At 40.3% G+C, this 72,089-nt stretch overlaps 1 long non-coding RNA gene across 1 annotated transcript; it reads right to left on the bottom strand.

Annotated features, from left to right (window-relative positions):
* Positions 1-22,040: 22,040 nt before the first annotated feature.
* Positions 22,041-42,560, bottom strand: LOC116871547. The gene is made up of 3 exons (XR_004383424.1): positions 42,519-42,560; positions 34,233-34,383; positions 22,041-22,107 (listed from the first exon to the last, which is right to left on the bottom strand). It is a non-coding gene; the product is annotated as an uncharacterized LOC116871547 (long non-coding RNA).
* Positions 42,561-72,089: the final 29,529 nt, after the last annotated feature.

Raw genomic sequence — 72,089 nt, 5'->3', positions numbered from 1 at the left:
CCCTCAGCGTAATTATTTTGAGATTTGTCCGTGTTGTTCTGTGTGTCCATAGTTTATTCTTTTTATTGACGAGTAGTATATTATACTAATGAATCACTATTTGTTATCCATCCCCACCTGTTGATGAGCATTTAAGGTGTTTCCATTTGGGTGCTCCAAAATTAAAGCTGCTATAAGCATTTATGTATAACTCTTTGTATGAATATACAGGGTAGCAAGTATGTCCGTTGGTTGTAAAATGTGGGAAAAAGGAGTCAAGAAAGGCTTCAAGATTTTGGTCTGAGCAACAGAAAGAATGTACTTGTAATGGATTGAGAAGCAGAAAGCTGCAGGAAGGACAGGTTTTACTGTGGGTCGGTGGGATTTTTGTTGTTGTGGAATCCAGAAGTTTGATTTTTGACATAATGGGTTCAGGATGTCAAGTAGAAATCTAGATAGAGATAAGAAATAAGTTCTTGGATCACTAACCCTGGTTAGTGTTAGTGTGGTATATTTTTCTTTAGTTTTAATCTCTATGTGTCTTTATATTTAAAGGGGGTTTTCTTGTAGACAACATATAGTTGTATCTTGTTTTTTTATGATCCACTTCGACAATCTTTCTTGTAAATGGTGCATTTAGAACATTGATGTTCAAAGTATTAAGATAGTTGGGTTAATAAGTACCATATTCACCACTGTTTTCTATTTGTTGCCCTTTTTCTTTTTTCCTGTCTTTTTCTTGCATTCTTTTTCTGCTTCTTGTGTTTTATTTTTTTAAAGATTTTATTTATTTATTTATATTTGACAGAGATTGAGCACAAGCAGGGGGAGTGGGAGAAGGAGAAGTAGACTCACCACCCCCCAACTCCCCAGGTCAGCACAGAGACTGGTGTGGTGCTATATCCCAGGATCCTGGGATCATGATCTGAACTAAAGGCAGATGCCCATAAGCCTGAACCATTCACGTGCCCTGCTTTTTGTGGTTTTAATTGTGCATTTTATGATTCCATTTTGTCTCCTTCCTTCACATATCAATTATACTTCTTTTTTAAAGTGGTTGTCCTTAGAGTTTACAATACATATTAAAGCTAATCTAAGTTCACTTTTCAATAACTTTAAGTAGTGTGAATACTTTATAGTTACAAAATAATCCTAATTCCTCTCTCTTATTCCTTGCACCATTGTTATTTCACTCATACAGGAGCACACATAAGTATGTACTCATAAGAGATATATACATAAGCATATATTTTATATATGTTGTAGCAAACTTATCTGTTAGATCAATTAATAATAATATGTTTTTATTTTATCTTATTTATTCCTTCTTTGATGCTTTTCATTACTCTGTGTAGATCTGAGTTTCTGACCTAGATTATTTTCTTTTTCTCTAAAGAACTTTAACTTTTCTTGCAGGGTAGGTCTACTAGTAACCAATTACTTCAACTTTTCTTCTGAAAAAGTCTATTTCTCCTTCATATCTGAAGAAAAATTTCACAGAGTACAGAATTTTAGGTTGGTAGCTTTTTTTCCCCCTCTCAATATTTTAACATTTTCATCCCACTCTCTTGCTTACACAGTTTATGAGGAGAAACTGGGTATAATTCTTTGTTCCTCTACACATGTTTTTTTAAACTCTGGCTTCTTCCAGGATTTCTTCTTTTTTAACTTTGATTTTCTGTAGTTTGAAAATGAGCTGGGTAGGTGTAGAGCTTTTTTTTTTTTTTAATTTTATTTTTTATAAACATATATTTTTATCCCCAGGGGTACAGGTCTGTGAATCGCCAGGTTTACACACTTCACAACACTCACCATAGCACAAACCCTCCCCAATGTCCATAACCCCACCCCTCCTCTCCCAAACCCCCTCCCCCCATCAACCCTCAGTTTGTTTTGTGAGATTAAGAGTCACTTATGGTTTGTCTCCCTCCCAATCCCATCTTGTTTCATTTACTCTTCTCCTACCCCCTTAGCCCCCCATGTTGCATCTCCTCTCCCTCATATCAGGGAGATCATATGATAGTTGTCTTTCTCTGATTGACTTATTTTGCTAAGCATGATACCCTCTAGTTCGATCCACGGTAGAGCTTTTTTTGATTGTTTCTTGTTTGTTTGGGGCTTTTTGCAAATATCGTTTGGTATTCTTGGAGATTCTTGCGTTTATGATTTGCTGTCTGACATTAACTTGAGAGGATTCTGTCATTATTGTTTTAAATATTGCTTCTCGTCCTTTCTTGCTTCGCCTTCTGATATTCCCTTTACATAGCAGCTTTTGTAGTTGTCCCTTAGGGTTTGCATATTTTTTTTTAGTCTTTACAATCCTTTTAGTTTTTGAGAATTCTGTTGATATATCCTCAAGCTCAGATTCCTTTCTCAGTGTGTTCCGTCTACTATTAAGCCCACCAAAGGCACTCTTCATTTCTTTCACAGTGTTTATCTCTAACATTTCTTTTGGGTTCTTTCTTAGGATTTCCTCCTCTCCGCTTACATTGCCCATCTGTCCTTTTGTGCTGTTTACTTTATCCATTAGAGCCTGTAGTATTTTCATCACAGTTGTTTTAAATTCCAGGTCTGATAATTCCAACATCCCTGCCATGTCGGAAGATTCTGACGCTTTGCTTTGTCTCTTCAGATTGCATTTTTGGGTTTTTTTTGTTGTTGTTGTTTTGTTTTGTTTTTGTCTTTTGGTATGCTTTGTAATTTCTACTTGATAGCTGGACACGATGTAGCAGGTAAAAGCAGCTGCTATAAATGGGCTTTAGAAGTGTAGTGGTGAGGTATGCGGGCAGGGAAGAATTTCTAGAATCCCGTGATTAATTCCCAGTGTTTTGAAAGCCTGTGTCTCAGCACCGTGAGCTTCACAAGTGCTTCTCACTTTTTTATCTTCTCTCTTGCGCAGTAAAGAATGGCTGCAGTGGGTTAAAGTTTGGTATTTCCCTTTCCTCAGCTGACTTAGATTCTGATAATACCCCAGCTGACTAGGCTCTGATTAAACAGTCTCCCCTGAGGGAAGGCCTTGGTAGGAAGAACAAGTACTGTAGCCCAGTTCAAAATGGTTTCTCCCCCCTCCCCCTACTGGAAGCCTGAGGGGATTTTTCTCTGATAGATATTTAGATATTTACCTATTTACCGTAACTAGCATCCGGTTTGAGCTCCTGCTGGAAAATCTCACAGTGCTGTAGACTGCCCCCCATAAACTCCCCTACGTCACCCATCCTCGGTCCTTGTGATTGCGAGGTCTTCCAGTTTTGTTTTGTTTTGTTTTTAAAGATTTTATTTATTTATTTGACAGAGATCACAAGTAGTCAGAGAGGCAGACAGGGAGAGAGGAGGAAGCAGGCCCCCACTGAGCAGAGAGCCCGATGCAGGGCTCGATCCCAGGACTCTGAGACCATGACCTGAGCCAAAGGCAGAGGCTTTAACCCACTGAGCCACCCAGGTGCCCCCGTCTTCCAGTTTTTTAACAGCGAGTGCTGTCCACACTGAGGCTCTAGGAGTTCATCAATTACAGTTCAGGTGTCCGTATCCTGATCCCGGTCCTGCAGAGGAACACTGCTCTAGTAAGAAATAACTTCCTGTATTCACCTGTTTCTCCAATCTTGGGAGTGCTCAACCTTGTATCCTCTCCTTTCTTAATAGATTCAAGAGAGTTGATTTCCAAGTCTGTCTGGCAACTTTTTATTGGTTAGGATGCGGTGCTGACTTCCAAGCTCCTTACACGCAGAACTAGAAAATGGAGGTCAGAGGACTGAGTCTGAAGCTCAGGGGTGAGGTCTCAGCTTGAAACAGGAAGTGGAGAGTTGTCAGAATGTTATTTAAAGTGGTGGCAGGTGGAATAAGGATGCCCGCAAGATGTCCACATCCTAACCCTGAAACATGAATAGTTAGCTTGCATGGACAAAGGGGCTTTGCAGGTGTTATTAAGTCAGGAATGTGGAGATGGGCAGATTGCCCTGAATTGTCCTTGTGAGGCCAATGTAACCACAGGGGTCCTTTAAAAAGGGCCAGAGTCAGACAGGGAGAGCGAGAAAAGAATAGACGAAGAGAGAGACTGGGAGATGCCTATGCTGCTAACTTTGGGAATGGAAGAAGAGACCATGAGGCAAGGAATGCAGGCAGCCTCTGGAAGATAGGAAAGGCAAGGAAACAGATTTTTGCCTGGAGCCTCCAGAAGGCACACAGCTCTGCCGACACCTTGATTTTAGCCCAGTGAGCCTTCTGATCTCCACAAGGATTAAGATGACATGTATTGATTTACCCTAGTAAGTTCGTGGTACTTTGTTACCTCAGCTCCAGGAAACAGACTAGATGGCATCACCTAGAGAGTGAGTGACAGCTGATAAGTAGTGTTAGAATACTCCTCTTCTTACCCTTCGCCTAGACTGCTAGGTTTCTCTTGGTCTCACTGGTTAAAGAACCTACATAGGCCCAATTCCATTCTCACTTCAAATCACTTTCTGCCAGGTTGGGATGGAGTAGATGCAAGGTTTGCTCCCTGTGACCCTCTGGTCTTGGGTCTGAAGGTTTTTCTTTACTGGATCTCCAGGATTTTGAAGCATGTGTCTTGATCACTAAGTCTGCCACTTGATTTCCAGCTGTCTGGGTACTTCAAAGGCTTCTAGAAACTTCGACCTTGTTCTTTGTCACTGGGCTTCCTCAACTTCTTGATGGTTAGTTTTCGAGCTGTTTGGAGCCTGGATACTCTCCTCTTTGCTTCATTCCCCTGGTTTTGAGACTCTTGCCTCTACTCAACAATATATGACTTTCAGGGATCCACTCTTTCCTTTAGTCAGCACAGCATGCCCACAGATAGTTTAAAATGCTGGAAATAAAATTTAGAGAGTTGAGACAACCTGCTTAGGGTCCCGGTGGCAGACCTAGGTTTGAAGGCAGATTGGCCTCCAGTAAGGGTCCACGCTCCATGCAGCCCCCTCAGTCCCCAGGAGCGTAGCTGCAGAGACCGAATGTAAAACTTCTATCATGAAAAGTAGTGGCAGAATTGTTATTTCTACTCAAACTTTACATCACTGGAGAATTCTCAGTCTCCAAATCCGGGCTGTCTCTGAGTATGGCACCTCCAAGGAGAGCTTTCCCAGGTCCGCAGTGCTGGTGGGGTGGCATAGTGGCCCTCGAGGTTGACTCCGGTTTCCCCAGCGGGCCCCTGCTGACCTCATGGGGAGTCCCCGGGGGAGAAGTCCGGCCCTGCGTAAGGCAGAGCTGGTGGGGACAGGCTGGCACGACTGCGGTCCATACGGCAGGTTGAAAGTGAGCTCCGAGCCCTTCCCCGTGTCAGCAGTTCCGTCGGCGCAGCTGGGGCGGTGCTGCAGACGGCGCAGACCCCAGGAGCACAGCCGCCGTGTTTTAGGGGGCGTGTGCCGCTCCTCAGACTCCCTCTGCTGTGAGGACACACAAAGATGAATGGCCAGACCGGATGACAGGGCCACGTCTCTCCGCAGGCTGCATACAGAGCGCTTTGTGCTCCTGACCATCGCCGATACTTCCCCTCTGGGCGCGGCGAGCCGGCTTCCCCCGCGCGGCGGAAAGGGACGCTTGTTTCTGAATTGGTCAGAGTTCAAGCTCAATTACGTCTGGGAACGACGCGCGTTCCTTCCCCCCTTCCCTGTGACTGCAGTGTAGATTTTCAAGTGAACTGGTGCACGTTGCTTTGGGGTGGAAATCGCCACACAGCACTGACCTCTATGGGGCATTTCCTTTGGCGCCCTCCTGGCCGCGGGGCCGTGGAGGAGTCACCCCGGTGCGGGTGCGGGTGTCCGTGCGGGCGTCGGGGGCTCGGAGGCTCACTCTTCCTGGTCTTTGCGTGTACCGCCCCCCCCCCCCCCCCCCCCGCTTCGTCCCCCGGGAGTGAGGCTGCCAGGCGTCATTCGAACAGGATCCCATTCAAATCTGCCTCTTCTCCTCCCACAGCAACCCTAACTTCAACTCTTCCTTAAGTGGTATAAAGCCGGAGGCCCAGACCCAGTCCAAGAAGGAGAAGGAAGAGGATAGAATCTAATTTGTTTGCCATTTAAAAGTAACGTTTATTATGCACAGCTGGCTCCGTAGATTTCCGTAAGGTAGCATGCCCACCAAGAGTGAAGCGAAAGTGCTCTCTCTTGTGCAACGTCAAGTTCAACCTTTATTGCTTTTTCGAAGCTTTGGTATTTCAGCAGACCCTGTTTCTGAATTCTCTTATGTGGCTGCATTGCTGTATGTGGACCTTGAGGAAGAAATGAGTGTTGTGCTTTCCCCGCGACTCCCCCACCCCCTCCCCCAGTGGCACACAGCACAATGGCTTCCATCCTGAGGTGCACCTGTTTCTAGTATCTGCACAGAAGCAGCCAGGGCGTGCCGCCGCTGAGGCTGCCCGTGCAGCTGTTGTTTTGTCATTAAAAAAATAACAACGGTATCCATGTAGGTTTCAGCCTCCTGAACTCTGTAACTTGGGCTTGTTAAAGGGAGCCCATCAGACTCTGTCTGGACTGCTGATAATAGTTGAGATAAAGATCCCACACGGACCCTCGCACAGCAGTGTTTATAATAATGGAAGGAAGTCTCTCTGACAATATACGGTCCAGCAGACAGCAGATGCGGACCGTGAAAAATTAATGATTAACTGCTCGTCAGTGTGTGTGTCAGGGAACAGTACTGCTCTTTAAGGGGTTTATATAGTCTAAAGAAATGAGCTCATGAGAGGGACTCGTAGGATAAAAGAAAAAAACTTAAGGAGAGGCTTGACATATCCTGCTTTTCTCACAGGGCAAAAAATTAAACATAATGGTCTCCTTTTTACAGGGTGAAGCTCTGACTCTGAAGTCAGGGCAGATCATTCACTTGTTAAAACAAGACATGAACATTCCTGTTACTCCTTCAAGGGGGAGAGGGTTAGTGTGCACTCCAATTGAACTCTTAGTGTACCAGAAAGAAGGGGGAAATTGTCCAACAATTATCTCAGACACAGAAGACCGTGAAACCAAAAATATTAGGGAAGTGACAGCAGAGTAGTAAATAAGGCTTGATGATCATAATTCATTATCCCTTTGGATTTAAAGGGGCTTTAAAATGCCCAGAAATTCTCATCAAAATTACAGGTAAAAGGAAAGGTAAATATTAGGTAAGTATTAGCAGCCTTGTAATTCATCGAAGGCATGTTGCTTGCAAGGGATATAATCTCCCAAAATACCTAGTTAAAATGAATTTCATCGTGTTACTTTCTTCCCGGGACTTAACTTTTCATATTGAGTCCCCGTGATAGTTCAGCAGGATAAAAAGATACTAGGAATCCAAGAAGTTCTGTGATCAATGTAAATCTTGGAATGTTCATTTGGCTAAAGAGCCCTTGGGGTCCCTGGGCCTCAGCCAGCCCTGCGGCCTCTCCAGAACGTCTCTGCTCGGCTCAAGCAGCACATCTTTGCAAAGGCAAAATTTAAGTTTTGAATGACTGCTCATAGGACTTCGTGTCTGGTACATGGTGCTTCTTTTTGAGGAAGGGGTAGGGTCAGTGGAATTCTGTACAGAGAAATTGAGAGTGGGAGTAGGAGAACATGTTAAAAGGAGCTAGTAAAGGAGGAGGAGGAAACTCTTCAGTTTTTTGTCTTACATGTAAGTCCTCCTGTAGACTGATTTGGAGCACCTTACTAAACTTAGTTTCCTCCTGCCTGCACCCCCATCCTGCCTCTTCTATCCAGAAAGGCTGGTTTATTTGCTATTACATTTGCTGTTTCTTCACATGTTCTCTCCTCTACTTTGTGAAGTTCCTGAAATGAATCATTCCAACACACACACCTCTTTTTCTTTTCTTTATTGAGTTTGATTCATGTTCTGTCTTTATTGCATCATTTAATTAGCTCATTCCTATATAGTATTTTTTGGTTTTAAAACATTTTAAGTTCCTTGAGGAAGGGAAGATATTTATAAATTATATATATGCGTGCTTAATATATATGCTCAAATTGTTTCCTAATATGCCAATTGTATTTCAACAAATTGGTGTTATGTATGTTTGTAAGACAGATCTGCTGCAAATTTTTTATACACATACACATACACTGTGACATATCAGGCATAGAGTTAGACATGATGAAAGAGGTGATTCCTTAAACTTGAAAAACACATGTTTTATTACTTTTAATCCAGTTTTTTACTTCCTTTTTGCATTTTAGATAGTGTAGTCCTCTTCATATAAGGATGAAATATCCACATTGAGGCTTCTGAGACCACTTTCCTTCCTACCAAGTCTCATTTGCTCTGGCTAACCCACGTTGGCCCTCAGATTTTTTCCTCCCAGGTTTGGTACATTCCCTTGGTGCCTATGCCAGTGCAGAAGGACATGGGACTAGACACTGTTTTTATATGTTATGTACATCGAATCTCCTTTCTTTGTATCTACAACTGACAGTTGTCTTCCTATTATTTGAATGTGGAAAGTGGCAGATTAACTTAAAAATACATAAATTTTTTTAAAAAGATTTTATTTATTTATTTGACACACACACAAAGAGAGAGAACACAAATAGGCAGAGTGACAGGCAGAGGGTGAAGGAGAACCAGGCTGCCCCATGAGCAGGGAGCCTGATGCAGGACTTGATCCCAAGACTCTGGAATCATGACCTGAGCTGAAGGCAGATGCTTAACCAACTGAGCCAGCTGGGAGTCCCAAATGGATAAATCCTTAAAATTTATTTGTTTTAGAGAGGAAGAGAGTGCGAGTAGGGGGAGGGGCAGGGGGAAAGGGAGATAATCCCCCAAGCAGACTCCCTGCTGAGCTGGGAGCCCATTGACTCTTGGGGCTCTATCCCAGAACCCTGAGATCATGACTTGAGCCGAAATCAAGAGTCAGACGCTTACCCGACTGCCCCAATATGTAAAAGGCTCATTCTGAGGATTTCAGTAGAGTACCTAAGGGAGTCCGGGTTGTCTCTTTAGGGGCAGTTACGGGGTCTTGGATCTTGATAGTATATTTGCCAAAGTTTCACCATCAGGAAGATCGTAGCAGGCCCACTGAGGGGTTGGCAAGCCAGAACTGTGTATCTGGAGAAGTGATTCCTAGATGTTAGAACTTTATATAATCCAGTAAACTTTTTAGAAGTTGGGGTACAAACTTTAAAACTGTAAATAAGCCTGTTAAAAAATAAAAAGTAATGACTGTTTCATATAATAATGACCCAAATAAAGGATAATCCTTAAAATTCAATATATCTCTCTTCATGAAAAAATAATCAGATAATTTTTCTTATTTTCCTAAATCCTATAGAACTTCACAATTGGCCATCATTAGCTCATGGTTTGGCATTAGGAATCTCTAGCCTAGACCAAGCAGAAGAGGTTTAAAACCAAGTTTCCTCTTATCACCTCTGTGGTTGGGAGAGGGGGCTTAGTTTTCTTTTGACAGTTTCTTTCATGATCTACTAACCAATTGAGAAGAAAAGCCCTAAGGGTAGATTTGGGAAGAGAAAGGTCTCCCACACATGCAAGGAGAAGTAGGAGAGTCTTTAAGAGTGCTCATGGTACATCTTGAATGTACTCAGTTTTGCTACAAAATCATATATGCTTTCTTGGGAGTCTCCGTGCTATGCAAACTCATGCATTTTCATGGAAAGTTATAACATCAGATTTGCATGGGTATGGCTCACAATACACACAATGAACAGAAATACTTGGTAGATATGTAAAGTGTGTATTTGTGCATTTCTCTACAGCTCTGTTCAGATTCCGGCATTTGCTATAATGTTTTTATTGGAAAAAACTATATATGTGCAACATGAGATTTGCGTCACACTCAGATTGTTCCTAGTATATCAATAATGTAGCAAAAATTTTGTGTTTCTACAACATAGTATAGAACAGTGTGTGTGTGTATATATATATATATATATATATATATTTCAGAACAATGACAAGTTCAACAAACATTGGCTATAACTTAAATCTAAGTGAACTCTGTGCAAACCAGGTATCAAATGGACTGTCTCCAACTCTTGACTTCAACACATAATAGTCTTAAACACTTAATTGCATAACTTGGGGGAAGTCTAAGCATCCTTGAGATTTCCATGTCCTTCTTGTCTTGTAGGCCTCTTAGTTTCTGGGGTTTTGAATTTTCAATTTGCGTGTTGTACTCCTTCACTCAGGAACAAGGCTCAGAAAGCCCCCAGCAGTCTGCTCGTAGAAAGCATTGGCTTCATACTGGGCACCAGCAGAAAGAGGGATGGGTGTGTGGTCAGTGTACTAAACCTGTTAGCTCCCTCTCTATAGTCACTGTAGCTGCTATGTCCTTGGAAGAAGTCCTAGTTCCTGTAGGACAGTCCTCTTCGCACTGTGTGCCAATAAGCACGACCTCCTTGGCACTTGGAGCCAGAGACAGCAATGGCCGTGCTAGAACCAGCTCTGAGTACTTCCTTGGTTTCCTACACCTTCCTTGTTCAGTTATGAAGGGCTCCAGATGCTGATTTGCATATGTGCCATCTATTTCTTGCTGCGAGCATAACTTATATCCCTGGATACAAATTCTGCTTGTTTAACTTGAAGCAATTTCCTTCATCTGCCTGGCTTCAGTTACTAGTCACTATTGCTGTGAGAATGGGATTGGAATAGAACAAGACAGTGAAAAGAATGGATTAGTTAGTGATTGAAAATTATTATTGTGGTTGTTATTTCTTTATTTTTACCCTTTCTCATTCCTTCCTCTTGAATCTGAGTAACAACTAACCTGGGTTGGGCAACAATCTGAAAGTTGAATTTAAGATAACAGAAACTTTTTCTTTTCTATGGCGTTAAATAGCTTCACAAAATTTACTCCATGCCACCATTTCATTCACCAAAGTTAAGCACTGATGGTGAAGAATTAAGTAGAATACGCTCCTACCAACAGACTCGTCATTGGCCCACCTCTCATGCGTGTGGCGGGTTAGGTCATCTCCCTCAATAAAAGAGGCCTTTGTTACTCGAGAGGGCAAATGTTACCATAATTTTATAGGAGAGAAGTTGGAATTAATATTGACATTGAGCACCTCCCATAGAACAACTTCTAAACTTGAATGAGAACCTTCTGTTCTGTGAAGCTTTTTTTTAGGCCACTTCTTTGAATTTGTTTGTTAGTTTTTTTCACTCTGGATTTTTCCTCTCACAGAATCTAGCTTCCGTATTGCTTCTTTTTTTCTACTCAGGTTCGCTTCGTTTCCCTGACTTCCTAATTTTAGCTCTTTTCCTCTTCGTATTTCTGGATCTTACTCCTAAATTTACAAACAGAAACACAGTCAATACACAAGGCAGATGACCCATCTCCGTTGAGCAGCAGGCAGTCTCAGGAGGCAAACTGTTCCTCTGACAGGAATTCCTTTCCCTACCTCCTGTAGACTTTAATCACTTTTCACAGCAGCCCATTCGCCTGTGAGGGATCATTGCACAGGGCAGGTAGTGGAGTTAGTATCGCTCTGGGCATGCTCTCTCGCTGGTTAGCATTTGAGATAATCTCAGGCAGCTACAGTGGCTGGTGAAGATCAAAGGTATTCTGTCCCCTTGAGGTCAAGATCACTCTTGCTTTGCAAGTCTGTGTGTTCTAAAGTTATGTCTGCAGATCCTGCTTTCTCTCCCAAAAGGTTTTAGCAAAAGACACGGAGTGGAAATAAAATCTTAAAGGCAGCTTCTAGGGGCACTTGGGTGGCTTAGTGGGTTGAGGCCTCTGCCTTCGGCTCAGGTCATGATCCCAGGGTCTCGGGATCAAGCTCTCTGTTCGGCAGGGAGCCTGCCTCCCCCTCTCTCTGTGCCTGCCTCTCTGCCTACTTGTGATTTCTGTCAAATAAATAAATAAATAAAATCTTAAAAAAAAAAAAATAAAGGCAGCTTCTGAGTCACAAATTCAATTCCCTGTACTCTTCTGAGATAGTTTGTATGTCATGAGCTTGAGGCTTATGGTACATCTCGACCAGTCCTTCCTTTTTCACCCATGAGCCACATTGTACCTTTCTGGATAGAGGAAATGAACAAGTCACCCTGTAATTAATTCTATACCCGACTCCTCACTTTAACCCACCCAACCTTTACCCACGGGTTGCATGAATTAGCCCAGACTCTATTTGACAGTTTAAAATGAAAAATTAACATCTCTTGCTCAGTAATTTCTTGGACTTTTCACCAGAAGTGGATGTAAAAAATCCTAGTACTGTCGACAAAAGCTAAGGGAGAAAGAGTACTAACTGTCCATGTAGTTCTGTGCTACTGTGTGCTGGAAAAGGAGATGGGAAGAGCCTAAATGATTGATTCAGGTTGTCTTACACATCTTTGAATTGCAAGTAAAACATTCTAAACAAACTCGTTTAAATGAGAAAGGAGAATATATATTTGCCTATGCAAAAGAGACTTAAGATTCTTGTTTATGCAAAAATTGGATTTATGCTTTCAGTAACATCAGGGAGACAGGTCAGTAGGATCAAAAAAAACCTTGGGAATAACTCAGAAATCCATTTCTGGAGGCATTGGCCTCATTTTAGTTTTCTCTTTTACAGGCAGTTTAGTTTGAGAGGGTAATAGATCACTTGACTAGCACTCTAGGAACACAGGAATATTATTCTCTTGTCTCTTATTTTTTTCTGCTGTCAAAATTTATCTCCAATTCCTAACCAGTGGAACAGATAGAAGAGGCCACATAGCTTTGCAGCACTTGACCCTGTGATGGAGCCTTCTGCCCCGGTGTTAAGCAACCTTTCTCATGTGGGTAGAAGAAGCGTGTCAAGTACAGTCTAAGGTCAAATCTCTCACATTTCTTGGGTGGCACCCTTGATTTAGTCTAAGTGCTTTGGCCTTGTCTATCTGATCACCCCATCCATCCTGACCTTTGAGACCTATTGGCTCGTTACTGACATCTGACTTACTCTAGCCTTAGGCTTTGCTTTATCGCTTCCCAACCTTGCATGCTCCTTGATCCCAGTTTTTAAATCCATTTCCCAATCTCTAGCTTGCCCTGATCCTTATCAGGCATGGTTCCTGATTACTCAGATTTTCTGTCTTCACTATCTCCCCTGAGGGTACCGGTCTGATGAGTTCCACTGTCTGGATGACAGATGTGTTCTTTAGCAAATGTTTTCAGTTGAACATGTTTCCTATGTTTTTGTTAAAAAGTACATGGTTGTGGTGTATTGGTATCTCAACTAACGAAACCCTATGTTCTAATGACCTTTCTTAAATATTGCCAGAAACTTTTTACACTGGAGCACAATAATCATAAAGCAATAGGATTTGCATTCTTATTGTCAGAAAAATCATCCAATGCAAGGCTCAGAGGATGGCTGCATCATCTTTTAATACCTATTTTAGACCCATCTTCTAATTATTTTTACTTCATAGGCCAATGTACTGTCTGACTTTCAAATTATTATTGCTTGGTGCCGGACATGTGGAGTTACACACTTACATGCAGTTTTCCTTCTATAGAGATGCAACTGATTTTGGTCTGGTAGAAAGATCTATAATGGTTTCTTGCCTTACAGGACGTTAATCAGGTTTGTGTCAAACTAGCTTACTCTGATAATCATTTTTGTATCCCTTATCGCCTGGAAATAGTTTCTTAAAATGTTTTTGGAAACAACTTTACCACCTACTGGTATTCTCATTAATTAATGAGTTGAATAAATTGTGCACATGTTCATGGCATATTTGAGTCGGTTCTTAAGTTATGAAAATTTTGCCAATGTACATGAGATTAAAAAGTGTCATAGGACTAAAATAGTATTAGAAGCAAAATCAAATGTGAATCTTGTGGGGGAAGGAGGAGGAGCTGCACCGAAAATAGTGAGGTTGAAAGGAGAGAGGAAACAGATAGGCTTTGAGTCAGGGAAGAACGTGCCAGAAAGAAAACTTTAGACAGAACAGGGAGCTCCAATAAGTACACAAGAGTTATCCTGGACTATTCTGCCCCTCACCCTGACACCAAAAAGTCATGGAGGAGAGACTCATGATTTGAAAAAAAAAAAAAAAAAAAAAATCTGTTTACGTATGTCTGCAGTTTTCTTCACGGGAAGCGAAACCTTCAATACATTAAAAAACACAACTCCCCCCCCCCCAACCCCCGCCACCCCCACCAATGTGGCTTAGGGTGATACCCTGAAACCTGTAAGACTAGGTTTTCTTCAAGCTGATATTACATGATTCATTTTAATAGAGAAGAAAGCAATAGCTTTAGAGGGCAGTAGAGTGGGACGGGGTGGGATTGGCATCAAGGAAGAGAAGAGAGATAAGTGTGCGGAACAGAAGGCTGTCTATGTAATGCTTTATCTTCAAAATATTTATTATTTTCTCAAGTATTTTTATTTCTTTTTAAAATAGAGACTTCAGGGCGCCTGGGTGGCTCAGTGGGTTAAGCCGCTGCCTTTGGCTCGGGTCATGATCTCAGGGTCCTGGGATCGAGTCCCGCGTCGGGCTCTCTGCTCAGCAGGGAGCCTGCTTCCTCCTCTCTCTCCGCCTGCCTCTCTGTCTACTTGTGATCTCTCTGTCAAATAAATAAATAAAATCTTAAAAAAAAATAAAATAGAGACTTCATTATTGAAAGTTTATTCCCAAATAATTCATTAAATGAGGCACTGTTACGACGTCTTCCTTTCCTCAGGGGTAATAACGTTAGTGCCAGGGGATCCAACTTCTAGTCACATCAACCGTTTGCAAACTGTGTGGTTAGTCAGAGTCAACGTCAGTATATTATTTCTTCATCCAGCTATTTTTAAAAATGAGTAGAACTATCTATTTTAACTTCTGAGTCAGGTTCTATTTAAACATAACTCTTTTAATTCTGGTTTTTATCTAACTCGTGAAGGAGAATGCCACGTTAATAAAACAAGATAAAATAAGTGATCTGATTTTGAAAAAGAGTTTTCACTTTTTAAGTTCCTAACGTGAATTCTCTAAGTAGGGAATTTTCCCAGTATATTTAAAATACGAGTTTATTAAAGGAGGAGAAGAGATTTCCAGAAACACACCTGCCAGTAATGGGAAGTACTACTGAAACCTATCTACCTCTGTCAAGATAATTAGATGAGGAGTCCCTATGTGACATTAGCTGGTACCTTCAGTGTCTGGAATGACACCAAGAAACAGCTGTAATGAAAGCAGTAGACTTCTAGCTTTTTTCCTCCCCTTCCTTTCTCTCTCTTTCTTTCTTCTCTTCCCAGTCATGTTGTTGCAGAGGCAGGTCCAGTGCTTTCTCTTGGGGCTAAAATGATTGATTCCTGTCTGGGAGAGGACTCTTCTGGGGATTGAGTACTCTCAACCCAGCCAAGATAGAAATTAGTAGAGTAATATCTATCTTGCATAAGTCCAGGTGCTGAGAGTATGGCCAGCAGTCTGTCACTTAAATTATTATTCAGATTTATGTTCCCAAGGTGGCTCTGGGCAGATACGCTAGAAGGTCAGTCTGTGACCTTTGGATGGCAGCTACTTTGAGAGGGCTCTGAAGGACCCTGGAGCACGCATGGGAAGACCACTCTGCTTGGGTCGGCCCCTCAGAACTGTGAGAGCCAGGAGCCCCAGACGCCGGGAGAGGCTGCTTAGAAACACCATTAGAAACTCTGTTCATGGGGAGTATGGAGGTTGTTGACCGTTGTTCTGTCCCTCAATGAGGAGAAGCAATAAATTTCTCATCCAGAAATCTACTTGCATGGGGTCTCCAAATTACAACGAAGATTTTTCTTCCTCCCCGTGTAACCGGAAACTCAGCCCTCCGATTCTTGGCAGGAAAGAAGTCAGAGTTAAATGTGACGACAGACTGAGAAGCTTCAAGCTCCGTTGGTAAAGCAAGTAGGGGGAAAGGCAAGAAAAGCACTTCCTTAACCTCCACCCAGATTGCAAATTTATTTTTGTGTCTTTGAAGTAGGTTGTGTTCAAGCTTTCTCGAAAATGACAAAAGGAGAATTTTCAAGTCAACCTTTACATGTCATAGATACAAATGATACCAGACTTACCCCGGAAAACAGAATGAAACAAAAAACAAAACAAAAAAACCCAAAACACAGTTAATTCTAGCCTGTTCTGTTTTTTTTTTTTTTTTTTTTTCCCCTCCACTAATAGGTTCTTTCCAAGACAGGAAATCACCAAGAGAGAAAATTTATAGCTAGTCTAAGTTAAAGAATGCTGTTCTGAGCACTGGATTTTCTTCTCTGCTTTTAAATATCCCCATTTGTCTTCACATTTTCTTTTCCAAACCCCTCCCCATCCCATTCCATGTGGTAGATGCTTAATATGCTAACACTTAGGAGAACAGAAGGCTTTCTCCAGAGAGAGTCACAGAGCTGTTCTGTGTGGCTGCCAGATCGCCGACCCGAACCCTCCTTGCCCTGCCAGGATGCAATCTGTCTCTAGTCCCTTGGCAGCCGAGAGGCCCGGGGGCACCTTGGATGAGCTTTTTCCTTCCAGAATTGGAAGATGGCTTTAAAGATGGAGGGAACTCTCCAGAGAGATTTTTTAAATAAGGTTATCTATGGAGGTGACCAATGGAAAAAAACTCTAGCTAGGGATGTGCATTTTTGTCAGCAATTTCTCTCTCACTTCATACCCACGTTCTGTTAAAGGAGTGTTTTTCAGAAGAGTTAGGTTTCTTCTAATATGCCTTTTAGTTGTATGCATGGAGATGATTAAGACAGGGTGCTGATCTTATAATTATAGGAGTCATGATGCATCATTATGTGAGGCAAACGTTTAAAAAGAGAAGGAAAGGGGTGCCTGGGTGGCTCAGTGGGTTAAAGCCTCTGCCTTTGGCTCAGGTCATGATCCCAGGGTCCTGGGATCGAACCCTGCATTGGGCTCTCTGCTCAGCGGGGAGCCTGCTTCCTTCTCTCTCTCTCTCTGCCTGCTCCTCTGCTTACTTGTAATCTCTGTCTGTCAAATAAATAAATAAAATCTTTAAAAAAAATAAAAAGAGATGGAAAGATATAATACGTTTGTCTATTAGTATCCTGGAATTGTGAGAGGTCACAGAGACAGAGGTGATGTTATCATAGACCCCATTTTTAAAAATTCATTCTTTTTAATTTAAAAATAAAAGAATTGAGACTTTACCACCAATAACATTGGCAAAGATTATTTTTATATGATCATATCTGCTAGTATGAGCAGGAGATGAGGAAATTGGCATTTTAAACATTGCTCATAGTATAAATTTTTGGAAGACAATTAAAATACACAATTTACAGATTAAATGACAGGACATCTGGGGTTTGCTTTAAAACTGTCTAGTGGGATGGGGTTGGAGGGAAGTTGAGGAGGAAGAAGAAAACAAGGTTAAATGTATATTAATAATTATTGAAGCTCACTAATGAATAAATGTGGAGGCATTACACTATTTCCTCTAATTTGTATGTGTTTGAATTTTCATAATCATTTAAAAAGAAAAAACACACATGTCTTTTCATTCATATGTTTATTCATTAAATGCATTTCTCGATGAAACTACTCCAGGAATAGTTCTATGTGCTGGGGATATGGTAAAGAATAAATTAATCTCTGCTCTCAATAAGCTTAATTCTAGGGCCAAGAAAAGGGCTATAAAGACATAAAAAATGAACATAAAATATAGCAAGTGGTGATCGCTGCTATAAAAACAGGAGCACGTTAAGGAAGTGTTGAGGTGAGACTAGTGTGCTTTTCAAGACAAGGTCCTTATGGGAAGCCTTAGGCAGAGAAATAAAGAAATCCAGGAAGCAATCTCTGTGAATATTTGTCAGAAGAATATTTCAGCAATGCTCCAGGAAGAGGAGACAATAAATGCAAAGACTGTGAGGGGAAAGCATGTTTGGTGTGCTTAAGAACTACTAAAGATGATCCGTGATAGCAATAGGGTGTGAGATTAGAGAGATACCCAGAGACAAGATGATTTGGGGCCTTGTAAATCATTGGAAAGACACTGGCATTATTCTGAATGAGATGGGAAACCATTAGAGTTTTGAACGGTTGGACGGCAGAATCTAGCTCTTCTAGGAGTCTGTTGGAGTGGGGCAAGCAAGAGTGGAAATAGACCAGAGGCAATCTCTCATCAAGGTGAGAAGTTACACTGAAGAGATCCATTCAGAAGACATTGGGTTTCTGGACCTTTGGATGGCAGAGTCGATAGGATTTCCTGATAGACTGGATATGTAGTATGGGAGAGAAAAGATGACTCCAAGTTTTTTTGGCCTGAGAAACCAGATGGATGGAGGTGTCATCTACACAGGTGCAGGTAAAAAAAAAAAAAAACAAAAAGAATTATTGGGTTTTATATATGTGAAAGTAGAGGTAACTTTTGATTGAGATGTTCAGTCATTGGTTATATAGTCCGGAGCTTAGAGGAGAGGTGGAGATGGGACTTATAGTTGTTCTCTGTAGAATGTGAGGGTTAGAGATACTGACCCCCCTACACCCCCACCCCACCACTCCTGCTAGGAAGTCAAAAATCTGCAGATATAGCTTTTGACTCCCCTGAAACTTAAATAACCTATTGTTGAATGGAAGCCTTACCGATGACAGTTGGTTAACACATATTTTGTAAATGTATTAAATTTTAATATTATAATAAAGTGAGCTAGAGAAAATGTTGAGAAAATACCTTTACAGTACTGTACTCTTATTTATTGAAAGAAATCTGCATGTAAGTGGACCACAATTCAAACCCATGGTGTTCAAGAGTGAACTGATTGAGTGTGGAAGTATTTGGTATAGAGATAATAGCTAAGGCCACAGAACTGAAGGAAATCACCAAGAGCAAGTGTCACTAGAAAAGAGAAAAGTTCCAAAGACTAGGATATTTGCATTTTTGGTGTTAGATGTTAAGGAAGGTGAAGAAGAACCAGCAAAGGAGGGTGGAGAACCACAAATAATGCCCAAATAAAGTACATTACATCTAAAGTAAAGTGACCAGAGTGTTTCAAGAAGTAAGAACAGATTCACTGGGTCCAGTGCTGCTGCTGGGCCAAGAATGATGAGGACTGAAGCCTGCTTTGGCTTTGGCTACTGGGGGGCATGTCACTGTTCAGGATAGTGGTGGAACAGAAGTGTGATTGGAGTTTTTCAAGATAGAAAAGGGAGACAGCATCAACCATAAGTAATGACAACTCATGTAAGGGATTTGGCTGTAAAGGGGATGACTCCGCAGTATGGCAGGGAACTAGTAGCAAGCTCAGTTTAGAGAATTTGAGCTTTTAATAAGTGGACGGCTTCCACCTTATACTAAGTGGACAGGGAATAGGGAAACCACAAAGGACAGTGCCTTGCGGTGGGGCTATTACTTCCCCACCACATCCGATGAGGTGAGAGGAGGGAGCCATTCCTGGACGCTGAAGAGAGAAGGGAGAAGAGCTCTGTGGGGTGGGCTGTCCAACAGGAGCTGTGATGCTCCACTGAGGGCTGCAAGTAATCCCAGCCCAGCTTTCAAGGGAAAGGAGTCGAGGGAGTAAGTACGCCGGCTTCCCTGCCCTCTCTTCATCCCTCCATTTGTTCTCTTGCTCCATGCCTCAGTGTTTGAACCCAACCCAAAGCAAAAGAGCTGGGGAATTTGTCAAGGCAGTCCATGCAGACCTATTTCCTGAGGCAAGAGAGGTGGAAAGTGGGTCTGAAGAGTTAAAAGGAAGATACTCAGCACGGAGAAGATCAGCAATGGGCCAGCAATCTGAATGCACTGCCCTCCTCAAGAAACACTTAGTTTGTATCCCAGGTTGACCTACTCATGCTTCTTGTACCTATGAATTTCCAGATGTCTTATAGTATTTGAAGTTAAGCTCCAAGGCATCTTTGTGGGGCCCTAATAACATGTTCTGCTTAGGCTCTGTTTCCTATAGTAAAAATCACATACTCAGATGTCTGGTTGCCACATATCCTTCTGGGCCAGGACTGTGAATTTCCAATTCTGTGCCTAGGAACTAGAAACATGATTGCCACATTGTTGCTGATGCTGGGATAGTAGCTAGATATTAATGATAGGTCAAAGGTCAAGCTTGAGAGAGCCTGGCACTGGACAGAATACTGCCATAGTTGAAGCCCCATTGGTGGACACTGTGTAGGTGGTGGATGTAAGGTGGATGGTAATTGTGATGAAATTGCATCAATGATTAGTAATTGTCAATTCACTAGAAAACATTTGTTGAGCACCTACTCTGAGCAGAAAGCTAGGTTGGCAATTGTGTGGGAAAGAATACAGAGAGTGGTCTTTGTGCTCAGAGAACTTACTTAGCTGGAAGTACAATGAATCCACAAACCACTAAGAATAATAAGATGTAATTAAATGTAAAGTTGTTCCCTACAGTCCATAAATTCTACACATTTCAGAGGAAATGAGGAGGGCGATATTGATTAGGAGTGTGATACAATGATCTTGATCTGAACTTGGAGGGAGGCGTGGGGCTTGATAAAGTTGGGAAGGATTCTGCGGGGGAACTTAACAGCCACGGGCTTTTGAAGCTGAATTGAAGGGCTCAAGGAGCAAGCAAGGGCAGGGATGATGGCAGAGAAAAACTTTTTTTTTTTTCTTTTTAAATAAACTCAAACTTTCCCAAGTTAAGGAAGAAGAAGGAGAAAGAAAAAAAAAAAAAAAACCTTAACATTCTTGAGCCAATTGACTGTAACATGACAGGAGGATTAACTTCTTTAAAAATCTTTGGAGAAAGGCAACCACTTGGTAGGGAGGTGATTTAGTTTAACAGGTCATTAAACAGGTTAGGAAACATGAATTTTCATCTCCATAATGACTCTCTTTTGATATCAAGTCCTTTAGCTACTCTGACCTTATGTCAGGGAAGGCGTGCTTATCGACCGCTTCCTCTCTGCCTCTTCTCTACCTTATGTCATTTTGTTCTCATAACCACCCTACGAGTCGTTTTTTGTTTTTTTGTTGTGTTGTTGTTTTTTAAATCTACATTGTACAAATGAGGAAACTGAGACTCAGAGCTCTAAGTCAAGAAACGTACCAAAGTGCTTAACTAGGAGCGGTAGGGCTGTGATTCCAAACTTAAGCCATCTGACTCAGCGACACTCTGTCCTGGTTTCAGAACGTGAAGGCATTGTTCCCTAGTCATACAATGGAAACACACCTGGGGAGGTTGACGTCAATTCTGCTCTTCTAACCCTTGTCCATTTCTGGTTTTCCATCTTGTGACATGGCCTGACTTAAGTCATAATAGAGCTGCATGTATCACAAGAGAACGCCTTGAAAACTGAAGTATCTGTTTTCAAATAGCACGGAAATTCTAGAGGCCAATGTGTTTTCTAAGAGTGAAAAGTTCTTGGCCCAGTACCCGGCACAAGAGTCTCCTGCTATGTGCCTCCATGGAAACGGGCCAGGGATGTCCACAGCGACGCAGTGGAGGAATGTAGCCCTTGGAGAGATAGTCAGGGAGGGCGCTCAGCAGCAGGAGGAAATGGCTCCATTTCAGGAACCTGCAGGACTTGGAATTCACAGGAAATGATTTCTTCCCTTGTGGGAGCTGAGGCATCCAGTAAATCTGAGGGCCTGTCAGAGGGGCAGCCACCACTCGGCTTGCTGATTACATTTGCAGTTAAAACCAAAAAACCCCCCACTTGTGATAGTTGTGACTTTGAAAATTATTATCTTACAGGGATCTTTGCTAATGCCTCCTCTACAAAACAGATTTACTCTTCACTGAAAATCTCTGTAGCCTGCAGAGATAAGCCGCCTGTGAAGACGAGAAGCAGAGCCTTTTCCCCCCAAATGTGGGTAGAATGGGACTTTGGTGTGTTAATCAATTTCTACATAGTCCAATCTGCCTGGAAACATGGGTAATTCCTAACAATGCCACCCTTTACCTCCGATTCACAGAAAACTATTCATGTCACTTTTGAGGTTTTAAGCCTGGTGTCTGATTGGTTTCCCCAGTGGGGCCAGGGTTTGGTTAAGAGCGTTGTGTTCTTAAGTCAACTGAAAGGCTGACTATTTAGCAACTCAGAAGATCTCGGTGTAGATTCTTGAAAGTTCTTCATGAACCAGCGCTGGTTCCTTGGGAGGTGCATTTAGCTGGGAAGTCAGTGTGGCCATTTCTTTTTCCTTTGCCAGACCTGGAATTTTAGAAGTCTCTGATGTGTGGAGCGGGAGAGGGGGGTGGTGAAGCACTTGGTGAAAGTCTTTAAAAAACACGTCTGTGTACACCTCAGCCTCCGAAGAGGCCCCTGTGAAAAAGTCAGATGGGGTAGAAATGATGATTGAATGCGGCTCCTTTAGTCTGCCGACCCATTCTCTTCTATTCCACGACGGGAATCTCCATCAAAGAAGAACAGTCATAGAATGGAATATTTGGCCAAATTTTAGCTTCTGAGTGAAACCCTCTTTAGGTTCTTCTCATGTTTCTGGTTAACATTTACTGGGAAAGGTAAGCAAGTAAGCAGGCTGCACATTTGGACCTAGACCGAGCTTTCTCCACAGCTTCAGAGACAGGATAGCTTTGCTCTTTTTGTCTCCCCCTCACCCAACCCCGTATGGAGCACCTTTCTCTCCGTCATCCTGTCCATCTTCCCTTTGTCTGCTCTCACCTTCTGCTTTCTTCCTCCTTCCCTTCCTCCTTTCTTCCTTTAGATCTCTTTGTACTTCTTCTTTCATCCCTCCCTCCTCCCTTCTCTCAAAACCAAATGCCAAACACAGATAAACTCAAAACCCTTGAATATTCATTGTACTGAGGAAAACGATGGCTTCCAAACAGTCTGATATCACGTTCAGTTCAGCCTTTTTCAGTGCTTGCTTTTAGACCAGTCTTCTAAAATTATTTCAATAGCAATGAAATTAGAAACAATTTGAACTTGTATCATGAATCTTTATCTCCATACTTGTTTTTTTTAAACTATAGTTGACGCATAATATTACATTAGTTTCAGGTGTACAGCTAGTGATTGGACCAATCTATACATTATGCAATGTTCACAATTGTAGCTACCATTGGTCAGTACGCAACAACGCTCTTAAGTACTTTTGATTATATTCCCTATGCTGCACCTTTTATCCTCGTGATTTATTCATTCTACTACTGGAAGCCTGTATCTCTTACCCCCTTCACCCATTTTGGTTATCCCTCTACCCCTCTCGCAGCCTTCTGTTTGTTCTCTGTATTTATGGGTCTATTTCTGCTTTTTGTTTTGTTTTACATTTCACATGTAAGTGAAATCATATGGTATTTGACTTTCTCAATCTGGCTTCTTTCACTTAGCATAAAACCCTCTAGGTCCACCCGTGTTGTTGCAAATGGCAAAAATCTCATCCTTTCAGTAATATTCTATTGTATGGTGTGTGTGTGTGTGTGCGTGCAATATATATGTGTGTGTATAAACACATACCACATCAACGTTGTCCATTCATCTATTGAGGGACACTTGGATTGCTTCCATATCCTGGCTATTGTAAATAATGCTACAATAAACATAGGGAGTGTGTATCTTTTCAAATTAGTGTTTTTGTTTTCTTTGATTATTACCTGGTAGAATTACTAGACATATGATATTTCTATTTGTAAGTTTATGAGGAACCTACATCTGTTTTCCACAGGGGCTTCTCCAATTTACTTTCCTACCATTCCTACGGTGCATGAGGGTTCCTTTTTCTCCACACCGTAAGCAGTACTTGTCATTTCTTTTTGATTCTAGCCATTTTGACAGGTGTAAGGTGATAGATCGTTGTGATTTTGGTTTGCATTTCCCTTGCATTTGCATCACATGATTAGTGATTTTGAGCATCTTTTCATGTGTCTATTGGCTATCTGTATATTCTTTGAAAAGTCTATTGAGGTCTTTTACTCATCTTTAAATCAAATTCGGGTTTTGGGGGGTTGTTTTTTGTTTGTTTTGTTTTGTTTTTGTTTTTCTGTTTTTTGGTATTGAGTTCTACAAAGTCTTTTTATATTTTGGATATTAACCCCTTATTGGAGATATCATTTGTGAATATCTTCGTTCAGTGAGTTACTTTATTGTTTTGTTGATGGTTTCTTTCACTGCACAAAATCTTTTTATTTTAGTACAGTCCCAATAGCTTATTTTTACTTTTGTTTCCCCTCCCTGAGGAGAGCTATCTAGAAAAATGTTTCTAGACTTAACTAGTAAAAGGCCAGTATCAAATAAATTGTTGCCTGTGTTGTTCTCTAGGACTTTTATGATTTAAAATGTTACATTTAGGTCTTTAACCCACTTTAGTTTATTTTTGTGTATGATGTAAGGACGTGGTCCCATTTCACTCTTTTGTGTGTACTGTCTGGTTTTCCTAACACCATTTATTGAAGACACTGTCTTTTCCTCATTGCATATTATTGTCTCCTTTGATGTAGATTAATTGACCATATAAGCATGGGTTTGTTTCTGTGTTTTATCAATTTTGTTGTCTTTTTTGTGCCAGTACCATACTGTTTTGATTACTATAACTATGTAGTATATCTTAAAATCTGGGCTTGTGATACCTCTATCTATCTTCTTTCTCCAGATTGCTTTGGGGTCTTTTGTGATTCCATACAAATTTTAGTATCATTTTGTTCTAGTTTTGTGGAAAACGCTGTTGGTATTTTGATAGGAATTGCCTTGAATCTCTGGATTGCTTTGGATAGTATGGACCTCTTAATATTACTTCTTCCTGCTCATAAGCATGGAATATATTTCCATTTGTGTCATCTTCCATTTCTTTCATCAGTGTTTTATAGTTTTCAGAGTACAGGTCTTTAATCTCCTTGGTTAAATTTATTCCTAGGCATTTTATTCTTTTTGCTAGCATTGTAAATGGGATTTACTCTTAATTTCTTTCTGTTACTTCATTATCATTGTATAAAAACACAACCGATTTCTGGGTATTAATTTTATACCCTGTAATTTTACTGAATTCTGAATTCTTCTAATAACTTTTTGGTAGACTTCATATGGTTTTAAAGGTTGAATTGGCAGAACTCACAGCTATATATATAGAAAAACTCAAGACAGGGTAGTTAATGACTGAAAATCAGACATAAAGTGGTAATTATCAAGAAATCAACAAAATACTATTGAATTCCTATTTTTAGGCCATTAGGATAAGCAAGATGGGCATATAAACATCATGCATTCTTGGTCTCAAGTAGCTTATGATCATGTTTGGGATGACAGGAAACTTACATATGAAAAAATAGCTAGAGGTAGCTCTAACTAAAATTTATTGAGCACTTAATGTCAGCATTGTGGTGAGCTCTTTACGTGGGTTCTGTTCTGAAGTCCCTGAAACAATTCTGCAGTGTATACCACAACCATCATGATCAGCATTTTACGGATGAGGAAACTGAAGCTTAGGGATTACATAACTTGCTCAGAGTTTCTAGGCTAGCATGTGGTAAAGCTGGGACTTGAGCTCATGTAAGCAGTAAATGAACAGGACAGAGGAATATTCTTGAAGTTCAGAGCTGGAAAGTCACTGTGTACTGGGGAGGTTACAAAGAGACAGCATTTCAAGAGGAGACCTTAGAAAGCTGAATCTTTTCCATGCATGTCACACTTGAGGAAACTGGGACACGAAGACAGGGATAATCTGCTGAAAGTGGTGGCCTCTGAATGGTAACTGTAGGATGGATAAGTAGGGTTCTGACCAGCTTGATGGAGCCAGATGGTGTTCTGTGGAGGAGGGAACAGAAATGTGGTCTATTGATTCACATTCCGATTGTTTTTGGTGGTCTTTTCTTTTCACAAAGAACATTTTGTCAATATCTGGCATGTTTAAAAATGGTTCCAGGATTTGGCAAAGGAGAAAAGAAGGAGCCCTTTGGACATGTTTTCACTTGCCACAGTCTGAGGGTTCCTACCCCCATGGGAATCCAGTCAAAGGTGCACATTGCTCCTGTCTGTCTGATGCAGTCTTGTGGACGTCAAAGGGTATCAGCCAAGGATAGGCAAGCAAGACTGAAATAAGGCGGGTGCCTGGGTGGCTCAGTGGGTAAAGTGACTGCCTTCAGCTCAGGTCATGATTCCCGAGTCCTGGGATTGAATCCCACATTAGGCTCCCAGCTCCATGGGGAGTCTACTTCTCCCTCTGACCTCCCCTCTCATGCTCTCTCACTGTCTCCCTCTCTCTCTCTCCCTCAAATAAATAAAATCTTAAAAAAAAAAAAAAAAGACTGAAATAAGGCTACAGCTGAGACAGAAATGAAGTAGAAAACATGTTGGCATACGATCCAAAGATTTGATGCTGAAAAACTCAAGCTTGCAGGGAACCATGCTGTAGTCTCGATCCTCTGTGTTATCCTCGAACAGAGCACAGTTTTATATAGAATGTTTGCTGCAAAACTAGACACAAATAGTTCTGAGGATTAACTTTGAATTTCCTGGATTTGGTGGGCATAAATCAGGGCCTTCATGCTATTTTAACACTTTTTGAAAACAAGGTCCTTATGAATAAATGGCAAAACTGGGTCAAGAAATGCTTTATTCATTAATAAGTAAAATCTAGAACTTGGAGTAATGCTCCCTAATTATGAAATGGGCAGCGCTCTGTACTGTTTTCTGATTGGCTGACATCCGTTTGAATGCAAAGCTTTATTTCACTGCAGAGTCCTGGCATACTTCACACATTAAAATTCTAAGCTGTCTAAGTAGGTGTGAAACTAATTTTGTGTTTATTTTTTAAAACCTACCTATGATCATTTAGGACCATCCACTTCACTTTGGGAGGGCAGCACCCGGTTGTAGGTGGGCCCTGGGAGACAATAAAGGAGAGGATAATTTCTTAAATGGCTTAAACCAGAATATTTATAGTTTCCTGGAATAGTTGTAACTACTTATCCATTTTTCCAGCCACAACTTTTCTTAATAAGAAGGGCTTTGAAAAACCTGCTAAATCTGGGCATAAAAGGAAACAGAAGTTTTCCTAGAGCAGTGGAATTTTTTAAAGTCACATAGTAACCTTATTGATGAAATCAGGAAGAGAGCACTTTCAGATCAGACTTGAGGGAGGTTATTTACAAAACATGGGATTTTCTCAACACACCAGGCACATTCTGCAGGGTTTCCTGCAATATGAAGACACGTACTGTCACTGGTTTCTAATCAAGTCAGACCGGCTTGCAGACTCATCTTCAATGGGGAATGCTAAATGACATTACCAGCCACTGATTCATTCAGAATCAGCAGGAAGACTCTTTGCAGAGGTCATTTGGTACTTCGAAAACAAAACAAAACAAAAACAAACAAAAAACTCAGATTCATTAGCAGTTAAAGTGGAAAAAAAAGTTTATTTTCTGCTGGATAGAATGTATCTATCTTGGACTAGTCTTCTCATAAAAGTACGTTCTTGTTTATGAATACCTTTAAAACATTCCGTTTAAAAAGGTAGTGCCTTTTTGAACCATGCGAAGTCTGATCCAATGTACATTTTGGAAAAGCCCGATTCACACTGACCATCATTAAAAACAGTTGGTTTGGTACCTTTACCCCTGGAGATTTAAACTGTTCTGTTGCAAAGGAAGGGTCGCTAACTCAAAATAGACCCTTGGAAGATCTATGACGGAGATTTTTATTCCCCCTCCTCTTTTTTTTTTCATTAATCCTCTTCCTCCTCTAAAAAACGAAGTACTGAGTAAAAGAATTCTGGCCACGGTGAGATGTTGGTAGAATAAAGTCTCCCTCTCAGACTGGTGGCCTTCTACGCCCGAGGTCACCATCCCTTCTCCATGGGGTCCCTTGAACAGAATGCTGACAAGGGGGAAGTGGAGCGGCCCCATGCCTTGCCCTGTCTTCTGCAGGTTGCTCAGCCTGACCAGGGCTCTGCAGCTTCATTTCAATAGTCCTGAAGCACAGCAGTGAAGCTGGGAGACCGTCACTGTTCCACGCTCTGTGGAACATACCGTCTGTTACAGACAAGTCAGAAGCATCAACTTTGAATGTGAGGGGCAGGTGTCATAGCTAAATAATGAGATCAATCCTACAGTGAGGACGTGATATGACATGCAAATCCCTTGTTACTTTCAACAAATTTTACGGGATCTCTCTGCAAACTGCAGAGTATTAATGCCAAAGTATAAAATGCCAAGGTATATAAGATGAAAGGTCTTCCTTTAAGAAGTTTCGAGGGCAGGGGATCATATGGCACACGAAAACCCATCACTGAGATAAATGGCAATAAAATAGTTTTGTTTATGCTAAAAAATGCTGTTTTTCCTTTATTAAACACCTATTATCAGCCATTGTAGAAATCATTTTACATGTATTATTTCATTTAATCTCATAGCAATGAGAGGGAGAAGCCCCCCCCCCCCCCTTTTTCTGGCTGGTCAAAGCAACAGGAGAAGGAGTAGAGAATCCTGTAACGGGCTGTCATCAATGAATTGTAAACAGCACTGCTCTCAGACCAGCCGGAAGCCGGCGCTGTTATCCCCATACTGACAAATGAGCAAGCTGACGCTTGGCCAACTTAAGAGATCTAGACAAAGTATGTGTGGCAGGGCTGGGATATGAATATTGGAATGTCCATCTCTGTCTCCAAAGCTATGTTTTTAATCACATATTAACCCCGTCTCACATCCCAGTTATTAAGCAGTCCCTCCTGTCTAGATAGTGGTCTAGTTTCTCTTGTCTCTCATAGAATCCTCTCCTTAGGGAATCCTTCCAAAAAGCAGCCTATGAGATTACCCAAGTAAAAAGCCAGATCACTCAGAGCCCAGGAGAATAGAGAGGAGAGGAGACGGCTCCTAGCTGAGACAGGAGAGAAAAGGAGGAGGAGCTTGGGATAAAGTGGCCTAAGAGAGAGAAACTGATACAGCCAGGAGGATGCTTAATAACAAAGGAAGCTAGTGGGAATTTAGACAAATAGGTAACAAAACCATATTAAAGTGTGGCTCCATTACAGTGGGGCCTGATCTCCCAATTGCCCTCACAGACCTTTGGGACATATATCCTGCTTCTCATCAGCCAAGAGACATTAATGATAGTTCCATATTATTAGGCTAGTCAGGAATGAGTTAATTTAGTTTCTTTCTCTGGTGCTCATCTGTGGGAATTAAAGCATCCGTATTCTACCTATTCTAACATCGGCTTCTGTGTATTTTGGTAAGTTAGGTCTCAGTTTATATTGCTAGTTAAGGTCACAGCAGTGATGGGGTTGATACAAGGAAGGCAATGCTGTTTGTCTAAGTGTCAGGGGAAAAGGGACTCCCTAAAGGGCGGCCACTTAAAACACTTTCCTGGAAGGATGTCAGGTTCTCATCAGATCATGATCTCTGAATGGACTCTAGGGGCACATACCACCCTCAGGGGACTGACCCTTGGCTTTGTATTTGTGGGGATAAGGAAATATAAACAACAATGTATTGGAGTCCAGTGATCTGCTTGGAAACCTCAGCCTTGTCCATCAGCAGTAACAATGGCAGTAACAATAATACTGGACCTAAATTTCGGGGTTATTGCAAAGAGTAAAGGAAATAATAGATGTGAAAATACGCTGCAAATGGCAAAGGCTATTCTAGAGGTTGCGACCACCGTTCTGGATTCTCAGGTATGTGCTTATCTACCCTTCTGGGCTCTAACTGGTGAAGAAGAAATACTGAAATTGAGGTGGGGGAAGCAACAATATGAATGGAGGTCCAATTCATTCTTTCTTTCTTTCTTTCTTTTTAAGATTTATTTATTTATTTGTCAGAGAGAGAGAGCACAAGCAGGGGGAGCAGCAGGTAGAGGGACAAGCATGCTCCTTGCTGAGTAAGGAGCCTGATGTGGGGCTCGATCCCAGGATCCTCGGGTCATGACGTGAGCCAAAGGCCGACACTTAACCGACTGAGCCACACAGGCATCCTAATGGAGGTCCAATTCTTAAAGTTGTGGCTCCCAAATTAAAGCTTAATCAAAGAATGTGACAAGACCCTAAGGCCAAGCCAAGGAGCCTTCTAATATGGGTCCTCAAAACACAGCCTTGCAACCCTTCTTCAGAGAGAGCTGGATCTGTGTAGCAGACTATGGTCTATGGCACGAGGCGTCCTGGCCTCTCTCTCCGACCCCACAGAAGGCAGACCCGGGGCCCTGACTCCTATGTTCCTTACAAGAAAGAAGGAAAAGAAGAGGCCATGCTTACCCACTATTTGTTCCACGTGACTGGCAGTCATGAGAGAGAGGGTGGCATCTCTCCCTGCTTTTGAGACAAAGAAGTGCCTCCCACTGGGGAGAGGAAGGGCAACCTGATGCGAACGATTGGTTCTTTCCTGCAGAAGCTCAGTGGGGAGGGTCTCCAGGGTGGTCTATTCCAGTAGAATGGGAGTGGCCCCCTCTGGGGACTACTGGTGATTTTAACCATTTTGGTGATACTGGATTCCTTTTGAGAATCTGATAAACTGGTGAATATTCTCTCAGAAAAAAAAATTCATTAAAATGCATTTAAGGCCAATATTTTTATATAGTTCTAGAAAGTTCATAGACACCATCCATGGATTCTCATTGGAAACTAGAGTTTGAATTCCAAGGCTGTACAAAAGTTACTTGTTAAGAATATTCCTTATCTTGAAGGAATACCAAAGCCTACTATTAAAATACTGTTTCTCAGAAAGTGAAGGGGGAAAAAAGTTTGTATGTATGTATGTATGTGTATATGTATTTGGGAGAGAGTGCACGCATGCACGATCGAAATGACCGGCAGAGGGGGAGGGAGAGAGAATCCTCAAGCAGACTCCCCACTGGGCACAGAGCCTGATGCGGGGCTCCATCCCAAACCTCCAGATCATGACCTGGGCCAAAACTGAGTCACCTGCTTAATCCAGGTGCCCCAAAAGTTGTTTTTAAAATGATTCCTAATGTATCAATGAATTTCCATTTTTCTTTAGTTATTCAGGGGTTTGTTTTGCATATCCTAGCAAACTTTAGCCTACACAGAAGAACACTATGTTTATTCATTTTAAAGTTATTTATTATCTTATCTGAATTGTGGAATATAATACCTTAGGAAATAAATAGCTGTTCACATTAGTTAATTGAACATTGCAACAGCAATTTATTTTGGAGACAAGTTTTAATGAGTCCTTATTTTCTTCAAACTTAGTGGTACAGGGCAACTAACTTGATGGAATTTTGGAAGATAATGGTTATTCTCTCCCTTTCAATCCACTTCATTTTTTTCTACTCTACCCCGAGGCTATCTCTGTCTAGAATGCAGCCTCTAACAATGGCACATGTGTGGCTCTTATAAAAAATGATGAAACAAATGTAGTCTTTCCTACCCCAGCCAATTCTCTGTCAACTCCCCCCCCTAAATGTGCTTCTCTACCCCCTGTTTCCACTCCAGCTTGTCCTTGGCCTTGCTCACTTCCACTTTCCTCTTAGAACCCATTCACCTGAACTTTGGGCCCTTTAAGTCTACTTTCCAGCCACAGGAAAACAGTTGCCTTCATGGCTGAGTCCCCCATCTTTTAAGATCTTACAATTCCAGAAGAGATCTTGATTTTCACATTGAATAATCCAAAGTTCCATGTCTCAAAAAAAGAATAGGGGAAAAAAAGAGTTTCAAAACAGAATTTAAGGCTCTACCTCTATAGAAAGGGTACACTTGCCCTTTAAAAGAAGAGCTTGAGGCACCTGGGTGACTCAGTCGGTTAAGCATCTGTCTTCAGCTCGGGTCATGATCTCAGGGTCCTGGGTTCGAGTCCTGCATTGGGCTCCCTGCTCAGTGGACAGCCTGCTTCTCTCTCTCCTTTCCGCTCGTGCTCTCTCCCCATTTCTATCTCTCTCTCTCAAATAAATAAATACAACCTTTAAAATAAAATAAGAGCATATTCAATAATTCCAGAGAATTAAGGTTTTATAAGGAAGCAAAAACTTGGGAGCATAGTCTCAGCCAATACTCCTTATTACAAAAGGCATTTCTGGGGGAGCCCGGCTGACTCTGTTGGTAGAGGTTGAGACCATTGATCTTGGGATCATGAGTTCAGCCCCACATTGGGTGGGGAGAGCTCCCTAAAAACAAAAACAAAACACATTTCTCTGCACATCAATTTCTAAGTCATTTAAGAACAATAGGATTCCTAGATGAATCCTAGGATATAAATTAAAAGTTAAAATACCATTAATAGATTTCTCCAATACTTTTTTTTTTTTTGCAACTTTTATTGTTCATTTAGATTGACCAGTTTCATGTCAGATTATTTTCTCTCTCTCCTTTTTTTTTTTTTTTTTAAAAGTCTTTTTTCTCTATCTGAGTAGCTTTGGATCTATAAGATATTTCCTATGAGATCAGAAGACATTCTTTTTTTAGAGACTAGTTGACATATTCTTGATGGAGTAAAGAGTTGATATTAGTGAAAATTAGTAAATAGGGGCTGTATTTTCTTCACTGGCTTAAATTTATTTGGAAGAGCATATATTCTGTCTACATTAGCAATTTTTTTTTTTCATTTTCTGTTTCTCCCTCTGGCTATACTCATAGAACAATACATCTTGTTGAAAGATGAAAATTTGGACTAGTCCATTTTTTTTAAGTCTTTGTAACATCCATATTTGTTTGATTACTCCTCACGTGGATCTTCTAAATATTAGATGAGAATAAAATTATATTAATTGCTTCATTTTATGTTTCATTTACAAAGGTTTTTTTAAATTTAACTTCAGAGTAGATATTATTTTCATATTATATAGGTAAGGAAACTTTTAAATATTAGTTTTTTAATTAGTTTTTTAAACTTTTAAAATATTAGTTTGTCATTATTTTCTTCATGGCAATACTTTATGTATTTTATACCTATACATATATATATATATATAAATTTAAAAATTAAGATTTTGTGTGTATATATTTTAATACTAAAAAATTAAGATATGTACACAAACATATGTATACACATGGAAAGAAGATAATATAAGCAACTTTATTATAATAATTTTTTTGTTTGTTTGTTTTGGAAGATTTTTTTAATTTATTTACTTGACAGAGATCACAAGTAGGCAGAGAGGCAGACAGAGAGAGAGAGGAGGAAGCAGGCTCCCTGCTGAGCAGAGAGCCCGATGTGGGGCTTGATTCCAGAACCTTGGGATCATGACCTGAGCCGAAGGCAGAGGCTTTAACCCACTGAGCCACCCAGGGGCCCCAGCAACTTTATTATAATAATTTAACAACTCCTATGAAATGAGCATATTCCTTAAAAATTAACTTACCAATACTGACGTAACAAGAAACAGACAAATCAGAATAGTCCTATAAATGTAATCAAATCCATAATTTAAAACTTCCCTAAAAGAAAACTACCAGCCCAGGATAGCATCATCAGGGAAAGATTGATACTTAGGCATCATTAAAATTAAAAACGTCCATTCATTTAAAGATATCATAAACAGATTGTATGTTGACACAGTGTACACACAATCTTTTATATATACATACTTTTCATGTGTGTATATGTATATACACAATATCTAACTCTTATAGCCTCTTACCCTCTCCATCTTTGTTTCAGATATTTGTTAACTAAGATATTTTCATTGTTAAGGTTTTTCATGACATTGTAATCTGAACCTATATCCTCTATGATTTAATTACACATTGATTCTAAAATTAAAATAATAGAGTATTCATCATGTAATATGTGTAAATTTTTATCTGAAGAACCAAATAGTATAATTTGACACACAAAGAAAGAAATAACTCTGTATCACTAAGTAGATCTCAAACTCAGATGGATTCTTTTCCTTTGTTTGTATTTCATATCATCAATTGCTTAAAATCATTACTCAAATTCATTTTCTTTCCATTTGAATAACTTTTTTATTGAGCTTTTCTCCCAGCTGAAGTTTTCAGTTGCCTCTATGTTTGTTGACATAAGAAACATGCTTATGTCACTAAGAAATTTAAATTTTTTGATCATGCCATTTGTCTTGAAGTTATTCTAGAAATTCTGCTATTTGGAGTTCTGACTTCTGGTTCTAATTTGGTCTAACTCATTTATGGCCTTGCTATATAAATCCCAGGATTTATTTGCATTATATTCTTGGATTAAGTCTTCTCTGTCCTGAAACATATTTCTTTTTCTAAGATGGGTGTCACCCTGGGAACATTTTATACTTTTCTGGAGAACATCATCAACAGTTTTTTGTTTTTGTTGTTGTTGATTTTTTTTTTGTATGTTTTGTTTTTTTAGAAAGATACATAGAAAAGAGACATAGAAAAAAACATAGAAAGTTGGGTTTCTCAGGCCTTTGTATATTAGGTAATATATTTATTTTAGCCTCTCGTTTATTGTTGCCTCAAAGTGAGCAGAATCAATCTCCCATGCAAAATCAGTTTAAATGTTGAAATCGATGTCATACATACAACAACATAGTGTGAAATATTTATTACTCACATAATGAAGATTTCTGGGGAGATTAGGATGACAGGTACCCAAACCAGTTAGAAATGGCTTGAGTGAAGGTTACAGAGTAAGGTCAGAGGGAAGGTACGAACTTCTTGCCATTGCTGAGAGAGGTAGTACATTGTCCTTTTTATAGGTTTGCCTGAATGTGGGGCAAGTGAGAGAGAGAGAAGGGTAGAGATAGAAAACTCTCAGGGGTAAAATACCAAGAGTGGAATTGGACTCTTATCATATCCTTGTACTCAAATAACAGTTCATCAAAATGTACAACTTTACATTGAAAATCATTTGCCTGTAAAACCTAAAATACACTGCTACATTTTCTAAGAGCATCTTCTGATGACAGACTGATGAGAATTTCTTTATAGATGAAATGCTTTTTTTCCTAGAAGCTTAGTAGATCCATTCAGTATTCTGAGAATTCTGAAGCTCCACTATAAAATGCTAAGGCGTAGGTATTTTTTCCACTCATGTTTGACACTTGGAATGGTTCTTTTCATTTTGGCATTTATGCTGTATTTCAGTTCAGGGGAAAAATTAATTTCTCTCTATTTTAAAAAATTTTATTCTCTCATTTGTTTTCTCTTTTCTCTCTGGAGATCTTACAGGGCCAGATTTCATGCCCACTGGATTTATCTTCCATTTCTATGAACTGTTAGATTTATATCTCTGCTTTTTGTCTTATAATCAGAGAAACTGATTTTACCTCCATCCTTTAGCCCTATTTTTAAAAATTTGCCAGTGTTATGTTGCAATCACAAGAATTCTTTTAGGTTACCTGATTCCTCCCTTTTCACAACAATGTGTTCTTGTTTTCTGGATGAATTTCTTTATTAATCACTTTGAGGACCTTGTATCAGTTATAAGTGTGTTTGGTGATGAGCAGTAGAGAATCCAACTACCGTAGCTTGGTTAACAAGGGTGTTTATTTGTCCCTTGAGGCGAGAATCTGGGGATAGGCAGACTGAAGTTGATTTAGTAAAGAAGATGTCTCCATTTTTGGGCTCTGCCATGTTTAACATGCTTATCTCTAAATGGTCATAAGAGAACTACTACCCTTTTAGGCATCTTTTCAGGTTCCAAACAAGAAGAGATAAAGACAAAAGACTGAACTGAATCTATAGATTTTTTTTTACCTAAAGGTAACTATTGTTAAAAATGCCCTTTAAGGCTAAATGGGTGGGAGAAAAACACACAAAAACTCCTCAGAAAGTTCTCAGTGACTTCTATTTATAGATCACAGTCCAGAATTGGGCCACATGGCTACCATAGACCAATCATTGGAAGGTTTTTAAAAGAAGGAATTGCAAATGGGAGTGAGTCAATTAAACAACAGTGTCCACCAAAGATACTAATTGGAATTTTAATAAATGTTCTATTCTTTGAATTGTCCCTCTTTTATACGACTGCTATTTCTCAAATAACTAGTCATACTTGGTGCTACCTGTACCTAAAGAACTAGATTAAGTTTTGCCTTTTTTATTTCAAGTTATTTTTCTTATTTATGTGTTTGCCATTTATGGTAAAGTTAAGATTTTTTAAATTTTGTCATGTTATGCTAGCTTTTGTCAGTTTGAAAACTTTATTACTTTACTATCTTAGATGTTGCAGCTATAATAATTAAAATTCCCTAAGTCCTATATGGGAAAAACTTCTGATTTTACCTTCTTACCAAAGCTAGCACTCTCTTTAATTAAATGGAAATTGGTCAGGTCTCTACCATGTACCTTCTCCACTCCTCACTGTGGATGTGTAATCTTGGTTCCTATTTGACTCTGGATCTTTGCCAAAAAATTTGAAATGAACCAGAACAGCTCATTTTCCAAAGTTTGCAAAAAGTTTAACTTAACGTTTGTTTTCATTATTTTTCTTTTTTTCATGGACTTCTGGGAAGAATCTGCTTTTGGTTTGAATTCTGAGGGAAAGGGAGGAAAGAGAAATAAAAATATCATGGAATTGGGCCAAAAGAATAAAAAAGGTAAAGGTGTTCTTATTGAAAGTTTCGCTTCCTTGAATTAGTATAGTTTTACAAGTACGTGTATTGATTTTGTTTTTATTATCCTTAAGCTTTGCTAGTTCATAAAATCTGCAGAAGTAAATTTTTAAAAACGTATAATGAAGATACTGAATTAACCGTACACTTAATAATAAGACAGGGACTGGGATATAATTGAAGGTGGAGTGTGGGAGGAGAGAAGAGGGTAGGTATAAGAGAAGCAAGCTCCAACATTTTTGAGCCTTGCTAGAAGGTGGGAAGAGAAAAAAAAATTAAGATGATCTTGATCATATATTAGGGTTTTAGGTTAGCAAACATGTATGCCTAAGGTATTTGAATGAACAGTTAGACTTTGAAGTGTTTACCTAAGTGGTGAAGACTATATGAAGAATTCACCAGGAGATGGTACCTATACAGTCTGGATTAAGATAGTTTTGATTTTGTATATATTCTTTCCAACAAAATATTTTGTTAAATATAACTAACTACATTTAATGTACATTCGCAAAAGATGTTACATAACAATATTTATTTTAAAATATTTTCTCAAGTTATGTACACATAGACCAAGTGACTACTGGGAGAAAAAATAAATGTGAAATTACGTTCCAAAGATTATTCAAGTTCACTTGGCAGCAGAGGCGGAATTCAGGAAGTGGAAGAATTAATGTTTGAGTAAATACTTTGTGTTAGCAACATAGGAAGCCATTTATATACATCATCTTTTTTTTAATCTTATAACTTTCAAAGTATTATCTGTATTTTATATATTTATATATTTCTTATCTGTATTTCTCTGATAAGAAATCTGAGAACTTAAGTAATTTGTTCAAAGTCAGAGTTAGGTCAAGAGGTATATGATTTTGCTAGGGCCACTGTACAAAATACCAGAGGCTGAGGGTCTTAAACAACAGAAATGTATTTTCTTGTATTTTGTCTTGCATTCTAGAGACTGGTAGTCCAAGATCAAAGTGTTGGCAGGATTAGTTTGTTTGAGACCTCTCTTCTTGGCTCAAATGCTGTCTTTTTCTGGGGACTTCTCACCGTATTCTCACACAATCTTTCCTCTGTCGGTACATACCCCCGTGTCTTCATGTGTGTCTAAATTTCCTCTTATATGGACACCAGTCAGATTGGCTTAGGGCCCATCCTAATGGCATTTTAATTTGATCGACTCTTCAAATGTCCCACCTCCAAATACAGTTATATTTGAGATACTGGGGATTCGGACTTCAATGTATGAATTTGAGGGGGATGCAATTTAGCTCATAACAAGGGGACAATTGTACTAGAAATAGTGAAATGGACATCAGCCATGAAGACTTTTCTCCTCCTCTGGTCTTGCAGTGTCCTAGAATATAGAGGGAACACATTACTGGAGGGCATTGATTGTTAACCATTACCCAGCATAAGTGTAGCCCAAATACAGAAATGGGTTGAGTCGATATGGGTAGAGAGTATACTAGACTCAAAAGCCTTGTGCTTAAACATTTAGTCCAGGAGAAATCTAGAAAATACTTTGTCTAAACTCCTCACTTTACAAAGAAACAAAAGTGCAATTGTGAAATAACTTGCAGATATCATAAAATGGGTATTACAGAGCTAACATTTTTATAAGCTTGTTGTGTGCTATTCTCTGAGAATATATTCAGTGAATAAACATATACATTTGTGTGTACTAGATATATAAATATAGATTTTAAAAGTCTTCTAGTCTTTAAAATGATATTTCCAATTTTCTGATGGACAAAAAGTCCTGCAGCTGAGATTTAACTTTTTTTTTTTTTTAAAGATTTATTTATTTTACAGAGAGAGGGAGTAGGAGGGTAGTGGCAAAGGGAGAGGGAATCCCAAGTAGACTCCTTGCTGAGCACAAATTCTGAGGTGGCACTTGATCTCATTGAGAGAGAGTGCATGGGGGGAGAGGCAGAGGGAGAGAGAGAATACCAAGCTGGCTCTGCTGAGCATGGAGCCTAAGGTGGGGCTCAGTCTCACCACCCTGAGATCACGACCTGAGCTGAAATCACAAGAGTTGGAGGCTTAATGAACTGAATTACCCAGGTGCCCCAGCCTTAGGAATTTTTTGATCAGTAAAATGGAAACAATAATGACTACTTTCACATGCCAGTTTAAAGATTAGAAGACAGTTTTAAATATATTAATATAATCTATATAATTATATAGACATACACATCCATAGATATAGGTAGAGATAGATGTATGGTCTCACAGGGAAGAGTTCACAAAATCTCCGGAGGGGAGATAATCTATCTAAAACAATTCAGACTCTCACATGTGATAACATGCTAACTGACATAAAGGAAAATCCCTCCTTGTCAGTTATTTTTGCATCATAGTATGGCCCTGACAATTACAATGTGATGTGACTGAAGACCTTGGTAACTTGATTTCATTTTGTTTCATTTGTTTGTTTTGTGGGCAGAGGAGTTGCTGCTTTAAAGTTCTGCAGCCCACCCCTCTCCCCAGGTGGTTTAAAGAAATTGTGGTTGATGGAGCCAGTGAAATTTGTCATATCTAAATCTATTTTTCTCTGCGAACAGGATCAACAGTCAATGGGTACCAACTATATCTTTTTCCCTGAGACAGGAAGAACTTGCTTTGTTGAGCCTTGCAAGCCTCTGCTCAAGTCCCAGCTCCTTCTCTTGAAACTGGGCCTATAGGTGGCAGCAACTGTTAGCTATTGAGCTTGGGTGACATGTGCCAAAAGTTCTCTTGAAATACTTTGAATAGTTTAAATATTCTTGGATACTTGAAAATGAAATTTTCTCTAGATAAGAAAGTGAAAGGTCAAATTTGAGTTGTGACTGTTGAATGATTCACACAATATAGTCAACATTCAATAGATTAAGAAGTTGCAGTGCCTGAAACCTGTATTTTAGAAGTTTAAGATTCGATCATGGTTGGGTTCAGTCTTTACGTTTGTGGCTGCTGTGGTCAGATTGCTTATCCTTGGCTCTCCATGGTTTTGTGTAAAATGGATATTTGAACCTTAATATTCTCCCTTCAGTTCCTCTGTGCTGATCACTCAATAAAAGGTGAAATTTCAATTCATGTACTATTTTACACAATGAATGTGCCCCAGAAACGTTGAATGCAATTCAAGTTTTTGCAAATCAAACAACGCTTACACGCATAAAGCAGCTTATACCTTAAGGGTAACTTGCAGGGAAAATCCTATTGCATTTTGAGCTATATCATAGGAACTTCTTTGGAGGGTTTGGAATTTTGGTAATTTGTTTTCCTAGATGAGGGACACCTGTAACAATTCCTTCCAACAATCCATTAGGTTCTGGGACAGTGGGGGCAATATGGACTTTAGCTGGATGTCTGTAGGTGATTGCTACACCATATTTTGGCATGACTAACCTGAAACACATTAATCATCCTTCTGGTTTATGTAACTTGCGGCTCAGTCTACTGAGGACATGGTGGGTTGCATCAGCCCCGTTTGAATCAGCTGGACCTAGTCTTTGTGTTTCCTCATTCTCAAGAGAACTAAAAGTAATGCTTTTCCACTCACTAGGCCTCTCTCAATGCCCTGAGATGTCATACTGAGCAGAAGACTAGCTGCTTCTAACACAGACCTTTGACTACCCAGCAAAACCAAGTGTCTTTGACTTTCTAATATCCAAAGGGAATTTCTTTTATGTGAATTATTTAGTAGGGTTATTTTCTATTATGCAAAGAAAATGTCTAGTTTTCCTTTGCTGTCTTGACCGATTTGAAGGGAAAAAGAAATGGCATCACTTTGGGAACACAAGTTTTAATGCATGCCAACAGTGAAACTCACTGAACCAGAGCTGAAAATAAAACATAGTTTGGAAGAGATGCATTGATAGCATAGATGTCCAATAATTTGAGAAAAACAAGGTTTGGCCTTTTTATGTTACAACTCTGGCAAGAGGCATAAATTTTGATTTTAAGGTAGATGGCTGAAGCTGAAATTGAATGGGAACAACTGAACACTGAACTGGAGGTTACCTGAGATAAAAACCAAAGGGTTAACTTCCTCCTTTGGGATTAGCCTGCAATGAATCTATTAGAGTTTTTTGTTTGTTTTGGTTTGTTTTCTTGGGGGAGGGGGCGTGGTGGTGGTGGTTGTTTTTTGAGTGTGCTCTATGGAGGAGAAGAGGATATAGAACAGATACATAGACATCGACCTACAAAAGCAATGTTTTATATAATCGAATCAGCTATAATCCGTCTAGAATCCTGAGCAAAAGTTACTAGGTGCCTCAAGAGAATGTGTTGGAAAACAAAAGTATCACATACCTTTTAGGGCACTGCTGAGGGAAGAGTCTAACACAAGGCAAAGGTGGAGAAATGAAAGAAAGGCAAAGAAAGTGCTTCAAACAGATAGGCATTTTCTACAGAGAACTTCCTTGTTGTCCTTGCACTTGAAAATACAGTATACTGTGTTTAATCCTTTCATCCTTATCTTTAAAGATAAGGATTTGTCCCAATGATTATTTTATTATTGTTTCAAAGCTTATATAAAATGGAACAAGGCATAGCTTATATATAAGATATATATTTATATATACATATTTTAAATATATAATACTTAAATGTATGTATATTTAAGGATACTGCCTTTCTACTTTTTGACTTTAAGCTTTAGCATCACTAGATAATACCTGTTTCTCCAATAAACTTGGTCTGTTTCTATGCACAAAACAATATTTAGTAGAATCGGTACTTAATAAACACTTAAATTCCAGATCCATCTTTCCTTTGTAACACATAGGCTTCTATTGTATCCTTAGACTCAGTCCTCATTATAAATTCCCTATACTCGGTGTATATTCTTGAAGCTTTTCTCCTTTGCCTTAAGTTGGGTAAATTGCAGGCACTTGGTCCACAAAGAAGTATCTTAGGAGATTCTAGAAAATAATTGCCCTTCGGAACCTCTGTGATTTTGAGGAAAAAAATAGAGTGCCTCCAGGAAGGCCAACCCCCTTTCCTAAAAATAACCCCATTCTCTGTATTATTTTCTGGAGTCCACATTTTAAAACTCCTTCTTCTTACACACATATACACCATCAAATTAAGCTGTGATTAACAGTACTATGTCCCATAAAAGGAATCTTTTCTCTGTAGATTAGACTAATCATAAGGCTTCAGCTTTATATATGAAATGTCAATTTTTAGGGGCACTTGGTGGCTCAGTAGGTTAAGCCTCTGCCTTCAGCTCAGGTCATGATCTCAGGATCTTGGGATCCAGCAAGGGCTGCAACAGGCTTTCTGCTCAGCAGGGAGCCTGCATACCCCCCCACCCCACCCCTGCTCCCACCTGCCTCTCTGCCTACTTGTGATCTCTGTCAAGTAAAGAAATAAAAATCTTTTTAAAAAATGTTAATTTTTAGAGAAAAATGTCCAGGATGATTGACCAAGGCTCATCGTTGCAGTCTCTGCTTGGCTGTCGTGATTGTGTACTAGTAGTTGCTCAATAAATACTTGTTGAATGAATGAATCATTAAGAAAATTACTAGAGTAAATTGAATGGTTTGATGGGATACAATGTCTAGCTTCTTCTAGCATCGAATTAATTTGTTTGATCCATAGACTCTATTATTATGACTTCTAATTAAGTTCCTTAATTTTCTAGGGAACAGCTTCTGTGCGGAGTCACTCGTCAGTACTTTGGCACCGTGACTAGATTAGCAGCCATTTTCTCTTCAACATGCATCAAACCTACCTCTAACCCAAGAAAGAATTCTTTCATAGTTGCCTCACTCTTGAGTGCTCTAAGGCATTACGAGTTTTTGCTGTCTACTTGAACAATTGATAGTAGTCCTTTGAAGTAGAGCTTTGAACAAGAGATAAGAAATAGTAATCTAACCATAGCCTATGCTGATAGTCGACAGGACCATCTTGCTATTCAAGCCATTGAAGATTGTTAATCTTACTCAGAATTATGTTGAAACCATAGAATATGCTTTCTAATTTTCAACTTCCCTTCCTCTCCTTCCCTTTGGTATCCTTTATTTTTGTTAAGTTGTGGTGGCAGGATATAAATACAGAAGAGAGTGGTATTCTGTATCTCTCCTCTTTCTCGTGGGCAGAAACAAAGTAAGGCCAGAGTGTAAATGCATGTGCCTTTCTTTGTGATTAAACAGTTTCAAATGAGAATCTCACCATAGATGTGTTCTTTTTAAGAAGTGTCAAGTAGCAAATATTGGGAATGTTTTTCTTGAGTGGGAGGGACATTTGACAGAAGGTACTGCTATTCATACTAAGACTGATATTGTGCCACTTACCAATTCAACCCAGATCCAGGAGGTGACAAGAGTCATAGCCATTAGAGTATCTATTCCTGCATTCTAATGCTTCAAAGAGTCTTGAGACGAATTCTCAGAAATGGGCTAAATAACCAGAGGAAAGTCTGTTACTCTTAAAAGGTTTATCCACACCTGTACTCTCCCCTCATTTGGTCTTACCTTGTCCAGGAGAAAACTAGTCAAAGAGCTCATTTAGAAACATTTTCATTCTGTCCAGACTGGTTCAAACATTTTCCCAAAACTTCTTTCTGGACCAATCTGGTTTTTCTGCCAAGAAACTTACCCTCACTGCTACTCTGTTTCCTGGGATTTGGACACGAGCTATTGATGGCTTTCTGTGGTTTTCTCTCTCTTCGTGTCTCCATGTTGAGGTTATTCACCTTAATAAATCTAAGTTCTTTCACTCTGTGAAATGTCTTGGTTCTCATTGTTGAGAAGCAGAGCCAGAGGGAAAGGCAGCTCAGGTCCCATTACTCAGGCAGAGGCTTGGGACACCCCCAAGTGGCTCCCTCCAGCTCCCCACACCCCACCAGGGGGTATGGCAGCAGGTTCCTGAAGTCAGACAATGTATTGTCCTGAGGATTACACTGATCAGCTCTAAGTCAGTTAGGTAACAGGAGCCCTTTCAATGATGTCCTCGGATTGTCAGGTTGACTATTCAAATGCCGGTTTTTGGGATCCCCTCCAGCATTCCTTAATGTAATCCAGGCACGTTATTGCAAGTTTTATTTGAGAAGGGGCTACTTACTTGTCACTTAGAATATTTTCAGTTTTAAGTCAAAACCTTAGTCAAGGGGGGAGAAAAAGAAGAAAGCAAAAGAAATGAGAGAATATGGTGTAAAATGAAATTGGTGGGGGAAGGCAGAAAAGCCCAGAACAAAACGCAGTAGTGTATCAAATGCTAAACGTACATTAAGTGCACGTGTGCGCTGGGGGATGCAGTTTCTGTTTTGTTTTACATAGTAACTGTAATGATTTTGTGCTGTTTAGTGTTTTGCTTTTTCCAAGAACTACTAAGATCCATGAGTCAAAGCAAGGGAATATAGGCAAGAGTGCAAGTCTGAGCTGTTCTTGGGGCTTGGATCCGTGCTTTTGTGTTCCAGCTCTCATGGGGAGGGAGTGCTACAGGCTACTGGGGCATACCCAGTTTGCCATTTTAGGGGGTTGGCCTGGATGCTGTTAAGAAAAGAGACAAATTCCTGGGCGCCAGGGGAGAGGCAATGGCTCCAAATGAGTCAACTGTGATTGCTGCTAGAGGACGAGACTCAGCGGCCTCTCAGAGGTGTTCAGAACTCGGGGTACAGGCGGAGGAGAAGAGGTTTTAAAAAAACCCAGTCATTGGACAGTATCTTTTAAGTAAATATGAATTGTTGAGTTTGGGCAGAATTTTGCCAGACTTTCCTTTCGTATACACATTTTTTTTAAGCATCTACCTCGATTGGTGTCTGACACCTTGTTATGAAGATCTAAGAAATGGGATTTTCATTTCTCTTTTTCTATAGCTTAAAGGCCTTCTCATAAGAATTGAAGCCTAAAATTAATCAATTTGTGAATATCCTAAAAACGGAAGCACTTTGAAGAATGCACCCCCCCCACACACACACACGCACACTATTTTTCTGGATAGTTAGTCTTCTTTGCAGTTAAAAATGTCATTAGATAAAACATAGATACTGACTTTGCTATGGAGTGCTGAGTTAACCCTGGTGAATTATTAGCTAAATAAGATGGTTGAAAAAAAAAATGGAGACAGTGAGAGGCAAGAATATCTTTAACTCTCAGCTGGTCCAAGTTATACAATCCTGCTTCTAAAAGTGTCATTCATTCTGAATTCTCTCAGATGACCCCAAAATAGATAATCCATCTCTGATGCTATTTACTGTGGCTATTTTCATTCTCTGAGTGCAACTTTGTAGCACTTAAGAATAATAATACTTCCCTCCCTCAACACTATCTTCAGGACTTCCAGCCAGTTAGAGACTTTCTACATCCTCCCCCGCTCCTCCCTTCTGGCTTCTCCCAGCTGTTGGAGCCGTCTCATGCTGCTGCCAGCTTCCACACTCTCCCTGGAGAAGTGGCCTCCTCTCCAGGTCGCGGTGGGGCAGGCGGGCACAGGTGCGCAGCCTTATTCCGTCTGAGACAGTGTGGGCCCACATCCACATCCATGTATTTCTTTTCCTCGCAAGTAGCTGTTAAGTTGTGAGTTCTGTTTCTGAAAGTCAGGTTTTGAAAGTAAAGGGAAAAAGGAAACGCTCGAGCTAAAAAGACTCCAGAGAAGGGAGCAGGAGCGGTTGCTATGCGCTTTGAAACACACACGCGTGCGTGTGCGTACGCACGCGCGCACACACACACACACACACACACACACGGACAAAAGGATAAATTGAAAAAGAATGCAGCAACCCCTGCTTGTTTAGCAGTCCGGTCAGCCCCACAGAGGAGGAAGTGCCGCTTTGTTCCAAGCTAAAGCCTTGTTTTCTTGTTCATTGTCTTCCAGGGTAAAATCGGGGGGAAATTCACCTGTCTGATGTAAAGTTAAACTACCGGCTTTAATGTGACTGCATGGGAACTTGGGTCTATTAATGAATACAACATACCCTCTTTGATTTGAAAGCTTTCACCCTGCTGAAAAGATTCAAAAGGCATCGCTTCCTGCACCAGCGCAATTCCTTTATCCGTCTCAGTGGTTCACCCCTCGCCGGCTGCTGTATCTCATTAACAAGCATTTGACCACTGCAGCCCGGCCTGGGAGTGTGTTGACACTTGAAAGGCCCAGGCAGGCGTGGGCAGGCCATCAGCTATGGCAACAGGAAACTGCCCCGGAGACAACACTGAGAAAACAGCAGCTGCAAAAGCCAGAGTCAGAACAGACATAAAGGGTTGCCTATATCCACGTCAGGCTGGGTTATCAGTGCGTGCCTGTGGGTCTGAAGTCACACGTCCATTCACTATATTTATGGGACAGGCCGGTTGCTATCAACATGTATCAGAATCTAGACTTGCTGACAACCCAGAATAATTTTTTGACTTGCGATGTTCTCAAACCTTAGGTTTCAAAAATCTTAGTCTCCTAATACGTGGTCTCGCTGATGTACGTAAGAATGGTCACTAGAGGCTTAAACTTGATATCCGCGTTCACGCTGGTGAAGTCATGTGTAAAATCACAAGTATATATACCTGAATCTGTATCCATTTTTCATGCTACCGCCTTATTTTTCAAAAACAGATCAACTTGTAAAACTGCCATATTAAAGATGGAAGATTTCTCAGATAGTCTTTGGCTCAGGAATCAAACTGTGATAATTTTGTGTAGAATAAGAACACCCAGCTGTATAGAGATAGCTCATAAGGTTAAGTGGGATAATCCACATGTATAATTATAATTTAAAGGCTTAAATTAATCAAATGTATTTACTAGTCATTGAATTGTGGGCAATGAAGTTCGATACCCCTGAATCAGTTCCTAACGGTTGTGTTCGTGGCATCAGAGGGCTCAAAGTACAGACACCAATTAGACTGTCTCATGCAACATTTGGAGCAGGTATTTTTCCAAATCTAGTGTGTCCACGTTCAAGCCCACAAAAGCATTTTGAGAGGATGGGTAAGCCATAGTTCAAAATCTCAAAGTTTGTTATCCATAAGGAAAATGACCCTTTTCAAAACAGGGAAAAGAGGTGATACCATATTAGGTGAAGGAAGAAAGCTAAATGATAAAAGACACTAATACAACATGTTACAAGTGAAGTTAATTGTTGTTCCAAGACCATACATTATTTTCCTGTCACCATCAGTACAATAGACTATTAAAAATAATTATATCAGTGGGTACTAATACCTTTTTTTAATAATTTAGATTTGCTTAGCCCATTATGTACATATAGCGCATAAAACTACCCTAACTTACTTACATTGTTACTCTAAAATGATCAGATTAAAAAAATGTGAACTTAATTAACATTGCTGATTAACTTTCCTATTCTTTTTCTTCCACCTTTTATATTCCAGGGAAGAAAAAAAAATGCACCACCCACCTGTGGAAATTTGTGTTCTTGACAATATGTAAATTTAGAAATATCTTCCTGATGGTTATTAAAATATTTCCATTTGACTTCAGTTTTTCCATGGCAGTCATATTGGGTTACATTCATATTTAATAGGCAGGTGGATACCCAGGCTCTGGAAACAGGTATCTTGGGAGTAACTTCCAGTTCTGCCATTTAGCAGCAAGGCAAACCTTAAGTAACTTAACTTTGTGCTACATTCAGACCCCCAGTTTGTTGAATGAGATTAACGTACTTATTCATAGGGCATTAGAAGCACTTATTCATAGGGCATTAGAAGCACCAGATAAGTGTGGATCTACACATACAGTGCCTATCACTGACTAAGCACTAAAAAAAAGTTAACTATTTTTATTAACATCAACCCTTTTCCCACTATATCACACTCTTCCTCTCTACACTATTGTATATTTCCATAGAAATTATTGTAGCTTATGTTGTTGTATGTGTGTTGACTTGCTTATTTTTTTTTAAGATTTTATTTATTTATTTGACACACACAGAGAGAAATCACAAGTTGGCAGAAAGGCAGATAGAGAGCGGGGGAAGCAGGCTTTCTGCTGAGCAGAGAGCCCGATGCAGGACTTGATCCCAGAACCCTGAGATCATGACTGAGCCGAAGGCAAAGTCTTAACCCACTGAGCTACCCCAGCGCCCTGACTTGCTTATTTTATAATAAAACCCTTCCCCTATCTTTTCCTACTCTCAGATACAGACTCATGAATATAAGCTCTATGAAATAATGGACCTTATCTCTCTTGTTTACAATCGATTCCCTAAAGCCTAGTACACAATTGGCATACACTAATGACTCAATAGATTTTTTTGAATCTTAAATACTAAATGAATGAATTTCCATAGCTCTAGGCTCAGAGGTTTAAAAAAGAAGAAGAAGAAGAAGAAGAAGAAGAAGAAGAAGAACAACAACAACAACAACAACCACCACCACCAAACAAAAAAACAAGAATGAGTTATACGAATTAATTCCATAATGCTTGATGTATACAGTTCTAGGGACAGGATGAATACTTATTCAATGGATGTCTGTATTCCTCTATATTATAAAATTGATGCCAGGGCCCTAGAAAACACCTTGATAATGTTGCTGTATTCAGTTCTATTGGACTGATTCCAAGTTCCTGTCCTGTTTAACTTGTCTTCTAATCTTATCTATAGAATAAGTTGTTTATATACAGGGCCCATAATATACAACCTTATTACACACTGACATGATTTCACAGTGTTGTTTGGAGTTTGTGTGAGTTGAACTTTTATTTTTTGGTAAAAATATTTTTTCTAGTAGAGAATTGGGGGATTTGAGGATAGTGGAAATGATGACACCAAAAAGGAAAAAAAGCCTGATACCTGAAGGACCATTGGGATAAAGTAGGAGCTCCAGCAGTGACGTAGAGGCTGATCTTGAAGCCTTAACCACATGGAGACCCAAAAGTGATAACCTCAACTCTGTAGATGTTGGGCTGCAGTCTGCCCAGGGCAGGGACAAACGGTGGATTTATGAGATGGATATCAGATTTTTCAGAGTTGAAAAATGTCCAAATCACCCACAAAGCACTGTGATGAGCTCCAATCTGATACTTCCCATCAGTCCAGCTTAACTCAGATTCAGTGATCTACAACAGAATTAACCCCATTTTAGCATTAATTGACTTAAATTTTATCTTTTTATAGGTTCACTCACACCTAAAATCTCCCCCATCCCCACGTCACCCATTGTGATTTGGAACTACTGTATATGCCGGACACTGTTCTGGGATGGCATACGCTGTCTCATGGAATCCTTGCCACAATCAGTATTTCTATCCAAGATGATGGTACAGAGCTAGAGGCCAGTTTGGCCACTTTCCTGAGGTGATTAGTGGGCATGCCATTTGAACTCAAGTAATGAACTTTACAATTTCTTTCATTACATCTTGTTGTCTGTGGAATGTCTAAAATTGCTTTAAATAATACAAAGAAGTTGAGTCATTCCGATGCTTTATATTTCAGAGATAGCTTTTAAAAATGTCCCAAAGATGCTGGTTCCTATGAGAAACTGAGTGTCAATTAAGGCATTGACCCCCGGGGTAGCAGCTGAAAGTATGTATTGGAGACATTGTGTGTCATCCCTATGAAGAGAACAGGAAAGAGAGGAGGAAAGTGGGCAGGAACAAAAAAGACCAAGTTGCTCTAGGTTTGCAGGCACATTTGGGATCTGAAGAATGTTAGGTCTGTGACAGGATAGTGAGGTATTGTGGCAATAGCTTCCTACGTCACTTCGGCAGAACCTTCCAAGGGCTTCCCCAAGGAACTCAACCCCACGGTTTGTCCTCTCGTCCTTTCACACCCCCTTCACGTCCCCTTTACAAGTCACCCTCTCTAAAATTTCCCTTATATTTCAAGTGCTTATCTCCTCCTTCCCTTCTTTGTATGCATTCGCTCCTTAACACTACTAATAAATGATAGAGTTTACTTTCTTTTTTACCTAGTACCTGTCCCTGGAATTTAAGCTTTGTATGAAGAGGATTTTTGTTGGCATTACTAACTATTATATTCCTGGTGTATGAAATAGGGCATGACATATAGTGAATGCCTTTTTAAAAAATGTGTTAATTATTAAAATTTTAGTTGCCCAAGATGTGGTAGATTGAAAAAGTGGCCCCAGTTAGTGGCTTCTCTGTATCCATGCTCTTTGTAATATGACTTTGCTGCAACTGTATTTTCCCACTTTTAGAATTTGGGCTTTATTGGTGTCGGTTAGTAGGTTGGAACAAATATGACATTGTGCTTATTCCCAGTCTGGCCCTCAAGAGGTGATGTATACCTTTACAATTCTTTTGAAACTCTGCCTCTACCATGAGGACAAGTCTGGGCAAGCCTGTTGGAAGATAAAAGTAGCAAAAATGTCTTCTCTCAGTTGAGGTCATCCCAGAGTGACCAGCCCCAGCCAACCCACCACTGATCACAGATGCATGAGCAAGTCCAGTTAGGATCAGTCAACTTGACCTAATTCAGCAGAGCTACTAGTAGACTCAGACTCAAACAAAAAAATATTGATACATGCCACTGACAATTTTTTGTTACTTGTTATGCAGCATTGTTGTAGTAATAGCTAACTGATACATAAAACCTCTCAGCTAGTGAGTAGCAAGAGGTAAGATCTAAACCCAGATTCTGTCTCCAGCATCTGTAGTCTAAACCACTGTGTGAGTTCCGCCTTTAGGAGCATTCACAGTCTGGTAGAAAAAAAGAAAATATAAGCAAATGGAGTGCATTTTGATAACTGAAATAATACAAGCCCTGTTTAGTTAGACCGAGAGAATAAAGTACTTAATTCTGTCTGGAGTGGAGAAAGCAAAGAAAGTAGATGACCAAATACAGTGTCACAGGTGAGTTATCATCAAAGTGAAATTTAGGTAGAGTTATCCAGGTACACAGGGAAGAAGAGGACTCGGGAAGGAGGGATTAACAAAAAACCCAGTAGCTTGTTTGGAAAAAGCTATGAGGCTCAGTGTTGCGGAAGGATAAAGTATGAAATTGGGAAATGCCAGACTTGAGTTTGGAGAGGTAGATAGTGTGTCCAGATTATTGTATGCAATCCTGAGGAGCTTGAGTTGAATTCTATGCAAAAGAGTATCATTAAAAGCTTTGCAGGTAAGAGATGCTACGATGAGACTTACGTTTGGAAAAATCAGTCTGGCAGCAATCTGCTAAGTGCATTTGGAGGTGGCTGAGATTGAAAGGAGGTGGAGACTCTAGTGGCCATTATAATATAGAATTCTGAAAATACAGAATGATGGTGATAGTGGAAGATGGAGATGAGGCTACAACACTACTTATTGGGGACAGAAAGAAAGGCTTTCTGAAGAAGTGAATTTGAATAGATCCTTGAAGAACAGACAGACTAAAACAGTAGGAACAGGGGTGAAATTATTCCAGGCTCAAGAAATACCACAGATGAGGTCATAGAAGTAAGGAATTATGGATTGTTCTCAGAAATGGACTATAACCTGTCTTGTAGGTAGAGACATTCACCTGAAGCCTAGAATACAAAGTTGATTACGATTGGGAAGGAAGGAAGGATATGTAGAATCATAAAGTCCCAGAATATTAGAGCTGAAAAAGATCAACAAATTGAGTTGAAGCTATAATATGTAAGGTCTTGAAAATCAGACTAAAGGGAAATGAATTTAGTGGTCCTTTGGAATCCCTGCTAATTTTTGAGTAGCTGTGAATATTTTGTAGTATTGAAAGAGAGGAGATCAGGGCCAAAGCTGCTTCTAGTGGCGGGGAAAGTAAATGAGTTTGGAACATCTTGATCCAGATGAACTTATGGGGAGTGACATATGATTCTGTTGGCAAGTTGACTTTATAATATTGAGTTTTATTAGCTTTCTTTAACAGAAATAATAATACCAGAGAAAAACCTATTTGAGAAAGAGGGAAGATTATTTTTTGTTGAGTCTAAGTTCTAGAAGGACTCTCATATGGACATATGTAGCACAGAAATGGAATGGAACTGTTCAGAGCTCGGAAGGGAAAGTGGGGCTAGGAGATTGATTTGGTCGACAGTCATACTGACGTGGTGTTTTGAAGATGCAGAAATAGGTATTATGGATATTATAGAAGGAGGGAGGGAAAAAGGCAAGATCCAAGTGGGGCAACCATATAATTTATCCTCTGAAATGGAGCCCTTTTGAGAACGAAAGGCAGTGGTATTCATAATTATTGACAAGCCAACCTGGATGTGTAGACACCTTGGAGGAGAGGGCAGGCTATAGAGACTGTGGGCTTGGTGATCAGCAAGGAGGAAACCAGAGACTGTCTGGAGGAAAGATACTGCCATAGGAAGGAAAGATATTGCCTGCAGTGTTCATTCTGCGTGGGGAGATCTGGTAACCAGGAAGGGTCTATTGAACTCTACGAGGAACTGTGGGTCCTAAAGAAAGCCAGTATCACTAGAGCTGTGGAATATTTAAAAACTTCTGTTCACAAAACAGCATCTGCTTTTGAGGGGTTAAAACTGGCTATCCCTCAACTCTGCCACCTACATTTTCCTCATGTTAGGAACTAACCCACGTTGTACTCGGAAACACCAATAGCTGCCTCCTCAGCATGTCCCAGGACAGTTTTATAGCCCCAAACGGAACACAGATGAATGGCTGCCTGTTTCCATTTTATGCTTTGGATTTACAGGTGCAGGTTGTATAGCTTCTCATCGTTACTTAACTTGGAAAACATTTTAAAAGCTTCCAGCATGTCAAGCCCTGTGATTTTGGATAAAATTGGGTTTTGAGTCTGTTGTGTGCCTTTAATATTTCCTGTGCCGAGAAAATTACAATGATAAAGCCAAACAGAACACCTGCTCTGCATGAAATGTCTTCTGACTTTCATTTTGTGACGTTTGAATTGGGAGGGTGAAATTGCTGGAAGGTAAATTGTCATGAAAATATTAATTCTTAAGTCAATTTAGGGGTGTCACGGTATATATATGCTCAGTATTTCAGGAAGCAAACGCAACTCTTTTGTTTGGGTGGTGGCTTTCAAACCAGAGCTGTTGCTTGGACAGGAGCAAGTTGACCCTGGAGGGGTCTATTTTGGCTGAGGTGGTAAATTACCTTGACCCAGAACGGTTCTGAAAGGCTGAAGAAAATTTCCTTTGAAGGTCCTGCCTCTTGCAAGTTGTCCTGGTTGTGTAATAAATCCCACTCCAACAAAATGTTCCAAGTAGACAAAATGGACATTTTCTATTTTTCTTCAGTTCTTCATTCCTATAAAATAAGTTCCTCTGATCTTTTGGTCCTAGCTTATATCTATTAAGGATCTGCTGAACCAAGTTTGCCAAATTGAGTATGCTTGAATGTAAAGCCTTGGTGCTCTGGCCAATGGAGGGGGCTGATTCATGTAAAACGGTCCATAGTGGTTTCTGACGTCCATCATATACCACAGATTTGTTGGAGGGTGGATGTGACTCATTTTCTTAGCAAAATTTTATCCAGAATTATTTTCTACAAAGTGATAGCCTCCCAGGCATCTAATACCCAATGTTTCCAAAGAGTCTCTTAGAAGAGGCTGAAGTAGGTAGCATTATCATGTTGGGTTATAAAAATCACATAATCACAGGTGTTTTCAAGCTCATGTAATCATGTGTCAGGTGAGGAAGTGGAGACCCAGAGGCAACAGAACTAACCCACACCCACACATCCCTGGTGGCCAAGTCAGGCCCCGAAGCCGGTGGCTGGCATCCCAGCTCCATGCTCTTCCCACGGTGTGACCAGAATGACAGGTGTCTCTTGATCAGAAAACCAGAGCACTGCGGAGAGCAGTGGCCTGACCCCCGGGTGATATGTGAGCCAGCTGCATGGCTCCTCAGAGAAAACTTCAGAAGTTCAACTGCTTGTAGACGTAGGGCACATTTTTGGATGCACAGGTCATTCTGAAGTGGCAGAGATGGTCTTCAGGGTCACAGACCTGGCTTCAACACCTGCAATTTGTGCAGGTGACAAGTGGATCTTTGATGAAAGGTAGACATTTATGGGAAAGGAAGAATGTAAATTGTTCACCAGGCAAATATTTACTTGAATTGTGTTTCCTTAGCAAGGGAAGTATTTATATTAGCTTCTCCAGTGTGAACTCCCTTAGTCCGATCAGTCTCCTCCTGGTCCCTTAAAAAACCCCACAATACCGCTGGACAATGTTCCCCTGATGCCGCTCACTCATTCCTTCTGTGTCCTGTGGCCATGCTTTCAAACTTCAAACTGGGACACACGGTCTGACCTGCCTGGATATGCTGCTGTGGCCTATGGAGAAGGATCTTTAAAACTCTGCTGTCCAGAAAACTCCATAATAGAGGATCAGCCTGCCTTAGGTAGTAAAGAAATGTTGAGGAGAGAAAACTAGAATGGCTTCGAGGCAGTTCTGTGAAAAGACTTTAGAAAGAGGATGGGCCCCTGGTTCTCCTTCTATTCACAAATAAAGATGTTGCCCAAGGTGTCCCAAGGAGGCCTCTACCATGAGCCCTATCATTGAGTCATTTTAGCTGTAGCGTGCAGAGATTTTAAGTGCGCAATTTGTGTTCCAAGTATTTAGACCGTTAATTGTAGGAACTATGAAGGTTCAAGTTCCAGCTGATTAAGGAACGGCATCGGAGGTGTTGGTAACTCTATTGTGTGAATTAAATAACGTGAGCTAAGATTCAGCTCTAAAACAATATTTGGACGAATTCTCCCTTTTGGGATTCCCTGGGTCGAACAAGGTATACCGTCACGATGCACAGAGAAGTATAGCCGTTCTTTCTTTTTCTCTTGGTGCTGTGGCCATGTGAGCTTTAGGAAAGAAATTTTTGATTCATGATCATTGGCTGGGATGCTGTTTTCAATGGCACTCTGCTACACCTTCTTACAAAACATCAAAATCCATGGGCACACGTTGGGACGCGCTCTACAAAGTGGGTCTTAAAAGCTTCTTCCCTAGGATAAATTTCCCTAGGAAAATTCCTAAATATTCTGTGGACCTGAAGCAATGATACTCCCACTGCAAAGGATCTGAAGATGACCCTAGGGTTGCTAATTGGGTCCAATGATTTTTCTGAGCATCGCTCAGGCATGTGGAAATGGACAAGGGTACTTTCATTACTCTTGTCCCACTCTGGGCTTGACTGTAGTCCATTCTCCAGAGTCAAAGTTCCCAATCCCCACCTCTTCTGTTTTACAGTCTATGTATACAGGGTCATTAACAATTTGCCAGAGCAATTTATTATGATTGCATTAACTCCCGGAAGAGGAGGAAGCGTGTAAGTGAAATTGCACTGCTCCAACGAAAATAGTGTTAAGCCTTCCAATGAGATCTCCTGAACTGACCGTGCTCCCTGAGTTGAAATAGCTTGGTGGTTACAGCAAATTATATGCGTTCTGTGTTACTACCTGTTTGTCCTTAGGCACGTTGTTTAAGCTCCTCACACCCCAGTTCCCTAATCTATAATCTAAGGAATAACAAACTCTCTCTCATAGCATGGATGTCAGGATTAAATGAGATGGAATGTTGAGTCCAAAGCCCATTTTCATTAGTATCTGGACTTTGTAAAAGTTTAATTAATAGTAGCTATATTATTTTTAGTAATAGTATTGCTAGTGCTCCTGCCACTGTAAAATTATCCACTGGATGGTGATTTATGTAAACCGTTTAAGTGTCTACCCGTTCATTCCTTCAGCATTTATTAGGATCGTGTCAGGCTGAGGGCTAAAGAGACAAAAAGCGAAAGACACATATAAGATGTGCACACACATATATATAAAATATGGGTTATGTGTACACACACATACTTATTAAACATCTATAGATATAAAATAAAAATGTCCTGTGCCTGACTCAGAGGGACTGATGATCTAGTATGCTCCTTATTTTTGTCGCACCACAAAATAAGCATCAGCACAGGACATCGCTGACACAGAGAGATTGATAGGGCCATGGCCAGATGTCACATCTTAAAAATGTGGTCCCCTGACCCCATGTTAAGGATTCAGACAAGCTCCAAACCCATCAGGTCATCATCCGCTAATGACAGGTGTTTTGACTTTATTGTTAGAGCCAAACCAGGGAGGACAATAAAGAGAGTGAACTCAATTTGGTTTTGGTTCGGTTGCAGCTGGATGACTATCATCTAGGAGCCATTTAGCAAACAGACGAGAGACACATGGCTTTATTTATAGCAGTCTGTAGGGAAGGAATGCAGTCGATTGCGCCATCCCTTCCGCGGTAGTTTAGCTGCACAATTATCTCTATCAGGTGGAGGATGCATTAGGCAAACAGAGGCTCATGCTGGAATGGAGGCAAATTGATCTCTAAATGGATGGTGTCAGTTAATTAGGCAACGCAGTTTCACCTGGGGAGTGACAGTTTCACAAGTGGGGGAATTTAGTGCCAGCCGTGTTTTTAATTTCTTGAAATAAACATCGCAATCGCTCCCAGTTTTATTTAAAAATATATTTTTATATTGTTCTGCCAATTCAGAGACTTTGGGTTAAAATGACCCTAAGGATTTATACCGCTGATACTTCCGACCATGTGCGGGCACTATTTCAAGTGCGCGGCTCCGATGGTATCGCACTCACACCCTCTCTCCGAAATAAACATTCCCCAAAGCTCTCAAACAGATAGTGCTCAGAGCTTTCCCCTGGGTCCTCTTTTGAATTAAATCAATTAGGAGAAGGCCATATGTTCACCATATGTATGTCAACTTGCCAGGGATTCTTGAAAGGAGAAAGACATTTGAAAAAATCACAGATCACTTGGAAACGCACAAACTGAAAAAGGATTAATCAACCAACCAGTTAAATCTCTATTTCTGTCATTCAAAAGTTGATTAAAATTAGACAAGATAACGTACCTCCTGAGGATGATTATATATTGTACCTCCAATCTTTTTTTTTTTTTTATTCCATTCTCATATGTAGTTAATTTCTCAGGCAGAATAGAGAATCAATCACTCTTTATCAAGTTTTCTTCACCTGTTCACCTGGAAAAAGTAAAATGATTGCCAGGCCAGCAGTAGTAGATCTTAAGAAAAAACTCTTCAGAGTTCAACAGTCTACAGACTCTATGGAACATCTGGTGAATATTCTGGCTGTCCTTCACAAGCTGGGGTGGCAATCCAGTTGGCTGGAAACTGATTAGAATATCATGACACGTTAGCGTTGGGATGTGCTGGGCAGGTCTCTCGGTTTGGCTTTTTAATTGCACAGATGCTGTGATTCCATTTTGAATCCTTTAGGGGGCCCAAACATGGTGTTTGGCACATAGCAAGAGTTCCATACATATTTTTAAAAATTGAAACAATAAGGAGACTGAGAACTAGATAAGCCAAGGGACACGAGCAAGGCTCTCTAGTTAGTGAACAAGTCTTCTGACTCCTAAACCTTTTGCTTCTACATCATGGACACCATCAAGTGGTCTCCAGAGGCCCCCATGTCCCTCTTTGTCACCTCCTAGGTTAAGCATGGGGCTCTCACCTTGGCATTCATCATGTCCGTCCCATCCCACCTTCCTTTCTTCTTCACATTACTTAGATGTACTTGTATGCTAGTCCCTCTGTTCTCTCTGGATCCACCCTCTTGTTTTCTTTTTGTTGTTGTTCCTTTGCTCAAGCTGTTTCCTCCACAGTGACAACATTTTCTATCCATCTCTACTTTTCAGAAATTTTAGCTGCTTCTCAGATTTGGGGCAAATTTAAGTAGAGGTTTCAGGACTGGGACCTAATCTGTTTTTTTTTAAAAAAAAAAATTTTTTTGATTACAAATAGCAAATATCCTAGGTAGTTTCCAGAAGGGTGGTGGAAGTCAGTCATTGAATGAATGCAGTGAGTTGCATAATTAGTCCCATTACAAGGAGTTGAGGGGCTAAAAAAATGTGGGGATGAAGGTATGGCTGGATGCAGTGCTGGGAAAAATTTAGACCATACAGAAATTATTTTTAATGCATCCCTACGCTTCCCTTCTTCTTTTGGCTCTTCTCCCCTTTTCCATTCCATAAATGTAGTAAAAGTTGTCCCAAGTTTTATTGCTATCCCTAAGCCAGTGGGCTTTGCAAAGGTAAAAATAGTAATAATACCTTCCTGCTTCATGGCTCTGTCCAATAGTAACACAGCCCCCAACAGCAAATTCTTACATGGTGTTTCCTGAGTGTCAGGAACAGTTTCAGAATACACACATGCACACGCATGCACACACACACACACACACACACACACACACATTTGGTTCCCATGATCAATTTTTGGGGAAAATCACCATTTTACAGATAAGGAAACTAAGCCATGGAGAAGGCAAATAAATTGTCCAATTTGCCCAGCTTTGTAAATGACAGAGCTGGGATTTAAATTCATCAGTGTGGCTTCATTCTGCTTATAATGGTGACTTCTCTGTCTCCTCTTTTCCTCTGACACCAGACCACTGGGTTATGGTCAGTGGGGAATAACTACTTCATTACATTTCTACTTGCCTATCCTGACTGGATCCCTAATTGGATTTCTAAGGATATAAACTATTTTTCTCTCTTTATGTCCTTTTTGGCCTGAATATAGTTCCTTTTATGATAAACTTCGTTTTCAAATAATTAAATCAACAAATATTGAAATTTCACTAAAAATAGTCATCTCACTTTCCTTTTGCTTCAGTTTTGTGACTTATTCAAATTATTGTCTGCATCTTCGGTCTTAAATTTCTCTTCTTTTTCCTGCTTGTTCAAAACTTCTGTTTACTAAAAAGTCTCTGCAACTCGGCACAGCTCTATCATTGGGCAACGCTAAAACCATGAAATCCAACCAAAGATATCTTAGTCTTCTCCAGGCTGGCCATTATCTTCCTTTGCTAGGTCTCCTCTCAAAGATCCATGATTTTTTTTTTTTTTTTACCTAAAATTTAACTCACTAATTTTTAGATAGCATCTCCTAAATGCCTGAGGTTTACCATTTACATCTTGAATGAGACATTTTGTCTCTTGAGTTCAGTACACAGATATGGAAGAACCCTGGGGGAGAGGTACATAAGTTAATTTACTTGCTGATATTGGGACAAAACTATAAGTAGAGAACTATGTCCTATATATTTATATTTTGGCAAAGATCCCTGATTTAGAGTGAGATGGGAAAAATACTCAGTCACCATGAAAATTCTGGAAGTGCTTATAGTAAAGAAGAATAAGGACAATGACAGAAATCCTATGCAGGGAAAATATGACAGTTGAGACAAAAAACATGGAACAGCTGTATGAAGAAAGATTTACAGTAAGAAATGTGAAACCATTTTGGGAAGAGTTACATATTTTAGGGAAAGAACCACTTAATATTTAAAGAGGACAGAGATTCAAAGAAAAAGTAATAAATGGAATGGGAGTATTTCATTGCATCTTATCTCCTGCTATAATAGGAAGTAAACAGACAAAATTAAATTAACCCTTGGCACCCAGTGCCCTGGTGGTTTTCTTGGAACCTTGCAAAAAGGGTGGACCATATGGTGAGGACTGCCTCTGTGACAACACAGGCTCAGATGAAATTTCAAGGATTATAAATCCTCTTGTTTCATCTCATAATTTGATCACCAGCTGGCATCGGGAAGTATAACATTGCACAATTAAGTGTCTATGGGTTTTTTATATCCTCCTCAGTAGCATTCGGATTTGGCCTCCACATTCTGGAAAACAGAATGTGGCACTGCTCCAGGATGATCGTTAATCTGCCTCAGTAGGGCAGTCTTCCACACGGGAGCCCGTCCATAACGGTCTGTTGTAGTGATCTGTCACACCATATGGGGGAAGACGAAACAAGAGATTGAGCAATAGAGGGACACACATAACTTGGGATCCTGGCAAAGATGGAAAAGAAGGAAGGAAGCATTACATATCATCTGTCCCCATAGCTGAGCAGAGGTCAAGTAGTTAATTACATGTGCGTTGCTGGTCTTTGAGTCTGTCATACAGACATGGAGGGGAAAGAGAACCAGCAGGGATTGTAAATCAGTGTTTTTGGAGAAGCACCAAATTCAATATTCTCTCTGGGGTATCTTTCAGGGGCCACTTGAATGTGAGGGAATGGAGTCCCTGGAAGGCCTGCCATACCGTGTACACCATGCTTGTTTGCGTGGTGTGGGTTATGCAGAGGAGGTCTATGGGGAGATAGGAGAGCTAAGCCACAGCGTGTATCCCACATTTTTTCAGTAGGAACAGGTTGGTGAACACATGTCCTTTTCCAGTCCGGTGTTCCCACCCCTCCCCCACCCCCGTTGTCCCACATTGTACTGGAGCCATATTGCACTATTCATAGTAGTTCACATTTGTTTGCTTTCTGGAGCTTGGGTCTGATTGAAAGGGAGAGATGGATGGTTGAATGGATACACTGGGTGGATTAGACAAATGCATGAGCCAAGGAACCTTTGCACAGAGCGACACGTTCTGTAACTGGTCAGCTATTTACAGAAATACCAGTGGCAGCTAGAGTGTTGATCTCCTGGAAGCAACGTTGTAGGATGGCGGAGTAGAGCAAGAGAAGATGAGGTGGAAAGAGTGGGCAGACAGGAAAATCCTCGGAGGGAAATTGTGTGACTTTCTTATTTAAACTAGAATGTTCCCTATTCAGTCTGTTTCTGTGATGTTTCAGTTAATACGTAGTTTCTCATTCGTTTTAAACATCGAAAAATAGCGACCCTGAGTATTTTTTCATGCACGGACCAGTAGATGTTAGGAAATGCAAACTGAGGAACTGTGGAAACCAGATGGAATAAATAATCCGTGTCCCAGTGCCTATTTCTTCCACCATCTGAAGGTAAGACTGGCTAGTGTCAGTTTAGCCGTGGCAAAGACAAGAGGAATCGGTGGCTGGAAGGAAGAAGGGAAAACAGCCTTTTTCTTTTTTTCTTTTTTTTTTTTGAACCTATCTTTCAGGGGAAGGAGCTCCCTCAGCAGGTGGGATCTCAGGGCTCCGAGAGAGCAATTACAATGTGCAGGCCCAGACAACAGGAAGTGAGTGCAAATAGGGCCTCTCCTCAGCGTAAACACACACAGACTTAACCTGCGGCTGAACTTCTGCCCTTGAGTGACTGGTGCCATTAGGACACAGGTCAAAAGGTTGCAGGGTGACAGAAAATGGAGCCTTATTGAATGAAAGAGAAAATGAAAAATTCTTTTGTTTGCCTAACACTGTGGTTTGTATAGCTTCCGTGATGTCAGAATGGAGTCCAGAGTGGGAAAAAGAAGTCCCTGATTTACCACAGTCTGAGAAAAGCAGGAGGGGCATTCAGCTCAGGATGGCAAAAAGAAAAATCATGCGGAAGATCACACGTACAATGAAAGCAAAGCACATCTCACCGTTCTTAGTGGGGAGTGCAGGCTTGACCCGCCCCTGGGGATGGTAAGAAGGTATGGAGAGCATCAGAACATTTTGCTTCCGAAATAGCACAAATGCAGGTCTCCCATTCTCCACGGCAGGCACCCTCACCGCAGCACGCTGGGAAAAGCTTCCTGAGGCTAAAAGCTGTGCACTCTAGGAGCACATTCAGGAACAACATATGAATGAGTATAGATAGAGATATGGTCACCTACCAAAAGGCGAGGCAACATGAAAATCACCTGGCAAAGTATTTCACCTTGTAGACAAGGATAGAAACTGGAGAGTTCCTGTTATGCTTGGCTATTTCCACCCATTCAAACTCTTGACACATTTGCAAGTTCTGGATGATTCTTTTTTTTTTTTTTTTTTAAGAGATTTGACAGTGCATGCGCAAGCAGGGAGAGCAGCAGGCAGAGGGAGAAGCAGGCTCCTGCTGAGCAAGGACCCCGATGGGGGACTCACACCCTGGGATCATGACCTGAGCTCAAAGCAGACACTGAACCAACTAAAGCACCCAGGTGTCCCAATTCTGAATGATTCTATGTCTTCCAGAATATTTCTTCAGGGTAAAAAATGAACCACTTCAATGAGGATGCAAAAGACTACTATCCTGTGTTCCAATTCAGTCTATCATTCTGTTGATAAAAATTATGTAATTTTTTTAAAGAAAAAAAGAAATAGTATCTTGCTTTTTTTGGAGTTGTTGAACTCCAAAATGGCTGGTATTCTAAAACCCCTTTTACCCTGTACTTTTTCTTAGGTTCGACTTCAGCTATATAACTATGCTTCTAATAGCTGAACCAATAATGACCTCCCGCTTTTCAAAGTGAGTTTTATATTCAGGATAACTGAGCAGGTTCAAACACGCTATTTATTTATTTATTTATTTTTTAAAGACGTTTTCAACAACGTGCCTTTGAGCATTCATGATTTTTGTTTCTTAGGGTATCCCCACGTTACATCCAGGCCCTCAGAAATGAGGCTTTAGCTCCTTGCAAATGCTGAGCAGACAGACGTGAACACCCTCCTGGGAGATTGATGAGTCCTATTAACCTTGTTGCATAGATGGAAACTCAGAAACAAAGTGACTGTGAGGATTAGGAGGAAGTCAATGTCAGCACCAGGATTAGAATTCACACTTGCCTGGTTTCTCAGCCCACGACCAGCTCCCCCATGGATCCCAGCTTTGTCTTCCGCCCTGAGTGAGGGGGCAGGGTGTTTCCAAACGTTGACAGAATCCTGTTATCCTCAGGCCTCCACGTTGCGGGAAGGCCCTTCCTTTTTTAATAAATAACAGAGCTGGAAAGTAACTTGGAGGTGATTTTTTTTTTTTCCAATCTCCAAACTTTATAAGTGAGAAAAAGGTCATAAAAGTGCCAGAAACAGAATAATACCCAGCTTGCAGTAATACTGTGGAGGGGAGGGGTGACAAATCAGTGTAGTGGAAAGTACCAGAAAGGATTTGGAGCCCAGCATTTGAAGCCTGGCTTTGACTTTCGGTGAGCCTGTTCTTTGCCTGGAAAATGTAGAAAACTCCAACTTTAATGTTTTACCAGATTAAATATTCCAAGTACCTTAGACATTGTAGACACTTCTTAAAATTTTTGTCCATCCCTATTTTCATCTTTTTTCCCATCAGAGTACCACAGTTTCTCCATGTGAGAGAAACAGTACCCAAATGTGTTCTCCTAAAGGTTCAATCCCAAATCAGCAGGACTTTGTGGGACTCTAAGCTTGGAGCTTTGTTGAGCCTGGTGTCAGGAGTTAGGGCGCAAGTGTCGTACATGGCAATTTAGTTCACGGAGGCCAGAGCTGCCCAGAGTCCTCAGCAGTGTTTTGCTCCTAGGGTAGGGATTGCCAGGGTCCAGGGACCAAGTGGAGAGGCAGTCTGGGGAATGAAGACCATTCTCATGTCTGTGTTCTGGAAGGTGTCACCTCGACAGATGAGCTGGTGTGGATTACCACTGCCATGCCTTCTTCCCAGAACTATGGGCCCGCTCACTATTCCTTATCTCACTTCTCCGACCCAGTTTCCTTTTGTCACTCCTCCAAAGAGCATCTGCTTTCTAATTTGACAAGCAGGGTCTTTGTCCTTTGAGTAATTAACATAATTTGCCTTTTTCCCTCTGAGAAGAGATTTGCAATTCATTTTCATGAGTCTGAAAAGGAAGGGAAAAATCCCCTTTTCTCTTTTCTTCAAATCTGAACTGGGATTGTTAGACCAGAAGGCTTGAGTGGATTGTTGAAGCAAATCACAAGAAGGGGACCTCTTTCAGGTAAGAAGGGCCACTGGCCTCTGTCTCCCAGAGGACGCCTCGCATCTATCCCTTTTTTATGTTAAATATATTCAAAACCAGAATGTGCTCCAGGAGGGGACATTTAGAACAGGAAAGATCGGAAGAATTGTTTGGATAATGGCCCCCTCACCATGTAATGGGAACATTATGGCAGTAACAATTATTGAGAATCTATTAGAGTCATGCCCTATGCTGTGCTCTTCTGTACAATGTCTTGTTTAGTCCTTTGAAAGGTAGGTTCTATTACTTCCACCTGTACATGATGGACTATGGTGCAGAGAAGCTGGGTGGGGCGGCTCTGGGCACAAACTTTATGGAGTACCCAGGGGGCATTCAAATGGAGGAGGATCCATCCTGCGCAAGAGTCCATGCTCTTGGCTGCCATATTTTGCCTGCTGTTCTGCTGATCTTGGCTTAAGTAAACTCAAACATTCTTCTTTACTCCCCTAATCTTGTCCTGGGGGAACATACAATTCTTCTTCTCTGATCCAAGAGGGATCCACTTCTTGATCTACTCCTTACTCCGTCTTCCAAGCCCAGGGTAAGCCATGTGCAAGGGCCTCACACGGTATGCATTTGGCTTTTAGGCATTGGCAGTAGCCCACTTTCCTTGGTTGAAGGCCCCGTGTAGTTGGGGTTGGGAGGTGATGGAAGATGAACCAATTTCTGGGGAGTTAGGAGCACTAGGCTGTGGTATTTGGGAGCTTATGAACAAGCCTGCCATAATAGTGTCTCTTACATTTGATCTTGGAATGAAGGGCAGGTAGGAATTTGCTGAGTGTATATTCTTGAGGGTAATCGGGTAATCAGAATCTTCTTGGTCTACCTCCAGGTCATTTTTTTTTTTTTTTTTTGGTGCCCACTGTGGGATTTAGGGCTCTATCAACTCACCTCTAGCAGTTCTCCATCGACATAAAATCTAGTACTAAGATATTATTGGCAAGGTTTAGGTTAGGGACTTTCTGGGACCAAAAGATTTCTATCCTTTTCTACTTCCCAAGGACTAGAAGAGTAGGATTCAAGACCATTCTCTCTATCTGTTGTTTTGCTCCTTGTGATCTCTGTAGATTTCTTTACATACGGATTCTTTCATGTTTTTAAGGAAGTCTGAGATTGTTAGTGACTTCATAGTGTCTGACTTAAGGTGTTTCACATGGTCCAGTGGAGTTTTCTAAGACACTAACAGGCAGAGCCTTCAAAACCTCTAGCCTTTTCTGCAAAGCATGCCTGTTGTTTTGAGAGCGTTTAAAAATGTGAAAGCTGTGGATTCACTTTTCTCCTTTCTCTGGTGTGACTTCTGCCCCTGCAAATGGTCTGTGCGCTGGAATTGACCTTTCCGTGGAGAAGTGAGGTAAAAAATGACATGGAAATCCTTTTTGTTTTTCTAGTCCATTATCATTCACACTATTTAATAAAAGTGTGATACCTGATGTATTTAAATGTATTTAAATACCTGATGTATTTAAAATGTAAGGAGGGGCACCTGGGTGGCTCAGTGGGTTGAGGCCTCTGCCTTCGGCTCAGGTCATGATCCCAGGGTCCTGGGATCGAGCCCCATATTGGGCTCTCTGCTCAGCAGGGAGCATGTTTCCTCCTCTCTCTCTGCCTGCTTCTCTGCCTACTTGTGATCTCCATCTGTCAAATAAATAAATAAAAATATTTTTTTAAAAAAGCACACTATTCAATAAACATATCATTTATGCATCATTATAAAAAATAAATAAATAAATAAATAAATAAAATGTAAGGAATGTAAAGAATGCTTATTGTGAACTATAAGAGTGACTTTTAGGCACCTATGCCCTCCTCCTCATGGCTTCTGGGCAAGGACACACTTGCCCAGAGGAAGGTGGGCAGAAGTTGGTGGGGTGGGGGGGCGGGAGTGGTATGGTAATGTAGTATGTTCTTTTTGTCCTCAGACAGGCTGCTATCATCTTCTACCTTGGAAAATAACTAAGTGACATTTAGAATTAAACTCTCCCTGGGAGTGACGCCTGGTGGCTCAGTGGGTTAAAGCCTCTGCTTTCAGCTCAGGTTATGATCCCAGGGTCCTGGGATGGAGCCCCGCATGGGGCTCTCTGCTTTGTAGGGAGACTGCTTCCTCCTCTGTCTCTGCCTGCGTCTCTGCCTACTTGTGATCTCTGTCTGTCAAATAAATAAATAAAATCTTAAAAAATAACAAAAATAAAATAAAATAAACTCTCCCTGGGAAAGTGGTATGAATATTGAGGGATTCAGGTAAAAATCACTTTCCACCTCCCTGTGTGATTTAATTCTTTTTCTCTTCTTTTCTAAATATTGTGTGCTAGGAAAAATATTGGATTTAACTACAATGCTAACTTACCGTGGTTAACAGCAGAAGGAAGATAGCTTTTTCTTTTAATTAAACAAGTGACTTTTCTCACTCAGAGCCTCAGCTCAGGGGCTAAGACTGGTCAAGTGGGGGCTCTGCCCTCTGTTTCTAGAAAGACATAGCTCTTCTGAGGCTACAAGGAAGCCAAAGCCATGGTTCTCAAAAGCAAAAGGTTTTCTAATTGTTGATTAGGACTCAGTCAACTTTAGCAGGGAAATAATGAGCTTGGGTCTTTCTTTTAGCCTCAGGAAGACTTAAGCTGTACCTTTCCACCCCTTTTTTTCTTCAGGGAGTTTCCTATACTGATGGCCAAGTGAGGAGAATTGGTTTCTTCACAGCCCAGAAGGCCAGATGGAAAGTATTATTCTTTGCTTCTGCAAAACCAAAATAACTAGTATTTCTTACTGGTGATAAGGCATGAGCACCACATAGAAGTAGTGTCCCAACTAATCAGAATGGGACTCTGCCATCTTAGAGCATCTTGGGGGAATTCCAAACAGATGAAGCTGAGCATAGAGCTGCTCACAACTACAAAACAATCCCACTGTTAGAGCTTTCCCTGGCTTATTTTATAACATATAGTTCAGATTTGTTCTTTTCCGTTTCTTTACCTGTTCTTGGCACCATTCAGTTGACCAATAATAGCACATGGATTTATTTCTGGATTCTCCATTCTATTCCATTGGCCTGTATCTGTGTGCCAGCACCATACTTTCTTGATTACTGTTGCTTTGCATAGTGAGTTTTGACATTGAGAAGTGTGAGCCCTCCAACTATATTCCTCTGTTTCAGGACTGTTTTGGCTATTCTGTGTCCTTTACAAATATACAAAAACTTCAGAATCAGCTTGTCAATTTCTACAAAAAATGCAGCCAGGATTCTGACAGGGTTGGCACTGAATATGCAACCCAGGGAGTACGGCCATCTTAACGATATTAAGGCTTCTGATCCATAAACAAGGGGTGCTTTCCATTTATTGAGATCTTTTAAAATTTAACAATATTTTGTAATTCAGAGTATAAGTTTTGAGCTCCTGTTGTTAAATTTATTATTTTATTTTATTTGATAATGAAAATGAAATTGTTTTTTGATTTTCTCTTCAGATTGTTTCATTTCTAGAGTATAGAAATAGAATTGACTTTTGCTTATTGATCTTATACCCTGCAAACCTACCAACTTCTTTGGTTGGTTGTACTAGTTTTTAGTGGATTCTCTAGGATTTTCTATGTACAAGATCATCTCATCTGCTAAATAGAGAAAGTTATATTTCTTCCTTTCCAATCTGGATACTTTTTTTTCCCCCCTCCTAAATTGCCCTGGCTAGAACTACCAGTACAAAGTTGAATAAAAATGGCAAGAGTGGACATCCTTGTGTATTGTTCATGATCTTAGGGAAAAGCATACAATATTTCACTATTAAGTAGGGTGTCAGCTCTGGATTTTTTTTGTACATACCTTTTATCAGATTGAGAAAGTTCCATTCTATTCATATTTTGTTAAGAGTTTTCATCAAAGAAGGGTATAGATTTTGTCAAATGCCTTTTCTTCATGTGTTGAGGTCATTGTTTTTGCCCCCATTCTTTTAATACAGTGTATTATATTACTTGATTTTGGGTATTAAACCAATCTTGCCTTCCTGGTATATATCCAACTTGGTCACAGTATGTAATTTTTTTTATTTGTTTAATGTCAGATTTGCCTTGCTAATATTTTGTTTTGGATTTCTGTCTCCATTTTCATAAAAGATATTGGTCTATAGGTTTCGTTTAGTTTTTTCACTTGTATCAGGTGTTAACCTTAAAAATAAAACTTCAAGTTATTTAGAAATAATTTTTTAAGATATTATTATTTATTTATTTATTTGACAGAGAGAGAGAGAGAGAGTCAGTGAGAGAGGGATCACAAGCAGGGGGAGTAGGTGAGGGAGGAGCAGGCTCCCCGCGGAGCAGGGAGCCCCACGCAGGGCTCGATCTAGGACCCTGGGATCATGACCTGAGCTGAAGGCAGACATTTAACAACTGAGCCACCCAGGTGCCCCAGAAATAATTTTTTTTAAAGATTTTATTTATTTGACAGAGAGAGACACATAGCTGGAGAGGGAACACAAGCAGTGGGAGTGGGAAAGGGAGAAGCAGGCTTCCTGCAGAGCAGGGAGCCTGATGCGGGGCTCCATCCCAGGACCCTGGGATCAGGACCTAAGCCAAAAAAGCAGCCACTTAACAACTGAGCCACCCCGACACCCCTATTTAGAAATAATTATTTAAAAAAAAAATCCCTGCCATCTATTTTACTAGAAAAAGAAGGGTTTATTCAGAAATAACAGAGAATTACAATCTGGGACAAGCAAAACTACAGGCAAGTCTAGGAACACAGAGAGGTTCACTCTTCTATAGAGAAAAGGGGTACCTTGAAAGGCTGTTACAAACAAAAAGTCCATTGAGGTAAACTGGGAGTTGGAAGTGTAGAGACTTCGTATTGGCTAGTTATGAGTTATCTCTCATTGGCTGGGCAGTTATGGGAGTGGGGATGGAGGTGGGTGGAGGAAAGACTTTCTGCCTCTTGCTTAAGGTAGTAAAGTAGCATCCTCGTGAAAGACCCGTGTCTTCCTGATGGATACGCAATTGGCAAGTGATAGGGCATGAGAACTCCCCTGCTGAATCTCCCAAATTCATTTTAGTGAGGTTTCCCATTATTAATTTTCACACGGGATAGTTAATACTGACCTCATGTAATGATTTGGGAACTATTCATTCCTGTTGTATTTTCTCTCTCTCTCTCAGGATTGTGAAGAACTGGTATTACCTCCTCTTTAAATGTTCCATAGAGTTCACCAGTGAAGCTATCTGCTCCTTTTTTCTGTTGTACTTTTATTTTCTATTTCATTGATTTCCACTTTAATCTTTGATTTCTTTTCTTTCACTTGCTTTTAAGTTTAGGCTAATCATCGTTTCCCAGTGTCCTGAAAATGAAAGTTTAGGTTATCGATAGAAGGTCTTTTTTTTTTAAACATAATCATTTATAGGTTGTAAATTCCCCTCTAAGCACTGCATTAGGTGTATCCCATACATGTTTTAGTATCCTCCTTTTTCGTTTTAATTCATTTCAAAGTATTTTCCAATTTTCCTTTTGATTTCCTCTTTGACACATTGTTAATTTAGGAGAATAGTGTTTAATTTCCATATATTTGTGTTTTTTCACCATTTCTTCCTTTTTTGTTTTCATCATTTCTTTCTGTGATTGATTTCTCATTTCACTGCAGTCAGGGAACATATTTTGTATTAGTTCTTTCCTTTTAAATGTACTGAAGCTTGCTTTATAGTTTATCATCCTAGAGAATGTTCCATATGCCTTTGAGGATTTCTGTAGGTGTTTTAAAGCTCAAAAGATATTTGTTAGGTCTAGTTGTTTTATAATGTCATTCAGATCCTCTGTTGTTGATCTTCTGGCCAGTTGTTCTATCCATTATTGAAAGTGGGGTAATGAAGTCTTCAACTAAAGAGAATTGTTTTGAAATGCCCAGCTCCCACGATACTCCATGATAGGATTGGCCAAGACCTCTGCTGAAAGCATCCCAGTTCACTTCCCCTCTGCCCAAATCTACTTCCTCATTCCCTTACAGATATTGCTCCCAAGGGCTCTTCCAGTAAACCCTCTACATGAAATCTCTACATCGCTGTCTATTTCCTGAGAAACCAGCACTTGAGATGATCTTAGGAGCAAACTCTAAGGGGATTTTGGAAGGTAGATTCGTTGCTGCCTGGAAATGAGGACCACATCCCTGGAAGCAAACTGACATGCAATAGTAGTGTAATTTTTTAAACTTTCACTGGCTGTGAACTGGTTGTGATACTAGAGGAAGGGAATTACACTATTAACTGATGAGTGTTATATCTCAGGCATGTGAGAGTTTTGGGGAAAAGAAGTAATTATAAAATTTATAGAATCTGCTGGCTCTTGCCAGTTGCTATGGCTGCATTGAAGGAAGACCATGAAAAGATGAGGGTGATTCATCATGCATTTGAAGGGAAGCTTTATGTACCCATATCCATAATAGGAAAGCGGCCTGTCAGAAAAAAAGCAATCAAAAAAAACCCCCAGCAGAATCTGGGTGGGGGGAGGGGAATACACATACACACACACAAACACACCACATACAAGTAAAAGATCACCTGACAAATTCACAAATAATCAGAGAATAAATTGTGTGAGATAATTCCTAATCTCCTCTGCAATCCTTTCCCAAATTACTTTTTGAAATTAGTTTTAATGAGAGACTTTTAATTGATGGCCTTAAAAGGAAAGGTGGCCAATTAACCATAACTTCACAAGATTCAACATGGAACCAGTGACGTTGAGATCTGTTCTCACAGCACAGTGCAAAGAGAGTCAGTTTAGTATCCTGGAGCGCAACCCAGGGCAGCCATCTGAACCACAGAGTGATGTTAAACATTTTTTTTTTAAAAACCCAAAACAAATAAGTAAACTTATTGTTCTAAGCCAATGAAATTTAGAGGTTTTTTTTCTTTATGTTTTTATTGCAATCTAACCTAGATAACCCTGACTAATACAGGTCCTCAATGAATAATGAAACCTAAAGTAAAGAGAAGAGAACAAAGCTCTTTTCATTTTTTTTCTTGATAATTCCCTATCAGTTTGAACAACTGATTAAGCTTCTCCATTTTTTTTTACAAGCATAAAAGTCTTGGCTTCCTATTCCTGGCATATGTAATACATATTCTTCCTAAAGACAGTTGGACATTACAGTGTGACTTAGTATTTAAAAGAAGCCCTATTTTTATTCGTTTACCTTAAACATTGGTCCTTTGCAAATTCATATGGAGGAAAGGCCAGATTAAAAACACAACAGGAAAAAGCAGATGTCAACGACCCCAGAGAGTGTCACATTACATTCCTTCATCTTCTGAGTTTATTTTTCCATTTCTGAATCTAGAGAAGTCTGGGCCTAGGCTCCAAAAAGGAAGAAAAGTAAATATCCAGACATCTCAGCAAAGCAAAAAGCCAAGAAATAAAGACAAGCCATTAGCCTTCTGATAAATGGGGAAAAGCTTTACCCGCTGGCTGCTAGCAAGGGTGTGTAGCGTCTGACCCCGTGCCCCGTGGCAGCACAGCACGAAGGTGACTGGTTGGAGGTGTGGCTTTTGGGGTACTTTACAGAGGCTAGGTTGTAAATCTGTCCATTTATGAACATCCTGCCCGGGTTCCCACCAGTTCTGTGGACAAAACTAAAGGTGGAAGGAACCAGCCATCCCTCAAAGCCCTTCTTATTACCATTGTTTATTAAAGAGCACCAGTAAACGCATTTGTTTTGTGCTGTTTCCTACTCTGAGGGCTTTTCTATTTTTTGAGCAGAAACGTGTACACCTGTAAGCAGTAAGGATGGGACAGTCTTTTTTACCCCTGAGTTTTTGTGTTGTTGTTCTAGTGACACACTATTGGAGTTCCTCGGGCCTCCAAATTCTCTCCCAGCCCCCACAGATCATTCTGCAGTTAGAAGAGAGACCTCAAGACTTTCCCCCCCAGGAGCATATTCAAAGCAGATGTTACCCATTACTCTTTTTCCCCAATAAGGAGACGGAGCAGTGACATTTGGATTACCTTTCTACACCAGCAGGTATTAGCTGAACAGGAGAAATTATTTATTCCTCATTAAAATTGGCTACCCAGAAACCCTAAATGTCGTAACCATGACTTTGCACTACATTAGGAAGACTAATGGCAATGTGTGGCACTAAATGACCAGAGTGACGAATTGTGGCTTCGTTGGCCTGGGAAAAAAAATCTCATGTTTTAGATTAGATGGCTTATTTTAGGCCAAAAAAAAGGGGGCCAGTGAATTAGCTAAGGTATCAAGGGATTTAAGTGCCCCTAATTAAGTGGTCACTTTCGCAGAGCTCTTCATTTCAAGAAGAACTTGTTTGCTCATAACTTAGCACCGTCATCGCCAGGAGGAAATGTGGCTGTAGCGTGAAGTTTACTTACCCTGCCACCTGCTACCAACTGTGAAACGCTCTCCTGGAAATCCCGAATGCTCTTTAAGCAAAGCTGGATTAAAATGTTAAAATGCGAAGGAACTCTGGATGCAAAGGAACCCTTTCCACAGGGGAGCTGGGGCTCTAACCTCCCCTACAAATGCTCCTGGAAATTCCAGGGTATGAGTTCATTTAACATTAGAGATAGGAGTCATGGCAAAAGAGACAATTTGCATTTTCTAGTTCAGGCAAATGCAGCTCATTCCCTTTTTATCTGGGGAAAGTGTATCTTGCCAAAATGTGTCCTGTTGGTAAAAAGTGCTTCTCATCAAAAGCCAAATAATTGGGGGAAAATAGCCAAGTTTCCTTTTCTGCCTTCTCTCTGGTTGAGGATGTAAACATCTCTCACAGTCATTCAGTGTGATTATGCCTACTTCACAGGTGCAGAAATACTGAATATTAAGCGAATCCTCTATGTTTTAAGGAGGGGAAAAGAATCTGTCCCTTTTAATCTTCGAGGCCTATGTCCTTAGTTCCTGGTTTGTGCAGTGATGTCGTGGCTCCTCGCCCGGATCCAGGATCCTCGTTTACTTGAGTCGATGGTTATACTGCTCTGTGCTTTATTCTCATTTGTTACAAAAATAGATGATGGAAGAGTCATATTATTTTACAGCTATTCAGAGATATAATTAATATTTTCAAAGTGCTTTAAAAACTTTGGGTGAAAGGAAATGCAATGGAAAGCAGAATATTGTTTGTTCTTTTGCATTTTTATCAGGTTTGAATAAAACCTCCTCTTACGAAAGAGCATTAGCAGCTGGGAGTGACAAGACATTTTCCTTAGGAATCGAGAGGACTTTGAAATCAATTGTGTGATATTAAAAGGCAGAAGAGAAAAGAATGAATTTTTAAAGTATATTAAAGTGATGCTTCAGACAACGTGATGATTTTGCCAGCATGCTTCCTACAAAACAGA

This window comes from Lontra canadensis, unplaced genomic scaffold (genome assembly GCF_010015895.1).
Source record: "Lontra canadensis isolate GAN:19392208 unplaced genomic scaffold, GSC_riverotter_1.0 scaffold26, whole genome shotgun sequence".
Lineage (NCBI taxonomy): Eukaryota > Metazoa > Chordata > Mammalia > Carnivora > Mustelidae > Lontra > Lontra canadensis.
Note: the sequence above shows the minus strand (reverse complement) of the source record. Positions and strands in the feature narration are given on the sequence as shown.